At 48.3% G+C, this 70,000-nt stretch overlaps 2 protein-coding genes across 6 annotated transcripts; one reads left to right on the forward strand and one right to left on the reverse strand.

Moving 5' to 3' along the window:
• Positions 1 to 6,373: 6,373 nt before the first annotated feature.
• Bend3 (BEN domain containing 3) lies at positions 6,374 to 45,341 on the forward strand. Of its 2 annotated transcripts, none has more exons than XM_021636434.2 (4): positions 6,374 to 6,701; positions 21,532 to 21,579; positions 22,046 to 22,245; positions 39,742 to 45,341. In XM_021636434.2, exons 2-4 carry the CDS (start codon positions 21,543 to 21,545, stop codon positions 41,983 to 41,985), a joined length of 2,481 nt encoding a protein of 826 aa, XP_021492109.1. In that variant the 5' UTR covers positions 6,374 to 6,701; positions 21,532 to 21,542; the 3' UTR covers positions 41,986 to 45,341. The 2 variants fall into 2 exon arrangements, with proteins under 2 accessions (XP_021492109.1, XP_060229667.1); XM_060373684.1 differs by lacking the exon at positions 6,374 to 6,701 and adding an exon at positions 7,499 to 20,307.
• A 7,729-nt stretch (positions 45,342 to 53,070) lies between these two features.
• Positions 53,071 to 66,743, reverse strand: Mtres1 (mitochondrial transcription rescue factor 1). 4 transcript variants are annotated; one of them, XM_021636426.2, is made up of 4 exons: positions 66,658 to 66,743; positions 60,859 to 61,340; positions 58,273 to 58,345; positions 53,071 to 53,337 (listed from the first exon to the last, which is right to left on the reverse strand). In XM_021636426.2, exons 2-4 carry the CDS (start codon positions 61,317 to 61,319, stop codon positions 53,164 to 53,166), a joined length of 708 nt encoding a protein of 235 aa, XP_021492101.1. In that variant the 5' UTR covers positions 61,320 to 61,340; positions 66,658 to 66,743; the 3' UTR covers positions 53,071 to 53,163. The 4 variants fall into 4 exon arrangements, with proteins under 4 accessions (XP_021492101.1, XP_021492102.1, XP_060229548.1 ...); XM_021636427.2 differs by lacking the exon at positions 66,658 to 66,743 and adding an exon at positions 66,458 to 66,596; XM_060373565.1 differs by lacking the exon at positions 66,658 to 66,743 and adding an exon at positions 65,989 to 66,223.
• Between the last annotated feature and the right edge of the window lie 3,257 nt (positions 66,744 to 70,000).

Here is a 70,000-nt window from a genome sequence, read left to right on the forward strand (position 1 = left end):
TGACAATGTAAGCTTGATCTCCAGGACACACAGAGAGAGCAGACTTCCACAAGATGGCTTCTGAGTCCTATACACCCAAAACATCAATACATAAAAATGTGAAGAGGAAGATGAAAAGAAGAAGAGGAAGAAAAGAAGAAGAAGAGAAGTAGAAGAAAGAAGAAAAGAAGAAAGAAGAAGAAGAAGAAGAAGAAGAAGAAGAAGAAGAAGAAGAAGAGGAAGAAGAAGAAGAAGAAGAAGAAGAAGAAGAAGAAGAAGAAGAAGAAGAAGAAGAAGAGGAGGAGGAAGAAGAAGGGAGTGGCTGGGTGTGGCACATTCCTTTAATCCCAGCACTCCCAAGGCAGAGGTAGGCAGATCTCTGAGACTGAGGCCAGCATAGTCTACAAAGTGAGTTTCAGGACAGCCAGGACAAACCAACCAACCAACCAACCAAGAAAATCAAGAAACCCCAACATTTTAAAGTCATATTTAGTGTAAGTGTGCGCCACAGTAGTTGTGTGGAAGTCAGAGGACAACTTTCGGGAGTCAGTTCTCTCCTTTATAGGCCTGGGGTAACTCAGGTCATCATGAGTAATTTAAGTAGTTCTCATTTAGTTTTGTTGATCCACAACATGAAATCTTTCTCCTATCTATCTATTTATCTATCTATCTATCTCCTATCTGTTCATCCATCTATCCATTAATGGACTCACTATGTGGCCTGGCTTGATCTCAACGGGTTTTAAATGACATGCATGCCTCAGCCTCTTAAGTAGCTAGGGCTTCAGACAAGGGCCATCACAGCCTGTTTAAGTAACTTTTAGAAAGAGTCATCCTAAGAGGGTGGGACTGGGATGGGAGGAAAAGGGACTACAAGGATGTAAAGTGAATAAAATAAACGAGAAACAAAACAAACAAACAAACAGCCAACCAAAGGAAGAAAACATGTTCCGCTTCAGTCAGGCGTGGTGACGCACACCTACAATATCAGCTTTCCGGAGCCTATAGCAGGTACCTTGAATTTGAGGACAGCATTAGGCACATAGCAAATTCCCTGGAGCCCGGGCTATACATCGAGAATGCCTCAACAAACAACAAATCCTATCAATCAACTTGGACATGTCTCCTAGCACTTTTTCTCCCTCTTTTAAGTGGGTTTGATTGGCAAGGAAGCTCTCACCCTTTGGCTCCTGCTTGCCCGTCTTTGCAGAGATGAGCCTGCAGGTCCCGGGGCAGCCCCCTGGGCACAGGGGCCTTGGTGGCTAGAGTGCCTCAGGGCAGCACTCTCCGATTAGAGCGAGTTCCACTTCACATTGGCACTTGTTTTCTCAAGAGCTCGAGACTGAGCGGGACTGTAGCCGTGTTTATTCTCCATAGTGTTCTACCTTGAAGAATCCTAGTGTGCTAACGAGCTATCAATTAAAATCAGAGCTTGACAGCTGTGTTAGGTGTTTAAAATCTCAGACTCATAGATCAGCAAGAATGTATACTCATAAAGTGCTTGGGTGAAGTTTTTGTAGCTTTTCTTTCCTAATCTCACTTTGGTGGCCAGAGATGTAGCTCACTGCTAGAGCATGTGCTTAACATGTGCAAAGTCCTAGTGTCTGAGAGAGCATGTGCTTAACATGTACCAAGTCCTGGCCTCCGAGTAGCAATACAGGCCATTAGCAGAACACTCCTGGTCAAGAGACTAGTATTTCTGGCCTGGTTGGAGACCTGTCATTACAGTTGCGTAGGCCAATCACCTTGCCAAAAGACCAACCCTCAGGAAGGAGGGACTGCCTAGGAAGGCAGGCTCACCTTAAGCCATACTAAAGCAGGTGAAAAATAACTAGTTTTTCTTCTCCTTTATTTCTTTCCTTTTCTTTTTGTTATTGTTTTTTGAGACGTAGTTTGTCGGTGTAACAGAACCCTGACTGTCCTGGACTCAGTTTGTAGACTAGGCTAACCTGGAACTCACAAGAGATCCGCCTGCCTCTGCCTCCCTGAGTGCTGGAATTACAGGCATGGATCACCATGCCCGGCAAATAATTATTTAATGAGAAACTGTACTTTTCCTTCCCAGAATTCCTGACCCCTCCTGTAGACCCCACAGTGTACCCTGAGGTTGCCTTGAGGTTCATGATCCTGACTCGGAAAGGTGCAACTTTTTCTCTTCCTGTCAACAAGTTACGTTTTCTGATACTTTGGGCTTTACTCTCTTTACATCTCCCCTTCAGGTGCAGGGCTCTGTGTCTACCATGTGACCCCCTTGCCACCTTAAAAGGCATGCGTTTCCGTTTCCCCCCTTCTCTTCTCCTCTCTGGACATCTGCTGAAATCCATAGCTCGCTCGACCCCCTGTTGATTTTCTCTTAAACGCTAATGAAACCACCCTTGAGCTTTCACTTGAATCTGTTTTCTTGCTTTGTTTTGTCTTTTGAGACAGGATCTCTCTCTAATGTAGCCCTGACTGTCTTAGAAGTCACTACATAGATCAGGCTGGTCTCGAACTCAGGGATCTACCTGCCTCTGCATCTGGGATTAAAGTGTGTGCCACCACACCCAGCTGAGCCTGTTTTGAAGTTATTTTATCAATGAGACTAAGAAGCCAAGAGGGGACACCGACTTCCCAGGTGTTCCTAGGTTTCATCCCTTCCCCCAAAACCCACCTTATGTTTTCTTACACTAAGTAATAATGTGTCATATTATTTATCTATCATTCCACAACAGACAGACTTCCCTCCCCTGCCCTTTAACACAGTGGGACTGTCTTAGGCCGTGCCTTTTAGATGAAGCTACTGCAGCCTGTGTCCATCTCTAGACTGTGAGTGATCACAGACTCTGGAGCTGCTTTGGTTTGAAATTGAAGACTTGGCAAAATCATACACCCAGCAGGTGAGAGATAAAGTAGCAACTTCTCACAAGGAACAGTAAAATCGGTTTTGTTGTATTAAGACTTAACTACAAAAAGAAAAAAAGTTCCACTAAATATTGTCTTGGCAACTGTAAATACTTTTTAGCAATAGTTAAAAACCTAAATAGCAGGTAAAGTATCTGAAACCTAATGTGTGCCATTTACTATAGATCTATGAATATCTATGTGTCATGTATGTAGATCCTGTTCTTCATTAAATGCTGCATTAACTCCCCATTTTCTTTTATCCATCTGATGTTTCATGTAACATTGTACATGGCCATGGAAGCAATTTGCCCCTTGCAGTACTTACTCAGGGAAAAGGAGGAGCTGGGGATTAGGGGAACAGCCTCCTTAGCATGTACCCTGGACTGGCTTTGAGCCCCAGTAACAAAGGGGTGGGGGTGGGGGAGATAACTTTTCCTAATCCAGGTGTGGAGACACAGGCTTGAAGTCTCAGAATTGGGGGAGGCAGAGGCAGGAGGATCAGAAGGCTAAGGTCATTCTCTGCTAGCAAGTGGAGAGTGAAACTCCCTCTCAAAAAGAAAACACTAACAACAAAAAGCTTTCCAGATAAAGCATTTCAAATCCCCAGTTGTGGTGGCCTGCAGTTTTTAATCCCAGCATTCCTGAGGTGAGGCGGAGGCAGGTGTAAAAAAACACACACACAAAGAAATGGCTCAGCACCCACAGGACAGTTCGCCAGCTTTTTCAACTCCAGTTCCAGGGGATCTAACGCCCTCTTCTGACAAATGTGGGCGCTGCATGCATTTATACTTGGATGCAGTCAAAACACTTAGATTAAAATTAAAAAAAAAAATTTATTTTTAATCAAGCAGATCTCCCAGAAACGGTGTTGGTGTTGGAGTGGGGGAGGAGCCTCGAACACACAGCAATCCACCTTCCTCTGCCTCCCAGGGTGCTGGGATTACAGGTGTGTGCCCGTGCACCTGGCCTTTTTTTTTTCCTTTCCTTCCTTCCTTTCTTAATATTTCCGATTCTGTTTTTTTGAAATAGGGATCTCTGTGTAGTTCAGACTGCCCTGAAACTCCTTCTGTAGATAAGGGTGGCCTTGAAATCAGAGATCGGCCTGCCTCTGCAAAACACAACAAAAAATTGTCCCAGACACAAAACGCTCATAAAACAGTGGCCCAAAACTGCCTGTAACTCCAGTTCTTCTGGCCTCCTCAGGCATACACACACACACAAACACACACAGAGTATACAAAACATATGCATGAGTTTAAAAAAAGGTCCCAACACAAAATGCTCATAAAGACATGAAACTAAGTTTCTTTTCTAGGTAGTAATGAATCCTAGATATATATAATTCCACTAGATAGTAATGAATTAAATTCTGTTAAGTTCACACCCTCTGTTATTATTTTTTTTCTTTTGAGACAAATCCTATCAAATTTTGAGACAGGGTTTCTCTGTGTAGCCTTGGCCTTCCAGGAACCAACAGTGTAAACCAGGCTGGCCTTGAACTCAGAGATCTGCCTGCCTCTGCCTCCCTGACTGCTGGGATTAAAGGTGTGCATCACCACCCGGCCCACACCCTTTTAAAATTGGTAAATGGCCAAGTAAGGATGGCCATTTACCTTGAACGCTATTTACTAAAAACAAAAAACCACAACAAACCTTGTATTGGACAAAAGCTTAGGTATCTAACACTATGAACAAGGAAGTGAAGATTTCTATTGAATTTGTATCTTAGATAATTGAGTTTGTCTTGGAGTTCTCATTGTGAATGATTGGCCAAAGATATATCCGGTCACAATACAGGATATTGTTCTAAAAACCGAACACAGTCGCTCATTTTACGTCCTTAAAGCAATACAGCAAAGTGGCTTAAATGCAAACAGAGCTTAAGTGCTACTTCAGCTGTTACTGATTCTTGGGAAATCCTAGAAAACGGAACTACTGAAATGTAACGTCTCCTTATACAGTTCTAATCCTGTCACATTAAATTGATGGTGAGAGCAAAACTGCAGCAGGTTAACGCAGTCAAGTGCTGTATCATACGTGTTATCTAACGCGCAAGTGCAAAAGTCAAGTTCCCTAAAGAAATCCATGTGCTTCCACTCTGTCTCCGGGGAATGTATAAATTAACCACCCCCCCTCCACCCTCCTTTTGAATTTGAAGGGCTGCTATCTCGGGCCCATTCTTTTCATCATCCTGTTTTGAATGACACTGAGCGCGTATAGATTCTCCTCTGAAAGAACCCCTAGGATGCAGGGCTCCTTCCTCCGAGCGGCCACCTAATTTTGCATAGCAATCAGTGCTGACTTCTCCACGCCCGCAGCTCGGACGCCGTTCCAGAACGTTCCGCGCTTCCCCAAAGGGCTCCGACAACCGAACTCTGCGCCATCAGATCTCAAACCAGGAGGGGAGGAACTTGAGTAATGATTAAATCCCCTACTGGTGTGGTCGGGAAGACGCGGTTAATCCCTGCCCACACCTTAATTCCAACCCTCCGGGAGACCCGGCGGCCAGAGGGCAGCATGTGCGTCCTTTTAAAATCCATCCCACCTATTCACCGGCCGCGCGGCCCGGCCACATGCTCCCCTCTCGCAGCCAGTCAGCTATGGGCAGCAGATGGGCTCATTTGCATTTTTCTTTTTATACATTCATTTCCACCGGCAAATGAGAGGATTAATATATATATTTTTCTCCCCTTACGTTCCTCATTGTTTACCAAAACTACGCACGCGGCTTAAACCTCGACTCGGGCTCTTCTCTCAGCCACCCCCACCCGGAGTCCCCGGAAAGTTGGGAGAAGGCGAGGGGACAGGTTTCACGCCGCCCGTCAGCCCGGGAAGCCGGCAGCCACTTGGGTCTCTCTGCCGAGTTGGCGGCCGGAGTTTGTCCCCGTTTTCCGAGCTCGGCGCACACGCCCCGCGGGTCCGAGCGTGGGGCGCGAGGGTCGGCGAGCGCGTGCCCCGCTCGGCAGCCTCCAGCCGCAGAACCTGGGCTTCCCCGGAGAGGGCGGCCACGGTGCCGGGGGAGTGGCCAGGGCCAGCGAGCCCCGGGGTCGGGGGTCGTCCCCCACACCCCGACCCCGGGCGGAACTCGGGGAGTGGCGGGGGGACCGCGCGCCCCCTCCCCCCATGCCTCGGCGACCGGCGCGGCGCGGGAAGGTCCGCGCGAGGGTGCAGCGCCCCCGCCGAGCGAGCGCCCCAAACGCCGGAGGAGACACGCCGCGCTGCGCCTCTCCTCCCCCTCCTCCTCCTCCCCCCGGGGGTGGGAGAGGAAAAAAAAAAAAAAAAGTAGAGAAAGAGGCACCGGGGCCGCGCCGCGGCCGGGGGAGGCTCGGCGCTCGGCATGGCGCGGGGCGCTCCTCCCGTGGGCGCGGGCGGCCGGCCGGCGCGGGGCCCACGTGGGGCCGCACGCTGTGCCCGGGCCGAGCCCCGCCGCCCCGCGGCGCGCCCCGGCCTCCCCGCCGCCGCCGCTCACGCCCGAGCGCAGCCGCCGCCGCCGCCGCCGCGGGTCCCGCGTGTGCCCCGCTGAGGGGGAGGGGCGGCGCGGTGGGGGCGGAGGGCTCGAGGTTCCACTGCAGCGGGGGCTCCTGTGTCCTTGTGCGGAAATGACACACGGAGTCCCGTCACGTCACGCGAGAGCGCAGCGCACGGACACACACAAAGAGAGGGGGGAAAAAAGCCGCGGCGCCCGCCCGCCCGCCCGCCGCCCCGAGCCAGTCGGCGGGGCCGCCCCGGCCAGGCCCTGCGCGCTCGGCCCCCACTGCGGCCCGCGCGCCCGCCCCCCGCACGTGGCGCCCGAACTCGGCGCGGGCCCGCTCCGCCAAGTCCAACAACTCCCGTCCCAGGTGAGTGTGCTGGGGGCCCCCGGCGGGCGGGCGGGCGAGCGAGCGAGCGAGCGGCCGCCGCCGTCGCCTCCCCCTCCGCGCGCCCGGGAGCGGGGGGCAGCGGGCGCCCACGGGGCTCGCCGCGCCCATTGTGCCGCGCGCCCCTTTGTGCCCGCTCGGAACGCCGCGACTCCATGGCGTTCCGGGAGCACGCGCGCTCTGCCGCGGCCGGGGAAGAGGGGAGGGAAGCGTGGGGGGGGGGAGGGAGGGAGATCGCGCGGTGGAACGGTCCGCGCCGCCGCCGCCCGGCCGGCCCCGCTCACGCCGCGCGCCGCCTCTCCACCCCCGCCGGGGTCCCCGCGATGGAGCGGGCCGGGGACCGCCGGGCGGCCGCCGCGCGGCTTCCCCGGGCGCTCGCGATCGACCGGCCTGTGAACCGGGTGGCGGCGGAGGCGGGGGTTGGCGGGGGGGGGGGGAACGGCGCGGCGCGGCGTGTGGACGGGTGTCAGAGGGGGCGGGGAGCGGGAGGCCCCCGGAGCCGCCGCTCGGAGGGACGCTGCTGCCCCGGGGAGACGGCGGCGGCGGCGGCCGGGAGCCGGGAGTCCGGGTGGGGCGAGCCCCGCCGCTAGGGGGCGCGGTGCCCTCCCGGGCCGTTCCACGGAGCTCCGTGGTTCCCGCTGCCCGGCTGGAGGCGGGCCCGGCGCGGCGCCCTGGGTGTGCGCCCCGGTTGGCGCGAGGCCTTCCCTGGCCCGGGGCGTGGGGGGCAGAGGCGTCCCCGGGACGCTCGGCGCCCCTCGTGACTCGTCCCCGCTCCGGTGGACGAGATTTCCCACGCAGCCTGGGCTCTGCCGGGCCGGGGGCTCTGCCGGTGCCGGGTGGCGAGGGCCTTGTGCGCCGGCACCGGCTCCTCTCGAGTTTTTTGTTTGAAGTTTTTACTGAAGTACGAGTTTGATCGCTCGGGCGGCCCACTTGGGAGAATTTTGGAGGCGGAGGCTAGCCGAAGATGCTCCGAGTTAGGGTTAAGGGCTTGGGAGTCAGGAAAACGTGCTTTTGAAAGTAACTTTTGAATGTTTTCCTGTACATCACACGTCATGGGGCAGAGGGTAGAGTGCAGGAAAGCTCAAGGGCTAACGAAACAGAGGCGAGTGGAGAGTTTGTGGCCACCTTGGTATGCCCAAGATAGAGAAGGTTTTTCTTTTTTGTGACTATCTGCTCTTACTTTATAGGTGTTTAGTTTTAGTTTAGTTTTTTTTTTTTTCTCTCCAAGTTTTGTTTTGACCGCTGTGCGCTTGTACGTGTTCCACACGCACGCCTCGTATCTGGGAGGTCAGAGGAGGGAGTTGATCCCCTGGAACTGGAATTACACATGGTGGTGAGCAGCCACGTGGGTGCCGAAAACCCATCCCACGTCCTCCTCAAGAGCAACAAGTGCTCTTAAACGCTGAGCCATCTCTCCAGCCCCTAGTTTAGTTTTATATCACTTTACAGAACCTCAGCTTCCCTGAATGCTAGGATTTGGGCAGGTTTTTTTTTTTTTTTTTGTCTGTTTGTTTTTCCTTCTTGAGACAGTCTCTTGTGGCCCAGGTTGGCCTCAAACTTGTTATGTAGGCCTAGGTGACTGTGAACTGCTGATTTTCCTCCACCATTCAAATTGGGATTACAGGTATACCCTACTGAACCCAATTTTTGTGATGCTGGATGGAAACTAGGGCTTCAGTAATCTAGGCAAACACCCTACCATCCCCAGCTCCTAGATTATTGTTAATTGTTTAAAAACCTAAACTGTTCTATTCCCGTTTACACCGGACTACCTCAGGTCTGAGAATGTAGTAGGTGGTCACTAAATGCACTAACTGAATGAAAGACTTCTCTTGAATTGCAGGTGGGAAAAAAGATGCATCAGAGCAGCCAGTTCCTGCTACTTGGCTAGCCTCTGTTCCTGGGCATTGGGATCAACAGAGAGAGCACATGCCTTTCCTTTAACTTCCATCACTCAGCCGGGCAAAGGCAGGCCGATCGCTATGAGGCCAGCCTGGTCTACAAATCGAGTGCAGGACAGTCAAGGCTACACAGAGACACCCTGCCTCGAAAAAAAACAAAAACAAAAACAAAACAAAAAAACAAAAATCCAACCAAACAAAAAAGCAACAAGTAGTACCTACAGGCCAGTTAAATGGCTCAGTGTGACTGTTTTATAGCCTTGTCATAGACATGAAAAGGCAAAAATAAATAAACCTTATTGTATCAAAGTTCCTGTCAGGCTCATTAGGTACCTATCACTCATTATGGACTTTACCAGAGGGTTGTTTGTTTGTTTTGGTTGTGTGCTTTTTTTTTAAGGACGGGCCTGGAGCTTGATATGTAGCCAGGCTGGCCTTGTACTGATCGAGATCAGCCTGCCTAGGCCTCCCAAATGCTAGGATTACAGGTGTATTGCGCCACACCTTCATTTTTGTTTTTGAAACAAGCCATGGTTGCTCAGGCTGTGTGGTGGATTAGGCTGGCCTCAGACTCAGAGATCTGACTGCCTCTGCTTCTTGAGTGTGGTGATTAAGGGCATGTGCCCACCTCCACCATCTGGCTTCTGTTTTTTTCTGAGACTGGGTCTCACTGTGTATCCCAAACTAAAGTGGTCTTTTGTTTTGTTTTATTTTTCAAGACAAGGTGTCTCTAGCCCTGGCTGTCCTGCAGTCTGCTCTGTTGGATCAGGCTGGCCTTCAACTCAGGGATCCACCTGCCTGTCATCATCCCTCCTGCCCCAGTGCTGGGATAAAGGTGTGGGCCACCATGCCCAAGGCAGAAATGCCATTTTATTGAAGTTATTTAACAGGAAAGCTTAATGCTCTTTCTCCACACACACTCACTCATTCTGAGGACCTTTTTGCCACCAAAGGAAAGAAGCTGGCAGAATGAAACTTAGGAAGAGGAAAATTAGACTCAATCCTGACAGAGGTTTATTGGGTGAAAATTTAAGATCCTGTAGGAGTGTCCTGCCTACGGTTTTTTTAGAATTGCCTAGAAAATCCCTGAAACGATAGGAAGGAAACAGTACACTTTTATGAATTGTGTTAGCACCAACATTTATTTCAAATACATCCAGTTACATAAGGTGGAGACATGAAGGTTGTTAGCCAACCAGGAATAATAATTTGTACCGGAGACTAGAGAATAGTGTGTGTCTGCTTGTCTGTGTGTGTGAGCAAGTGCCTTAATTTTGGGGAGGAATAGTTGCCGCTCCAATCACATTATACCCACTACCGAGCAACGTAACTGGGTACTAGTTTTAGAATTAATTTTAGTAGTAGAACTTTTCTATTCTGGGGTTTGGAGGATCTGTCCATGTTATCTTTTTCAGCCCTGGGTTGACTTGTAACTTGCTGTGCAAACCAAGCCGGCCCAGAACTTATGGCATTCTTCCTGTCCCTGCTTCCTGAGTTCTGGGATTACGGAAGTATACTTCTACACCTGTTTGGGGTTTTGCTGTTTTTTGAGACAGGGTTTCGGGTAGTCCAAGCTGGCCTTGAATTCGCTACAGCCTCTCAGTCTTCCAAATGCTACCATCACAGGGGTGGGCCGCCTTCTCTTCTAGTTGATGAAAAAGTTAATATACATAATTGTGCACTTTCACTTTCTCAGCCATCTCTCCTAGATGATGAATTAACACCCCCCCCCACACCGAGTATATAGAGACAAAAATGAATTATTTTTTGTTGTTGTTGTTGTTGTTGTTTTTTTTTTTTGAGATAATTTCTCCCTGTAGCTCTGGCTGTTGTATAGCAGGCTGGCCTTGAACTGCCCGCCTTTGCCTCCCTGAGCACTGGGATTACAGGCAGGCCACCGCACCTGGCTAACGATGAGGATTTTGGTTTGGTGAGCATTGCCCTGCTTTCAGCCGTTTCTTTTCCCTGAGCTGACAAGGGCCTTCTCCCCCTTCCTGAGGATGCAATATAGTATTTCTTTGAGCATCGTCTCTACCCAAAGCTTCTGAGTTCTGGAACTAGGGTGCACGCCAAGCCAAGAGCTCTGCATTTTAGCATTCTGTCTCTAGTGTGTGAACAGGGCACTGTTTTTTTCTAGAGTGGTGGTTCGTGCCTGGCATGTTAGTTAGAATTTTGTCTGAAAAGCAGACTTATACAAACTTGTTTTAGAACTAAAGTCTGCTCAGCAACTCCCTGATTATAACCCTCTCACTTGCTTCTTTCTTTTTGTTTATTTGGGGGATAGGGTTGAGACAAGTGCTTGTCACGTAGCATGTCTCCAACACACACAAGCCCTCATCCTCTCCATCAACCTTGGGATTGCAGACACACAAGTCCATGCTACTGAGTCCTGCTCCTCTTTTTTTTTTTTTTTCCTCAAGGTCTTTCTCTGCAAGACCAGGCTGTTCTACAACCCAAGATTCTTCTGCCTCTGCTCACTCAGTGCCAGGATTATAGTCAATATACCACCAACCATCTCAGGCCAACAGCAGAGACTTTCTTGAGATACCCATTTGAAGTCAGTGCTGTTAAGTTTGAGGGAAATGTTCTTTAAGAGTGTCACTCTGTAGTCAGGCTGGTCTTGAACTCCTAGATATCAAACTCTTAACTTTTTTTTTTCGGCCAATGGTCCTTTTCTGTTTTGTCCATCTGGTTTTCATTTATTGGTGACCACTATGACTGCTTCAGGAGTCACTCACATGCAGGGTCTGAGCTCGGCGTGAGGGCTGGACCAAAACTTGCCTGGCTGTGCCCAGAACGCTAATTAGCTCGTGTGCTCCAGAGACAGGACGATTGAAAAAGTAGGCGACACAAAGGAAGCGCGGCTTCTGACTCTTAGGACAGCGAGTCCCCTTTGTCCAGGCTGGAGTGGATGCTGGAGCCTGCTGCCTGCCCTGTCCTCCTGGGGCTGGTTTCTGGATGCCAGGCCTACGGGGGAGCCCTTCCTCAGGCTAAGGAGACCCTAAGTGGAACCTGTTAGCAGAGGAAGATAGGACTTGCAGGCAGACTCAGAAAGCTCAGGGGCCAGCGGGCTGGAGCGTGGCTGTGAGGCGTGTGGGTGAGCAGGCGGGGCTGAGTGTGGCTGTGCTTGCTTCCATGCCTGCCGGATGAGGAGGGTGTGCACTGACTGCAGAAGGAAGGCAGTGACAATTACGGTTTTAGAGAAATGCAGGGGCAGTTGCTCTGGTTTTCTGAGGACTGGTGTTTCTCAAACTGCATTTGCAGATGTGTCTAAAAATAGAAACACATTGCAAACGTCCTGCAAATCCCATGGGTAGGACACCACTGCCAAGAGTGCCTGTTCTGAGAGCGCCGAGGCTCTCGGCCGACCTGTGAACCCAGAGACAAACCCCGTGAGGGCAGATGGCATGGGAACAGTCTTCCAGCCCTTGGGAGGACACTTGACTTCATTTCACTCCAGCTTGTTTCTTTCATTTGAAAGAAAATTAATAAACTTACTTAGCAAAACTTTTAAGACGTTTATTTTAACTTTGCAGTTTCTTTTTTTTTTTTGCTAAAGGCTGTAAAGTATGGCACACACTTTTAAATCACAGCTATGGAGTCAGAAGCAAGAGAGCCATGAGTTTAAGGACAGCTAAGCTACACAGTGGGATTGTCTCAAAAATTTAAGGTTTACTTTAAATTTTGTTTTATCTTCTATATGTGTATGTATGTGCCTGGGTGCCAAGATGCGTGTGTGGAGTTCAGAGGACAACTTTTTCAGTGAGTTGGTCCTCTTCGTTGTGAGGGTCCCGTGGGTTGAATTTAGTCCGGATGCTAAGCATATCTACCCACTGAACCATCTCACTGGCCTTAACCTTTATAAGAACAGCATCTTGAGTGCTGTATGGGAGGTACCACTGACTGACTGAGAGATGGAGACAGGGTCTCACTGTGTATTCCTGGCTGGCCTGTTACTCACTATAGACTGCATTGTCCTCAAAGTCGACAAAGCTCCTCTATGGATGGGCACTGTGCCCTTTGTCCTTGTTATACTTCGCATGGTGAGGTAGGTGTGCTCAGTTTCACAGAACAGAGACCTAAGCCTTCGGTGGGCAAGCAGCTGTGTGGGTATAAATGCTAAATGTTCTAACAGGCCTGAAGAGATAAATGGCTCTTTAGAGGACTTGGGTTTGCTTTTTTTTTTTTAGTACCCACATGGCATCTAACAACTGTCTATAACTCCAGTTCCATGGGATTTGAGACCTTCTGACCTCTAACTACTGAGCCATTTCACCAGCTCAAATTCTCCTTTTTGAGGCAGGGTCTTGACTGTGTGGCTCTGGCTTGCCTTAAACTAAAAGAGATCTCCCTGCTTCTGCCAGCCAGCATCACCGCCATACCTGGCCAAATTTCATTTTCTTAGGGCAGGTTCACTTGTCCCTTCCTTGGTCATTTGAGAGGGCCCCTCTGGCTGGCAGACAAGGTCAGGGGTCTGGGCCCATGGGATTAGGGAAGGTGACCAGCAGGCTTCACTTCCAGTCTTCTAGGAAGGCTGGAGTGAGGCCGTCCACCCGGGAGTCCCCCAACCCTTCTCAAGTCTGGTCTGTGTCACCCCCTCTCAGTGAGGCTCAGAGGGGGACCCACAGTGAGGTGGGCGTGAGGGTTGTGTGGGAAACCCTTGGAATATGAAGCCAGTGCACAAACCCTGCTCTAGCTACCCTTTAAGAGTGGTCCTCTGTGTAGCTAGAGCTGTCAGGTGTAGGTGTGGCAGCTGTTAAAGGAAGGGTTAAAGGAAGCTTTTAGTTTTCATTAGGCCCTTCAAATCCTTGACTTTGTTTTAGTGACGTCATCTTTGACATGATTGGCGCATATTCTCGCTGCTTTGCCTTTTGTGTGTAAGGGACTATCAAACCGCAGCCCCCATTGTTCTGGGCTCCAGTTAATTCCTGCCTTTTGTTGTTATTTTGGGATGGGGGCTCCTCTGTATATTCCTGGCTGTCCTGGAACTTGCTCTGTAGATCAGACTGGCCCCAGAGACCCGCCTGTCTCTGCCTCTCTAGTGCTGGGGTTAAAGTCGGGCACCATCACCCGGCTACTCCCTACTCTCGAGGCTCACAAGCTCAGGGTAATCTGTCTGGAGGTGAGTGTAGAGCTTTACGTCAGGAAACAGACCCTGAGGTGAGGAGGATTTGACTGCTTGGGTCCTCCCTTGCCCTACACCTCAGCCTGCTGCCAGCCCTCATGGCAATTTCTGATTTAATGGGGCAGAATCTGGAGTCAGCTGGCTGGGATTGAACCCTAGTAGCACTTCTCGTTTCTGGGTCTGCTGCTTGTCCTGTAGCTGCCCCTGCTCTCTGCACAGGGTCTCATTTCTCTTGTTCTGGCAAACACCTTTCAGAGATCTCAAAGCATGGGTGCTGCACCACCCCAGCTACCCGATGGCCGCGCTGGAAAACTGTTCTTCTGGAACCTGGGAATAATTAGGGAAAAGACAGTGGTCCTGCAAGGAACTGCCACTGAAGTGTCCCAGCTTGCGTCATCCATCCTGTTTCTTGAGGACTGGTTCCCTAGTCAGATTCTGCATAGCTCCCTCCTTACTCACTTTCCACCTGGCCAGTCTTTCTAGGCTCCTTTTCTGCTCAGCTCCTACCTCACCTTCCTCCAGGTGCTCAGCTCCAGGGACCTCCAAAGAAAAGACCACATCTAAGAATCTCATCACTCAGACCAAAGCCCAGCAAGTGGGACATTTCACCCCAATGAACTGCTCACTTCATTCAGGCATGTCCAGCCTTTTGATACTGTGATACGATATGAATGTTTATGAAGTTCGTGATGAAGATGGGCACAATCAAGTTACAAAAGAAAAAATTTCAAATGTCTTTTAAGTTTGCAATTTTTGTTTAGCCATTTTCAGAGTACAAGCTGAGGGCCACAGGTGAATGCCTCTGCTAGACTATTTCCTTTTCCAGCTGCCAAACCTGTACATGACTAGCTGCGGCCTCGCCGAGTCCACGTCAGCAGGCTTGTTCCTCCCCTGGAATTTAGCTCATCTTGAAAAGTGTAGTGTTTTGGGGGTGGTGCCTGCCTTTAATCCCAGCACTGGGGAGGCAGAGGCAAGCAGATCTCTGTGAGTTAGAGGTCAGCCTTGTCAACCAGGCAGGACTATGTAGTGAGACCTTGTCTCAAAAACAAAAAGAACTCTTTTCTGTATCAAAGAGTTTCACACTTATTATAGAATATTTGGAAAGTAGAGGAAATTCTGAAGAGTCAGCCATAATCCTGCTAATTGGGGGTAATTAACATTTTGGCATATTTTCCTCCAGCTGCTTTTATGGCTTTTAAAATTACATAGTTGGGGTATTCCAGGTGAACCTCGAAGTATGTTACTATTAATTGGGTAGCCTTATAATGAACAATTGGTTTTGAATTCTGCATATAATTTAATGCCCATCTATCTCTTCCTGCCAACTGAGGATTAGAAGTCTGCTTAGGAAATGTGTAGGCCTTGACTTTGTAGCTTTGTATGGTGGAGAAAACAACAGTGATCGAAGGCCACTCAGTCTGGGGCACACTCCCTTTGTTCTCTTCTGTGTTCTTCTGCTCAGCTCTTTGCACAGTTTGTCTGTCATTGATAGGCCAGTGAGCTCTCCCCACCAGCATCCTCCCTGGCCAGACCTCTTAGGGCACTCAACAGAAGACAGGCTGTGAAATGAAAATGAGTATGTGTGTCTGTCCTCCCTCCTGCCAGTTCTCTGCTCCTGACCTTTGCCTTGTTGACCTGCTTAGGGCTCAGAAGTTCCAAGTGTTTGAGGACTTGTGGGTAATAGAAAGGTCCAGTCCAAGGTCTTTAGAATATGCATGTGATAAAGAAGATTGTTACATCTTGGTGAACATTGACAAAATTACTTCCTAGTGGATTTACCCCCTTCTTGTAGTAGCTTTGGTTAATACTCTCTTCTGAAAGAAAAAAAGGATTTCATGGGTCTGTGCTGAGTTCGCTGATGGCTCTGTGTGTAAAGGCATTTTGTTATCAGGCCTGAACATCTGAGTTCTATTTCTTGGACCCTCATGGTGGAAGGAGAGAACCAATTCCCACAAGTTGACCTCTGACCTCCATATGAGCACTGTGGTAGATATGCTCCCCCCTCCCCACACATATACACCTGAATATAAATAAACTGAAAATATTTGCAGCTGGGTGTGGCAACTCACCCCTGAGACCGGTCTCAGCATTTGAGGGGTAGAGGCAGAAGAGCCAGGAGTTAGACACAGACTCAAATAAACAAAATATTCTGTGGTGATAAAGAGGTCATGGTCATAAGAAGGCCAAATCGGAAGGATTATCCCAAAATCAAGGCCAGTCTCTGCTACATAGCAAATTTCAGGCCAACCTAGGCTACAGAGTAAGACCCTGTTTCAAAAAATAAAGGGGGTGGGGTGGGGTTCCATGTATTGGCTCAAACCTGAGGGCCCAGCATTTGCCCTAGTTAGGGTTACTTCTGACGAAACACCATGACCAAAAGCAAGTTGGGATGGAAAGGGTTCACTTCCACATTGTAGTCCATCAAAGGAGGTCAGTGCAGGAACTTAAACAGGCTAGGAACCTGAAGGCAGGAGTTGATGCAGAGGCCATGGAGGGGTGCTGCTTACTGGCTTGCTCAGCCTGTGAGTTTTTTGAGACAGGGCTTCTATGTGTAGCCCTGGCTGGCCTAGAACTCACAGGAGATCCTTCTTCCAGCTCCTCGAGAGCTGGGATTAAAGGTATGCACCACCACCCCTATCACTGGCTCTCAGCCTGCTTTCTTTTAAAATCCAGCCCTGGAATGGCCCTACCCACAATGACCTAGGCCCATCCCAATTAATCACTAATTTAAAAAAATGCCCTACAGCTGGATCTCATGGAGGCATTTTCTCAATTGAGGCCCCCTTTCGGATAATTTTAGCTTGTGTCAAGTTGACTTAAAACTACCAAGCACGCAGGGGATTTTGAGAGTTCAAGTCACATGCTCCGTCCCCCCCCCCCAATAATCAGAAGTAGTGGGACAAAAACTGAAGCTGAGGAAAATATTTTGATCTTTATTATTTTAAAATAACCATAGTGATAGATAAAACCACTGTAAGATAACATAAAAAAACATTTCGCAGTGTAGCTATGTATATGTAATATACATAGTAGCTTAGGAGGGTCTCAAAGTCACTGTGGGTAGGTGACCCGCCTCTCCATCCTGCTTCCATTGATTTTTGTGCTGGGATTAGAGGCATGTACCACCATGCATGGCTTCAGAGAACTGTGTGTGTTGTGTGTCTGTCAAGGTCTCATATCCCAGGCTGCCTTTCTTTTTTTTATATATATATATTTATTTATATGTATCCAGTGTTCGGCCTACATGCCAGAAGAGGGCACCAGATCTCATTACAGATGGTTGTGAGCCACCGTGTGGTTGCTGGGAATTGAACTCAGGACTTAAGGAAAAGCAGCCAGTGCTCTTAACCTCTGCTCTGGGCCATTTCGTCAGCCCCCGCCTCCACCCCCCCCCCTTGCTGCCTTTGAATTGGCTATGCAGCTGAAGATGGCCGTGGATTTCTGGCCCTCCTGCATCTCATATCCTGCATGTTGGGACTTCAGGCATGAGTCACCATGCCTTGTCGCCGTGCCAGATTTATGTGGTGCTGGGCTTCCTACCCAGGACGTGGAGCCGCTCGGCCAGCAGGGTGCTCACTGACCCACATCCCCAGGCCTCACTGCTTCTCTGGACACAGGTTGTTTTGTTTTGTTTTGTCTAGCTGCTCCATTGGGAAAAAGCTGGTGTGTGTGTGTGTCTGTGTGTGTTCTAAAATTGAAGGTTGGCTGAGGAACAAGGTTCTGAAAAGGAGTGCGGTGTGAGCCGCTGGCTCCTCTGTAACCTACAGTTTTGCAATTGGAAAGAATGTCTGTGGCATGCTAGGCATCCGCGTCTTTGGGTCCACCCACAAACAGCATGTGACCCTCCTCCAAGCAGATGACCAGGAAGTGGAGGTAGCAGTGTGATACACATCTCCTTTCTCCTAGCCTGGGGATGCAGGGAGTGATCTGTCCCACCTCTTCTGGGAAGCTCCCTGCACTGTGGGGCTAGCGAGATGTCTTTCCAAGCAAATATCTGCCCCGCTTTTCAGGTAGCTTTCTTACAGCAAAAGGAGATTTGGGTTCCTCAGTTGCTGCTGGACCAAGACCTGAGCCTGGTTTGTGTTCCTCAAAAGCGCTTTCTAGAGCACAGTTGGTGATTCTGTTTTCTGCCCGCCTGGGTAGGAGGTGCGCACTGACTTACTGTCAAGCCTGGTTCTGCCGCTCCTTCGCCGGGATGCTGAGCAAGCTCCCCTCCCCGAGATTCCATATGATAGGTTTGGGATTAAAGCTGCCCTGGGCTAAGGCGGTGCTGGTGTGTAGAGCACCCAGGACGTCATCTATCTCCCCATCGTGAAGCAGAGGTAGCTTTGGGTGATTGTTCAGCTTTTCACTGCGTTCCTCCTGCACTGGCCTTGTCTTGGCTTCATAGTGCATTCTAAAGCAGAAGCACTCTAGGTGTCCCGAATGTCCAGGAAGCCGGGCAGGCCGCTCTCCTCTAGCTAAGGCCTTCTTGGGTCCTTCCAGTCTCTCCTGCCTACAGGTGCCTCACATGTTGCACCTCCTCTGTCAGTTTCTGGGCCTCACAATTAGGTGCTAAATTTTCTGGTGTGGTCTCACGTGGTTCAGAACATCTGGCTCAGCAAGTCTCATTCCAACAGATTCCATGAGCAGATGGGGTGCTGTGCATCTGCCTCTCAGCTCCACAGTGCTCCCTGTCCCTGTGTGACTAGTACATAGTAGGGAGGCAGGTGTGATGGTGAATGAGTTCCTCTCTTCCTCATCCTGTTGTTTATCCCTTAATGGTTTTTCATGTAGCCAGAGTCTTTGCAGGGCATTTGCATCACCACTTCTTACCCCTCAAACCATCTGCTGTCTCCTTCCGTTCCTCCTTTTTCTCCCAAGAACATAATGTGTAACCAGGCATGGCAGGTGGTGCTTGCCCGTAAGTCATCTCAGCTGTGGAGAATAGGCAGGATAGGCCCAAGGTCAAGCTGGGCCGCCTAAAGGTCAAGGTCAGAGCTTGGGCTGCAGAGCAAGATCCTGTCCCAAAGAGCGTGATTTGTAGAAGGTACCTGTTTCTGACAGCTGTCATTCATTTCTCCTTATCTCTTTGGCTCACCTTTGTCCTGGAGGGAATAGGGTATGTGATTGTGTGACAGTGTTTCCAAGGGCAGTGGACAGGCTTGGGCAGGCACTCCAGTGATCTGAAGTGTGTTTTCTAATTGAGCCCCGGGTCTGGGAGTGGGATCTGAGCTCCTTGCCGGCATTGTTAAGCTTTCTGACTGCTGAGGGACTTCCAGCAAGGTTTACTTGTTGAGGTAGATGGAAGTTGGCAGTAAAACTTATCTCTGGTAAAAATAGCGTGTGTACCCTTGAAATTGATGTTTTGTTTTCTGTCAGTATCACTTTATATTGTTCAAGTATGAGATAGCTTGGTGAGTGGGGATTATTTTTTTTTTAACTTTTTATGATTCTTTGTGGTTTCCACATCATGCACCCCAGTCCTGCTTATCTCCCCCCCAAAATAAAACACAAACACACACACACACACAGAAAAACAGTGTGGAAGCTATGGTATGTCACAGTGCGCCCCACGGTATGTCCCTCTGTCCATACATCTTTACTGGCAAATGCTGGTTGCAGTGAGTCATTGGTGTGGTTCAAGGTCTCTGGCTCCTGTCACACCATCTATATTGGATTCTACTGGGACTCGTCCCGCTTATCTGTTGTTGCCCTGTGTCGTGGAGATCCTACAGCTTTGGGTCAGCAGGACTGGCCCTCTCACCAATCCCAACTGTTCCAGGTGATACCGATTTTGGGATGGGCCAACTCAGATCTGGGCGCAGGCTCTTACTCATCCTCACCACCAGGGTGAGCTCTCCAGCACTGCTCCGGCTAGGTCACCCAATGCCTCCGTTGGCAGGAGGCAGGGTCAGCTCTCCTGTCATGCCCTTGGGCCCTGCTTACCCTACCCGTATCTCCAGGGCCAGATCCCTGCACACACCTTTGCAGCACTCGCTCTCCTACCCTCTGGCCCTCGCCAATGGAGGGGCCAGCTCTCCCGGCTTGTTGCAGGTGGTGAGGGAAAGATGGGGACATCACCCCCACAAGTGGGAATCATTTTTAAATTCAAATAAACTTTGCTTTAGTCCTCTGCAGTGGTAATGCAGGGATGAAAGACTGACTCCTGGACTGACTCCTGATCCTAGCAAAGCTTTGACTCCCTAGAAAATTGCTTTTGTGCCTGTGTTCCTATCGTTAGGTTGGCTGGTGTTTTGTTTTATTTTGAGACAGGGTTTCTCTCTGTAGCTCTGGCTGTCCTTATGTGTAGACCAGGCTGGCCCAGCTGCACAGTCACGGAGATCTACCTGCTCTCACCAGAGTAGGGATCATAATACAGGCTTGCACAATCGTGCCCAGCCTGGTAACCAATTTTGAAGTTATTATTGTGTGACTAGATCACCTCGAGATTGTCTCTCTTGTCCTCTGCTTTCCACTTACCCCTCTGAAGCAGGATCATATGTCAAACAAAAATGTATTTGTAGTTACCTGATTCAGCTGAAGGAACCAGCAGTCCCCAGCACCAACAGTAAAGGATACGGTAAATACAGTTTTTCAAATGTCACTTGGATTTGTGTGTGTGTTTGTAGACTTTGGGGGGTAGCAGAGACTCAGTGGTGGTTTCAGTGATGCTGTGAGTTCCATCGTGGCTGGCACAGTTGCACAGGGTTGGTTCTATCTGTGCATAGAGAAACAAGCCCTCCTCTTACCTCAGTCCGCATTTGGTCTGTTTGAATTTCCCTCCATGCTGCTTCTGAAGGAAGGGTTGCATGAGTGATGTGCCGTGAAAATACAGTGGGACCTCGTGTGTAGCTTTACATTTTCTGATAGTTTACTTTTAAAAATAGGTGCAATTGGGAGAGATGGCTCAGTGGTTAAGACCTCTGCTCTTACAGGGGAATTGAGTTTGTTTTCCAGCATGCACACGGTGGCTCTCAACTGCCTGTAACTCTAGGCCCAGGGGTCCCATGCCCTCTTCTGGCCTCTGTGAGTACCAGGCATGCATGTGGTATACAGTTATATGTAACCAGAACACCCATATACATAAGTGGATATAATTAGCTTTAAAAAAAAATAAATGAAATTGAGAAATCATTTTCTTTAGCTCAATAAGTCTATTTTTTGTTTGTTTGTTTGTTTTTGTTTTCGAGACAGGATTCCTTTGTGTAGCCTTGGCTGTCCTAACACTAGCTCTGTAGATCCACCAGCCTCTGCCTCCCAAGTACCAGGATTAAAGGCGTGCACCACCATGCCCAGCTCTTCTTCAACTTTGTAATTCCTGGGCAGGATTTATAAGCAGAGATGAGAAAAGGACCATCCACACTGGAGTCTTAGAAGGTCAATTTGTTTGCTCAGGAACATAGTAAGTGGTTCTCAGTCAGCATCCTGTTGATAAAGTCTTGCAGCCCGCTCCAAACAGGGAAAGGCATGGCTGCCTCTGCAGACACCCACGGAGGGTGTGTTAGCCTCACTTGGTGGTGCACACCTTTAATCCCAGCACTGGAGGCATAGGAAGCAGGTCCCTGAGTTCAAGGCCAGCCTGGTCTACATAGGGAGTTCCAGGCCAGCTGGCTAGATAGTGAGGCCCCAGTTTCTCTTGAAGAAAAGTAAAAATAAGGGGCACACTTACTCAGATCTGTGGCAAAGCCTTTAATCATTGGTCCCATAGCTCGTCTGGGGGATGAGGAAGTTTCTCTGTGGGTAAGCAACATTAAGAAGAAAATCAAGCAATAAATGAAGACCTTGTCTTTATCTTTTCATTTAGTGGAATAGAAGATGAACCCAACTGAATTCAGTGAAGATGTAGAAGAAGGTAAAAAAGTTTTTAACTGAATATTTTGAATAGGTTACATATTCATATAGTCTCAAATTTTAAAAAAGTATTTAATGAAAAGCCTTCCTACCACTGTTGGCAGCTTCTCTTTCAGGTTGCTTCCTCAAAGCACAGAAAGATAATATTTAGGGGTGGGGTTGTAGTTCAGTTTTAAAGTTCTTGGCTTGGGTTGGTTAGATCTACTGCACACATAAGATATTTATTTTTTACCCATTGTCTCCTCTCTGCAAGACTTTTAAACCCACTTTGAATTGAAACATGATCTTCCTGTATAGCATTGGCAGGCAGTAGGAAAAAGATCATGTTGCTGGGAAGTGCCAGTCAGCAGCATCCTTGAGTGACAGTGTTAGAGGGTGGCCCACAAACACCTGTCACTTAGAGAACCCTGCTGCTCTCCCAGCAGCCTTGGTCTTTCCTACTGAGCCCCATTTCTTCTCTGCCATAGTTCTAAAAAATAACACTGTGAAGGTAGAGGGCGACGATGCCGCTGCGCTGGACTGCTCCCGGAACTCCAGGGCCCCTGAGAAGCACCCTCTGGACGGCGTCCTCACCGCCCTCCAGGATCCCAGCAAGCGGAAGCAGCTGGGCAGCGACGGCCAGCCAGACCCTGTCCCCAGTGTGAAGAGGAGGCGGTTGATACCCGAGGTGAGGGCCTCACTCCCTCTGGTCCAAGATGAATCTCTGTACTCGTGGGCATCTGTGCAGCTGTTGAGTTCTTGGGCGTGAGAGGGGTTTCACTTAAGCTGTCTCACTTCTAGCTTCAGCTTTTAGAAGGTACTCAGCTAAAATAGTCACCTATGTCCTTATGGGAATAGCAGAGTCTTTATAACACAACTGCTTTTGAGTTACGTGTTTTGCTCTGCCTTTAGGGATGACAAAAACAGTTAACCGATGACTACCATGGCTGTACCTGCAAGGCGGATCCTGGGAAAGTTGGAGTTGCAGGACTTTTCCTAGATTAAGCCTGCCATTTATATATACAAGGGACTGTTCCCTAAGGAACTCTCAAGTGAATCTTCCTTTCTGCCACAGTTCATCCTCTCACTCTCTGTATGTATGTTTATGTATGTATGTATGTATGTATGTATATGCATATACATACACACACACACACACACACACACACACACACACACACACATATGGCAGTGGTTGGCCTCAAAATTAAAAGAGACCCAGAGGCCTTAGCAGTCCTGGGATTCAAGGCATGTACCACTATGCGGTGCTTTTTTCTTTACTAGAAACTGAGCCCTGCCTCGGTGTTGGGCATCATTTACCGCCAAGCTGCATGCCAGATCTCTTTGTACTTCTTATTTTATTAAACAGAGTCTTCTCAAGTTGCCTACTCTTAGCCAGGCATGGTGCCGCAAGCCTTTAATCCCAGGAGACAGAAACAGGTGGGTCTCTGTGAAGTCAAGGCTAGCCTAGTCTATAAATCAAGTAAAGGACAGCCAGTGCTACAAAAAGAAACCCTGTGTCGAAAACAGAAAAACAAAAGAAAAAAAAGTTGCCTCTCCTGAGCTTTTAACTTACTTTGTTGCCCAACAGGCCTTGAACTTGCCATTCTCCTGCCTCCGCCTCCTGAGTAGTTGGCATTATAATTGTCTGAATTTGCTACATTTTCTTCTTTTTCCTTCTTGACAAAGGTTCACTGCTTTAGCTGACCTGTATACTACCTATGTCAATCAGGCTGGCTTCAAACTTGCTGAGCGCCACCTACCTCTGCCTGCCGTGCTAGGATTTACACCACCACACCCAGCTGCTGTATTTTGTAACCTCACTGGAAACTCCAGCTGCTAATTCAGACCCAGGGTCCCCTTAGCCCTTTCATTCCCGCCCCTCCAGATGATTCTTTGCCTTACTGCGACCTTCATACAGGATCTTCTCTCCGTACCCACACTTCTAATTCCCTGTGGACCCCCACCTCTAAGGTGTGAGCAAGATCTCCTTAATTCTTTCCTGAGGCTCCCTCAGCCTTTTCTTTTAACCCACCTCTATTGTCTCTTCTACCCAGCAGCTTGCAGAAGCGCAGTCTACCAGGCAACCTAAAGAGACTTGTGAAAATACAGTTGAATGAAACAGTGAAAGAAAGCAGTTCATGAATGACAGAATTTAACAATGGAACTAGAATCACTAAGGAGACCTAAAGTCGGATAAATCTGAAAATGAAAAACTTAGGAAGTCAAACAAAAACCTCAGAAATAATACCCACCAACAGAGGCATGGACATTTGCTTGTTGTCTTGAGCTGGGCTATGGGCTGAGAGAGGGAGAGAATGGCACATTTGCCTCTCACAGGCTTCCGTTCAAGTGGGAGGTGAAAGGTACTCGATAAAGCAGTAGGGACTGAGGAACGAGGCCTGAGCAGGGCGTGTAGCTAGGATGGAGCTTTCTATGGTCCTGCAAAAACAACTTTTATTTTAGTTCTAGGAAAACATTTCCCCAGCGTGTTGCCATACTTGCCTTTGGGAGAACCAGATTTGAATTCTAGCCTGCATGTGCACACAGCTTGGAATTTTCAGTCCTGTGCACCAGGGATTCTGCCCTCTTCGTGAATGCCTTCCCTCTGAGACAGAGGCTGCCTGCCCTGGTTAGCCCGGAACACTCTAAAGCAGAAGCTCATCTCAAGTTTCTGATCCCGCTGCTTCTGCCTCTGTGGCTCCATCTATAGGTGTTCAGGAGTGTGCCTGGCTTATCAGTGCAAGGGGTGGAATCCAGGGACGCTGGGCGAGCGGTGTGCCAGCTGAGCTACACTTCCAGCTGTAGTCACTGTTGTGGTGCTGTGAGGAGACAGTGTTACCAAGCCCACTCTTTGGAAAGAAAGCATTTAATCAGTGTCAGAGGGTGAGTCCATTGTCACTGTAATGGTGAGCATGGTCGCATGCAGGCAGGTGATGGAGAGGTAGCTGAGAGCTGTATGCTGACCCCTGGGCAGAGAGACAGACAGAACACGCTCCCAATGACACTTCCTCCAACATGGCCACACCTCCTCATCTTCCCGGTGACTAATCTCTGAACCTGGGGGGAGGGACATTTGCATTATTTATTTATTTACTTTCTTAATTCTGGTTTTGTGAGACAGGGTTTCTCTGTGTGGCCTTGGCTGTCCTGGACTTACTTTGTAGACCAGGTTGGCCTTGAACTCATAGAGACCCACCTGCCTCTACCTCCCTAAGGGCTGCAAGTGCTGGGATGACAGGCGTGTGTCACCATGGCCATCTGTGAGGGGCATTCTTATACAAACCACCACGGGAACCCTTAGTAACTTTTTATAGTATCCTTTATATAGGTGTGTTTTATTAGGTTTACGTCTAAGTCTTTCTTTTGCATTTATTAATTTACTTGTGTGTGTGAGAGAGAGTCCTGATGTGCATGTAGACAGCAGAAGACAGCTCGTAAGGGGTTGTTTCTCTCCTTCCACTGTGTCCTGGGAATGGAATTGAAATCATTAGTCTTGAAGGCAAGCGCCTTTAGATTTTATTTATTATGTCTTAGGTGTATCATGTGTTGCCAGCATTTATATCTGGATACCATGTGGTTGCCTTCTGCTCTCAGGGACCAGAAGAGCGCATTGGAGCTCCTGGGGCTGGAATCACAGATGGTTGTGAGCCAGAAGCCAAACCTTGGCCCTTTCGAAGAGCAACCAGTGAATTGTTTTAACCATTGCTCCGTCTCCATTGGTCTCTCCAGTTCACGAAAAAGCCCCTTCCTTCCAAAGACCCTCACTTCAGTTTTCTTTCCATAGTTTATTACATTAGTACAATGTTGAACAGAAATGATAAGAGGAGACTCTGTTCCAAATGGTATTAGAAGGTTTCTAGTTTTCACCACAGACTTTTGAGTTAGAGTAGGACTACAGTAGATAATCTTTTTAAATTTTTTACTCGCATCAAGGCCAGGGTGTGCATGTGTGTGTGTCAGAGGCCAACTTACAGTACTTGTTCTTTTCTTTTTCCTTTTATGAGACAGGGTCTGTAGCAGGTGGTTTTTCCTCCCGTCCTTTAACTCCCAGAATAATAGCTCATGAGACTCATTAAATATTAAACAGACACCTGGCCATATAGCTAGGCTCTTCTGACTAGCTCATAACTTAATAACCCATTTATACTAATTTTCATTCTGCCATGTGACTGGTTACCCGAGCTCAGTGCCATGTGGCCTGTCCTCCTCACATCTTGCCAGCTGAATCTTCCTCGTACCTGACTCTAACCTGGAATCCCTCTGCCTACTGGATGGTCCACCTCCTATTTCCTGCCTAAGCTAGAGGCCATAGGTTTGTTTTTGTTTTGTTTTGTCTTTTTTAATTGGTAGGTGTTATAGATTCCTTCTATAAGGATCTCTCTGGATAGCTCTGGCTGTCCTGGAACTCACAATATAGACCAGACTGGCCTCAAACTCACAAAGGCTTCTGTCTACCGAGTTCTGGGAGTAAAGATTTGTGCTGGTAGTTTGTTTTCTCCTTCCAACATATGGATTCGAGGAGTTGAACTGAGGCCCTCAAGCTTAGTGGCAAGCTAAGCTATAGCAACCCAACTAGTACTTTACAAAGTTAGTCCCAGCTTACTTAGACTTTTTATTATGACACTTGGGAGGCAGAGCTACATGGATCTCTGTGAGTTTGAGGCCAGCCTGGTCTACAAAGTGAATCCGAGACAGCCAACGCTATACAGAGAAACCCTGTCTCAAAAAAAAAAAAAAAAAAAAAAAGGAATTTTTATTATGAATGATGTTAGATTTGGGCATTTATTGATAAAATCACATGACTGGTTCTCTTTTACTTTGTTGTGATAGATTACATTGTTTTCAAACATTGAAATAGCCTAGATCTGGCCTAGATCATGTGTTGCTTAAAAGAAGGAAAACCCCAACCATTCTATTTTACCAATGAAGACTCAGGAGCCAGATGATGTAGTGATGCTAGCTTAGAGAGGCAGAGAAAGTAACCAGCTAACCTTCCTTCTCAGCTCAGGTCTGGATGGAAAAAACCCAAAAGGCTCACTAGCTCAGCTGAAGCCCAGGAGCAAAAGGCCAAAAGCTTCCTAGCTCAAAGCAGCTAAAGCCTAAAGCCAGAGCTTGAGCAAATAGTTCTTCTTCACACTGTCTTAAATACCCCTCAACTCAAAGTCCCTCCTACCTTTTAATCCACGTCAGCTGGTCTCTCGACCTAGGGTTAACTTTATTAAATGCAGTGTACAGAAAGCTTCTAGATTAAAGGTGTGTGATAGGGCTCAACCAAACCAAAGAAACAGGGTTTTACAGGTCACTATTTTGGGCTTCGCAGTGGGATCAAATATCTTGCAATAACCATGCTCTATAGTTCAGTTTGTTTGTTTTTGGTTGATTGGTTTTGGTTTTTTGAGACAGGATTTCTCTGTGTATCCTGTTCAGAATACTCACTCTGACTGGCCTCAGATTCAAGGATCTGCTCACCTCCGTCTCAACTTCTATGTCATAGTGTTCAGGGCTAACCAGGGCAGCACAGCCTGTATCTTAGAGGGGAAAATGTTCAGTGGAGAGGGCGGAATCCCTGGTGCCCTGGGACTGAAAATTCCAGGTTGTGTGCAGGTGCAGGCTAGAATGCATGCTACTCTACACCCGGCAGGTAAGTTTTATTCATTGTTAGATTAAGTCCGACAGTATTATATATAATAAGCATTCCTGTATCTGTGTTGCTGGGTAATACTGTGTGGAGATTTATTGTGTCATCTGGTTTTAATATTAAAGCAACCTGGTCTCATTGAAGGAATCAAGATATAATGTCTATCTTCTTCAAGATACTGTAGAAAAGTCCTACTGGGCAGGAGATGTGATTCATTTGTGCTTATGTAGGATGCAAAAATTCTGGGTTCAACCTCCAACACTACATAAAATGAGTGATTATAATGGTGCAGGCCTGTAATCCAAGCATTCTGGGGTTGGAGGCAGGAAAATCCCAGCTTCAAGGTCAGGGCTATTCTCAGCTACTTAGCTACATAGTTCTATTGAGGCTAGCCTGGAACAGATGGGTGTGGTTGAGAGGATCCTATAATTTAAAGACATGAAGACATGGCTCTGTGTAACCAAGGTTGACCTCTGCTTCCTGTGTGGTAGGATTACAGTGTAGTGCTGGAGCCTGAACTCAAGGCTTTGTCCATGCTAGGCAGGCACTTCATCAGCGCTACACTCTTAGACCCTAAGTTTGTCTGGTTTTTGAGGCAAAGACTTTCTATACTGCGTACCTTAGGCTGGTAGTCCTGCTGTATCAGTCTCCACCACTGTGGGCCATCTCTTCCTTCAGTGTTTATGGGATATGCCTTTGAAATCATCAGTTTTGCAAGACTATTAGTTACCGGTTCGTCTTCCTAGTATGTTCAACTGTATTTAAGATTGTCTGTTTCTTATATAAGTTTTAACAGATTGTGTCTTAAGAAATTGGGTTTAATCCGAGTTATCAACTTGTCTTCCTCCAAAATGCAACCGTAGAGCAATATTCCTCTTGTTATCCTTTTGGTGGCCATGAGGTCTTTAGTGATGGCTCCTTGTTTTTTGTTTTGGTTTTTGGTCTCATGAAATTCCGACTAGCCTCACACTATGCACCAGGTCACACATGGAACACAGGATTCTCCTGTTGCCGCCTCCCAAGTGCCGGATCACAGGTGTGTGCCACCATGCGCAGCCTTAGATCTGGCTTTTGTAATGTATGCTTTCAGTGATGCATATTTTCATATTTTAATCTTACTCAATTTGATAAGTTGTGATTCCTTCTTTGACCCATGTATTATTTAATATTTATTTCCAGCATTGAAGATTGAACATAGCTCCTCGTGCATTCTAAGTAAGCACTGGTGTGCACCCCCAGCCTAGATCTCGGTACTGAGTCACATGGTGGTTGGTTTTTAATTATCAGCTTGAAGGTCTGTAATTGCCTGGGCAGAGAGTTTCAAGGAGGGATCTTGTGGATCAAGTTGGTGTGTAGGGATTTGTCTTAATTATGTTAATGGGGGGGGGGGAGAACTGCCCACTGTGAGTGGTGCCATTCTCTAGGTGTCGGGGTGGAGAAAATGAGCCAAGCTAAGACATAAGACAGCAGGCATGCATTCATCGCTCTCCCTTCCTGATTATGAGGTGTGAACTTCTGTGAGTCTCTTTGTTACATTTAGGTAGTGTGTTACCACTGTTACAACAGTTTACTCCTAGGTAGGGGGTACATGAGCTTCTGGGCAATTCAGTCTAACTTGCCATACCAGTGCAAGTGCTAGGATTACAGAGCAGACCGTCATGTCCAGTTTTTATGTGGGTTCTTGTGTTGTCGGGCTTTAACTGGTTCTTATTTGTTGTTTTTGTTCTTATTTTTATTTTTTTTATTTGTTGTGTTTTGTGGTTGTTATTTGGTTTGATGTTTTGTCTTCTGGTACAGGGTTGTGGGTTTTTGTTTGTTTTTTTTATTTCAGTTTTTTTGAGACAGGGTTTTTCTATGTAGCCCTTGGCTATCTGTAGACCAGGCTCCTTGAACTCAGAGATCTGCTTGCCTCTAGCTCTGGGATTAAAGGTGTGTGTTACCACTTCCTGTCCAGAACAGGATCTCACCGTGGCCCATGATGGCCTTGAATTTACTCTGCACTGAACATTTTTACAATAGTTCCAATGCTCCTGCCTCAGTCTTCACACTGTTGGGATTATGGGCTAGCTCTTTTTAGGTTTTGTGGGGGGTTGTTTTGTTTTTTGAAGCATGGTTTCACCTTGTAGTCCTGCCAACAGCTGTAGCCTTGCTTGGTATATGTTCACTATGTAGAGTAGGCTAGCTTAAAAGTCATGGAGATGGAGTCTGGAGAGATAGCTCAGTGGTTAAGAGTTCTTCCAGAGGACCAGATTTCAGTTAATTCCCAGCACCCATATGGTAGTTCATAACTGCTTGTAACTCTAGTTCCAAAGGAATCTAGCACCCTCACACAAGCATACATGCAGCAAAACACCAATTCACATAAAAATAAATAAGTTTTAAAAATTTAAAAAAAGTCACAGAGATCAGCCTGTCTGTGCCTTCCCAGTGCTGAAATTACAGGTTTGTGCCAATAGTATTCTGCCTGTGTGTGTGCCTGCATGCCAGAAGAGGGCACCAGATTTCATTAGAGATGGCTGTGAGCCACCATGTGGTTGCTGGGAATTGAACTGAGGACCTCTGGAAGAGCAGCCAGTGCTCTTAACCTCTGAGGCACCTCTCCAGCCCCATACGACTCTTTTGAAATCTGTTTGTTTTGTTTTGAGACAAGGTATCTTTACATAGCCCTGGCTGGTCTCCAGCCCAGAGATCCACCTGCCTCTTCAAGGGCTAAGACAGGCACCACCACCATACCGACTTTCTTTTTAGGTTTTAACTGAGCATTTGTTGGATTTCATTTTCTCTCTTTTGTCATAGCAACACCCCACACCCCCACCTCAGCCCCAGTGGTACCCTAGAATACAATATACACCTAAAACTTTTAAAGTTTTCAGTCGCAGGAATATAAGCGCATACAGCATAGGCACACGCGGACCGCTGTTAGGTAGGTAAGAGTACTCTTTGTTTTCTTCTTACATTTCTTTGTGTCCGAGGACATCTTGCAGGAGCAGGTGCTGTCCTTCCATCTTGTGTGCTCTACCCCAGGAGGCCAGCATGCTGCTTTGCTGTTATTTAACAGACCTTTCTGAGGTCCGGCCTTGTCCTCCTCCCCCACCACCCCCTCCCTCCACAGCTGCACTCTCCCTTCCCTCAGGTCATACAGGCGCGGACAAAACACCGTAAATGAATAAATACACTGTGCTCCAGAACATTCCAGAGTAGTTCTGTTTTTAATTCCTGTGCCACAGTCATGAAGGAATTCTTCTCTGACATTTACTGAAGACCTAGAACTTTTTGAGGTAAAACCCACAAAACGTGGATATCTGAGACCTGTTGGAGCTTTTCACTCTGAGGCTTGTTGCCTGACTCATCAACGTTCTGGTTTCCCCTCCCTGCCCCTGCTTCCCTTGGAGATGTCTGCTCTTGCCTGTCCTCTGGGTGGCTGTAATTCTCTGTGCTCACTCTCAGGTTCTGGGGTGGCTGTTGGTTGTTCCCTCTCCTGTCTGGATCCTAGGAAGGTTGTTTTTTTTTTGTTTTGTTTTGTTTTGTTTTTTTTAAATTTGTTGGCGCTGTTAAAATGAAATAGGACTTTCAAGTTCTTTGATAGAGAACCAGAATCCCAAAAGTGCTCTGTTCCTTTTTATGACCAAATAATAGTCCACTGTGTATCTCATTTTGTTTACCTATTTATCAACTGATAAACATTCGGATTGCTCTCATTTTGTAACTGTCATGAGTAATATTTAAGTAAGACAATTAAAAAAAATCTCTGTCTGGGCACTGTGGCGCAGCACTCACTCGGGAAGGCAGAGGCAGACAGATCCTTGTGAGTTCAAGGCCAGTCTGGTCTACAAAGTAAGTCCAGGACAGCCAGGGCTCTTTTACAGAGAAGACTGGTCTCAAAAAATCAAAAAAATAAAATCTGTGTATGGTGTGTGTGTGTATGTGTCTGAGTGTGAGTACAGAGCTTCTGTGTTGGAAGTCAGTTGGTTACCAACCCCCTGTTTGTCCCTCCTCACCTTTCACCTTGAGACAAGCTCAATTCGTTGTTCACCTCTGTGTACACCAGACTGGCCCACCCGAGAGCTATGCCTCCCATCTCGCCTTAGGAGTGATGACACTGTGGATGTCCGCTACTGTGCTGGCTTTTGGGAGGTTTGGGGATTCCACCTCAGTCCTGCACACTGGCACAGCAAGGGCTTTACCCTTGCTCGGAGCGTCTCCCTAGCCTCGGTGACCTCGTGAAAGAGCTGTGATGTCCGAGGAAAAAAATTGAACTTTCACACCCTTAAGCAGTTTTTGTTTTTGTTTTGTTCACTTATTTATTTGTTTATTTGCTTATTTATATATATTAGGTTTTTTTGGAGACAGGGTTTCTTTGTGTAACCCTGGCTGTCCTGGAGTTCACTCAAACTTACAACCATCCTCTGCCTCCCAAGTGCTAGGATTATGGGTGTGCACCACCACACTCAGCTAAATCTTCTGTTTGTTTGAGTTTCTTTTTGTTTTGTTTTGTTGTGAGGCAGGGTTTCTCTGTGTAGCTCTGGTTGTCCTGGAACTTCGTCTGTAGCCTTGAACTGAGGTTTACCTTCCTCTCTCTTCCCCAAGCTGAGACTAAAGGGGTGTGTTGCCACCTTTAATCTGCTTGTTTTTCTTCCCCAAACTTCCAGTCTTAACTCCCTAATCTATAGAACACCCGCAGCTACCCCCTTCCACACCTATCAGAGGGAAACCAGCACGGGCTTTCTTAGAAAGCTGTGTGATCCTTCTACGCCAGTGGTACCTCCCTCCAGTCAGCTGTGGCCTTCCATTGCTGCCTTCTACCCGGTGGAAGGAGGCAGAGCAGGGACCCAGGACCTCTGGAAGAGCAACCAGTGCTCTTAACCACTGAGCCATCAATTCACTCCCCTAACACCTTGTTTATGACTGTCAGTTGATATTGGAACTTCGAAGAAAAACAGCATTCTTGGAAAAGTCTGACAAGGACTGTAGGAAGACTGGCTCTGCCTCCCTGGAGTGGACATGGTATGCACAGCCATAGTTTTATTTTGTTGGTTGACTGACTTGTGTGTGTGTGTGTGTGTGAGTGTACCATGGCATGTGGCGTGTGGGAGAGGGGCCGTCAAAGAACACTTCTTCCACCATGTGGGTCCTGGGGTCAGGCTTGGTCAGGCTTGGTGGCAGACTCCTTTACCCTGAGTCCACCTTGCCAGCTTGGTAATCACCTCTTTGTTCACAGCAGTGCTGGGAAGAGGTTAGCTCTGTTCTCCCAGGGCTTTGATCTGTGTTGATCTTCCACTGTGGCTGGGTTTTCAGTTGGAGGGTAGAAAAGACATTTCATTCATGGTACACTCAGTGTCCTATACGGATCTGATTGCTGAACAACCTGGGGGGTTCCTAAGCTGCCTTACAGAAACTGAGGCAGATAGAGATTGCCATTTTTTCCTATTAAAGGGAGGAAGGCTTAGAACTTGGTACTGCCAAGCCTGCTTCATTGGGAACAGTGCACTTACCTGGGAGCTGGTGTGATGAGGGCTACAGAGATGTTTGTGAGGTGCCGTGGGAGTCTTAGATGGGGACTCCTACCAGGTTCTGTGCATGGCATCGGGAAGCCTGAAGACAAAGAAGCATGAGAGGCGGTCTGAATGTGACTCTTTCCGTGCCCAGGGTCTTGCTTAGTTCCCAGGGGCCATTTTTCTATCAGCTGTAGGTAGAGGGAACCCGAGAGACCTATCACTTAAATGGAGAATTCTGTTGAAAATGCAAGGTAAGTATTGCCCTCACTGCCATGATTCCAGAGCAGTGCTGTTAGCCTCCTACCTCCACGTCACATGGCCTATGCTTGATGTCACATTAATTTTCCACTCCTGCTTCCCACAGGCATGCTGCTCTCTTGGCCTTCCATTTTGCTGACTCCCTGGACACTGGTTAGCCACTCACCATTCACTGAACTGAATTCAGTAACTGCTCTAGGATCTGGGGTCTGATGGTGATGGCCAGTACTCCCGCACTGGTGGCCGTATCCCTGGTGTCTCCCCAGGATGTCTACTGCCTCTCACTGGCAGGGTCAGCCTCTCCTTTAATCCCATTCTCCAGCTGAGGTCTTCAGGCCTCTCGCAAGCCTGCAGGTGCTGGTGAATGAAATGCCCGTCAGGATCTAGGCTAGATGCTGGCATCAGAGCTAGAGCTCTGCCGCAGGGTACCCATATGGCGGGAAGATGCACCTTGGAGAATTGGGAACTATCAGCCAGATACTCAGTGCCAGGTAGCACAAATTTTAAAGATATCTTGATATCCCTAGACAGCTGAGCAGAGACTTTTATCAGCAGCAGCAAACGCAGCCGGTGCAGTGTTGCCTTGGCAGCATTTGTGGAATTAATTGAACACAGAATTGACAGGACACAAGTGTAGGGATATCTAAGAACCTTCCATTTGGCTACTTGTGTTTTGTGTTGAATTCATTCTGTGAGTAAAGAACAATTGCCCTCTACTGGGACTCTTACTTTTTTTTTTTTTTTTTTTATTAAACTCTTTAGTAAAGGGTGTTCCCATTAATATAAGATTTTCTATTATGCTTGGTAGGAATGGCAACATTTGTTTTAAAAGACTAAGACTAGCCAGACTTGGTGGCATATGCCTGTCATCCCAGCATACAGGGAGGCAGAGGCTAGTAGATCTCTGTGAGTTCAAGGCCAGACTGATCTACAAAGCAAGCCCAGGACAGACAAGGCTATATAGAGAAACCCTGTCTCAGGAAAGGAGGAAAGAAGGAAAGGAAGGAAGGAAGGAATTAAGGAAAATAGACTAAGACTGGGTTGAAGAACATGGGGGCAGTTTCCAGTCAGGCATTCTCTCACATCCTGCCCGCACAGGAATGTAGAAGAATCCAGAGATTTATTGAGTCAGTGTCCTAGGAATCTTAACCTGTATCTCTCTTCCATATTGTCCACTTGGGCAAGTCTCCTTCCAGAACACTGACTGTACAGTAAGTGTCCCTCTAATGACGTTAATGTTAGCGCAGAGTTCTGCTTCATGTGTGCAGGTGGAACCGTTTGTTATGAAGCAAACATTGCTTATGAAAAGTGCACAGGCCACATGGTACACACCTTTAATCCCAGCACTGGAGGCAGAGGCAGGCTCACATTCCAGATAGCCAGGGTTACACAGAGAAACCTGTCTCAGGAAAACAAACAAACAAAAGCTTTTCTGTAGCATTTGCAGTTATTGTGATTACAGACTCGAAACTTTCCATGTCGGCAAAACCCCATGATGTGTGAAACTTAATATTTTGGTTTTATTTTATTATTCTTTAATTACTAATGCATGTGTGTCTGTGTTGGAACGTGCAGCTGAGTGCAAGTGTCCCAGCAGGCCAGAGATGTCTGGAGTGGCTGTGAGCTACTTGACGTTGGTGCTAGGAACCAAACGTGGGTCTTGCAGGCACAAGCTTCTCTGCTGAACTGTAGCCCCAGGCACACCCCCTGACCACCAGAATTATTTTGTTGCGATAGAACTTAATACATAAAATTGCTGAAGATCTAACTTGGTCTACAGAAATTGACAAGCCAGAGTTTGCTAGGGCAGCGCTCCTGCAGTGGCCTACCGCTGCACACCCTCCAGAGCCAGGCTGCTCGGGTGTGCATGGGTGCGTGCAGTGGAGCGGCACTGGCTTGGATGCCCATTTGTGCCCTTACTTTTCTGTTCTGTGTGTATTTTTCCTCTTCCGTCTTTTTCTTATCTTGGTTGTGACGCTGGGTCAACTTCTTAACATGCTAACCTGAAAAAGATTATCAGAGGTGAAGATTCTCCTTGTTCTTCTTCAAAGCTTCATACTTATTTAGCTGACCCTGCTTGCAGCTTCAGCACTTGTGCTGCTTTTCTGTCTCTGACTAAGGAAAGCATGCATAATCTGGCTCAGACACTGAGCCCACAGGGAACCACCACAGGCGGTTTGGGTGTTTCTTTGTTTTTGACAGTCTGATAAGGACTTTAGGTCTCACAGCATGAACCTCCTGAAATCTGCCTGGCACAACCACATGTGGATTTTGGTGCTTTCCCAACTGTCTTGGTATAAAGGTAAACAATCCTGTTGCCAGCCCATGACAGCATGCCAAATGCTGGACCATTCTGAGTGCCTCTGAGCACCAGAGTGAAGATTCAGTTTTGTCTTCCCTTTTCTGACCTTTGTCTTTTTATTGTTTAAGATAGGGTCTCAGCCGGGTGCGGTGGCACACGCCTGTAATCCCAGCACTCTAGGAGGCAGAGCTCGCTGTGAGTTCGAGGCCATCCTGGTCTACAATTGGAGTCCAGGTCAGCCACAGCTACACAGAGAAACCCTGTCTCAAAAAAGGGGGGGGGGTTCTCATGTAGTCCAGGCTGGCCTAAAACTCTGCTTCAGCCTCTCCAGTATCGATACTGCAGACAAGCACCGCCACGGCTAGCTGTGCATGGTGTTGGGGTCCCAACCTGGGCTTTCTACCGATTTGGTGACACTCCAGTCCTTTCACTTTAAAAAACAAGCTCTTTCTCTGTAGCCCAGGCTGGCCTCAAACCCCCAGCAATCCCGTCTCTGCTTCCCAAGAGCTGTGTTCCTTACTGCAGTAGGAAAATCTTGTCTAAAAACTAGGAGGGGTGGGGCAGGCTAAGAGCCCATACAGCGTTTTCAGAGTCCCCAAGTCCAGCACTTGTCAGACAGCTTACAGCTGCATGTAACGGTAACAGTTTCTGAGCTCTGAAGGTTCCTGTAGTCACATGCTTATACCCATACACATGCAAATACGTACACATAATTTAAAAATATTTATTTTGTGTGTACAAATGTTCTCCCTGCATGAGGTATACGTACCACATGAATGTCTGGCGCCTGAGGAGAACAGGGTGTCAGATCCCCTGGAACTGCAATGTCAGCTGGCTGGGAGCCATCGTGTGGGCGCAGGGAACCAAACCTGGATCTTCTGGAAGAGCGGCCCAACCTATTAACCAATGAGCCATCTCTCCTAAAAGTAAATGAATACATTTATTTAAATAAAATTTAGGAGGGCTGGGTTTAGCTCTGTGGCAGAGCATTAGGGTAGCTGGGTGTTTGAAGTCTAACATGCCTGAGGCCCTGGGGGTCAGGGGCCAGTCCTTACTCTCCTGGCAAATAGCCAAACAAAAGAACTCTCTGAAGTGTTTATAATCCCCTTCCGTTCAGTCTCTTTAGTCTCCCGAGCGGCGCCTGTGCATTGAGAGCGACCATGACAACTTAATAGAGGTCCACACCATTGCTTCTCCTGTGCTTAAGAAGGGCCTGTTGAGTATAATCTCATCATTAAGTATCTCCTGTTGTTTGGCCCTGTGCTTGGCACGTAGTCTCTCAAAAACGACTTGCTGCAAGACAGAAGCTGAGGCATGAAAGGTCACACAGGGCAGGCCCTGACTGGTGGCCGAGCACCTGTGCACTTTCCTACCTCTCTGTCCTTGTGGCTTTGTGAAGCCGGGTTTTGTTGTGTGTGTGTGTGTGGGGGGGGGTGTTTCTTGCTTTGTCTGTTGTTTTGATCTTTGCCTGCCCTCTTTTTCTTGGATGTGTTTGGCGAGCATTCTGCTACAGTGCTCCACCCCAGCTTCCAAGGCTTTCTTTTCTTAGGCAGAGACTGGACAGTGGGAAGACATCTGCCTATGCCAGGAGGCAGCAGGATTAAAGGTGCCTTCAATCCCAGCCTCTGAGAGGCAGATCTCTGTGAGTTCCAGACCAGCCTGGTCCACAGAGCTAATTCTGAGACAGCTTGACTTAAAAAACAAAACAAAACAAAATCTGCCCTGCTGTCGTCAGCAGCTACTCAGTGATTCTTCTCTGTTCCGGCCACTGGACTTGGCTCAGGTGGAGGACAGATCAGAAATGGTATGCTCCGTTATTCAGTGTGATGAGAGGGGAGGGGTCACCCAGAAGGAGCAGGCGGCAGACGACCCACCACCTCTGTACCCAACCAAGGGAGCCCTCTGCCTCGGGAAGTGAGATGCATGTTAGCAGAGTTAGGGACCGGGGCCACTGACCCCATGTGTTAGTCTCCCAGATCTACCACAAAGCAAGCACTTGGCCACCTTCATGGGAATCAGAACGTCGTCACAGATGCCTTTGTGTCCCTGACCCTGTAACTCAGATGGCGTCAGGAGGAGAGGGAACCCCCATCTTTGAAGACAACAGAAAGCCACCACCAAAATCAATCCGGGAGAAGTAAATCCTGGGTGGGGGTGCAGTGTGGCTCAAGCTGAGTCTGTGTAAACAGCCCTGGGTCAATCCCTGGAAACGCAAGAGTTTCTTTATGGCCAGGCTGTTCTCCTGTGACTCTGTCTTACCTTAAAGAAGGTCCAGGAGGTGCTTCACCTATCAGAGCATGGGGGGTGCAGGAAGCAGCCTCAGTTCATTTTGCTGGAGCTGCTTTTCTTAGCACTGTTAACGCCAGGGTAAGCCTTACCTATTGAGTGACATTTCACCCCACGTTTGTTTGGGCTACAAAGAACTCATGTTCAGTTCTGTGCTGAGACTGGTTATCTTGACACAGACCAGCCTGGGTGGGGTACACTGAGGCCACACTGTCTTCTAGACCCTGAGGACCCTCCAGTACCCAGGAGCCTAATGCAGAGCCACAGCCCCCAGTCTAGTTCAGCAGACCTCGTGCTGTGGATATTCGAGTTTGAGCACCGCTGGGCTCGTCTGTGTTTTCCCAGCTGTGGGAGGAGGATCTTGGGTGCCCCTGGAGTGTGCATGCTCCCCTGTTACCTGCCGCTACCACTCACTAATCTGCACGTATATATCCTAGTAAGTTCCGGGTTCAAATTAAACGTTTGTTAAGAATAGCTTCGTTATTCATTTATAACTGAGGTCTGTTAATAGTAAGTGAGGTATGTGATTTGAAGCTGTGGCTTGTGTGCCTGTCAGTCGGTCACCACCCCAGTCTGTCTTTCTCCTCTGTCCTTTGTGCCTCCCACCCATTGATCCGGCAACCATTGATCTGTTTTCTGGCACTATAGTACATGTGCTTTCCAGAATTTTTATACAGGTGAAATTGAATAATCTGGCCTTTTGATTATATGGCTTCTTTCATTCAACAGTCATTTTTGAGGTTTATCAGCTCTTTTTTTTCTTCCTTTCTTTCTAAATGTGGTATCATATAACCCAGGATGGCCTTGAACTTCTGGTCTTGTTGCTCTTACCTCCCAAGTAGTGGTGCTAACATGTACCCCTATGCCCGTGTTTAATGTGTTGGCTTGGTTTGGTGGTTGTTTGTTTAGTGGGGGTCAGTGCTGGAGTCTTGAATACTAACAAGCACTGTACCACTAAGCTAGAATTTCCAGCCTCCCCCCCCTTTTTTGACAGCCTTATCCAAGGATTGTGCGCACACTGTATCCAGCTAATGTCTAAGTTTAAGTATAGCTGTGTGTGTGTTGTGTATTTAAGTCCAGCCTTGCTGGGCTCGGTGGTACACGCCTGTAGTCCCAGCACTCAGAGAGGCAGAGGCAGGGGGATATCCGTGAGTTTGAGGCCACCCTGGTCTACAGAGTGAGCTTCAGGACAGCCAAGGCTATACAGAGAAACCCTGTCTCGAAAAACAACCCCCCCCCCAAAAAAAAAAAAGTTTGGCCTAAAACTCATAGCAAATCCTCATGTCTCTTTTTGGCTGCCTGAATTCCTAGGGTATTAAGAGCCACTAAACCTGATCCACGACCTATTTTCAATTAAAGTTTGGACTAAAATAATTTATTCAATATTTATTACATATGGATATCCAGTCATTCAGAATTATTTGATGGAAAACTCTGCTTTTGCCCCCAAATTACCCTTGATTCTTTGTCACAAGTCACCTGTCTTTCTGCATATAAAAAAAAAAAATCTCGGAAGACATCCGCTTTGAAACAGCGACCACAGAGGCAAGCAGCAAGGTCCCAGAGCCTGAGCACAGGTTTGAAGCTGAAACTGGTGAGAGGAGAGGATGGGTGTGCTACCCCAAGCTTCTCCATAGTGCTTACTCTTTTCCACAACTTTGGTCAGAGGAGGCTGGTCAGTAGTCCCTAGCCAGCACTCAGGAGCTCAGGAGGGGTGTTCATCTATGGCACTGGGTGGTGCTCTCCTCCCCTGGACTGCTGGCTTCGGAGGGATGCTGTACCAGTGGCCATACTGAGGTGGCCCTCAGTCAGTGACAGCATCTTGGCTCCACGGACCACAGGAGGTTCTGGTCCAGCCTTTGTCTAACGTGAACCAATGATGAGTCCTGGCAGCCATAGAGCAGGCAGCCTGCTGCTGTGCTCCTGCTATCTGCCGTGTGCCTCATGGAAACTTGCTCCTAGAAGCTACCCTAGCCAGAGCTGTAAGGTGTGGGCCACCATGCGATCTCGATAATGGCAGGAGACCTTTCCCAAGGAGTAGGGAGATGGGACAAGTTAGCCCCCAGATACTACTGTGTACTTGTGGTACATTCTTGGGTGGACAGGGAAGCATTGACCTTGGGCCCTTTGTGCTGTCCCAGCCCAGTTTAGTGCAGTGTGTCAGAACACCCTCCTAACTGCACAATGGTCTCTGTTTCTTAGGCACTCCTGGCAGGCATGCGCAACCGTGAGAACAGCTCCCCCTGCCAGGGCAATGGCGAGCCTGCCAGCAGGGGCAGGAGTGGGAGCTGTGTGTGGCCTGCTGAAGAGGAGCCTTCCAATGAGACCACCACACCTTCCTACAAGAAGCCTCTGTACGGCATCTCCCACAAGATCATGGAGAAGAAGAACACGCCCTCGGGAGACCTGCTCAGCCCCTACGAGCTCTTTGAGAAGGCGAACTCCAGCAACAGCCCCTCTCCTCTGCGCCTGCTGAATGAGTCTCAGAAGCGGGACTGTGGTGCGGGGGTCGCCGCCGACGGGGACCCCAATATCTACTTCCTGATCCAGAAGATGTTCTACATGCTCAACACGCTCACGTCTAACATGTCCCAGCTTCACAGCAAGGTGGACCTGCTCTCCCTCGAGGTGAGCCGCATCAAGAAGCAGGTGAGCCCTTCCGAGCTGGTGGCCAAGTTCCAGCCTCCCCCGGAGTACCAGCTCACGTCTGCCGAGCTGAAGCAGATCGTGGAGCAGAGCCTGTCCTGCGGGGACCTGGCCTGCCGCCTGCTGGTGCAGCTCTTCCCAGAGCTCTTCAGCGACGTGGACTTCTCCCACGGCTGCAGTGCCTGTGGCTTCGCCGCCAAGCGGAAGCTGGAGTCGCTGCACCTCCAGCTGATCCGCAGCTACGTGGAGGTCTACTACCCCGCTGTGAAGGACACAGCTGTGTGGCAGGCCGAGTGCTTGCCACAGCTGAACGACTTCTTCAGCCGCTTCTGGGCCCAGCGGGAAATGGAAGACGCCCAGCCGGGCGGCCAGGTCACCAACTTCTTTGAAGCAGACCAAGTGGATGCCGGCCACTTCCTGGACGGCAAGGACCAAGAGGAAGCTCTGTCCGTGGACCGCAGCAGCACCATCGCCTCGGACCATGTGGTGGACACACAGGACCTCACTGAGTTCCTAGACGAGGCCTCCTCTCCGGGGGAGTTTGCGGTGTTCCTCCTGCACCGGCTCTTCCCGGAGCTGTTCGACCACCGCAAGCTGGGCGAGCAGTACAGCTGCTATGGCGATGGCGGCAAGCAGGAGCTGGATCCCCAGAGGCTGCAGATCATCCGCAACTACACGGAGATCTACTTTCCGGATATGCAGGAGGAGGAGGCGTGGCTGCAGCAGTGTGCCCAGCGGATCAACGACGAGCTAGAGGGCCTGGGGCTGGAGGGGGGCAGTGAGGGCGAGGCCCCACGGGACGACTGCTACGACTCCTCCAGCCTGCCAGACGACATCTCGGTGGTCAAGATAGAGGACAGCTTCGAAGGCGAGCGGCCTGGCCGGCGCTCCAAGAAGATCTGGCTGGTGCCCATTGACTTCGACAAACTGGAGATCCCACAGCCTGACTTCGAGGTGCCAGGCTCAGACTGCCTGCTGAGCAAGGAGCAGCTGCGCAGCATCTACGAGAGCAGCCTGTCCATTGGCAACTTTGCCTCCCGCCTGCTGGTGCACCTGTTCCCGGAGCTCTTCACCCACGAGAACCTGCGCAAGCAGTACAACTGCAGCGGCTCGCTGGGCAAGAAGCAGCTGGACCCCGCCCGCATCAGGCTGATCCGCCACTACGTGCAGCTGCTCTACCCGCGAGCCAAGAACGACCGCGTCTGGACTCTGGAGTTCGTGGGCAAGCTGGACGAGCGCTGTCGGCGCAGGGACACGGAGCAGCGGCGCTCCTACCAGCAGCAGCGCAAGGTGCATGTGCCTGGCCCCGAGTGCCGGGACCTAGCCAGTTATGCAATCAACCCCGAGAGGTTCCGAGAGGAGTTTGAGGGGCCCCCGCTGCCTCCTGAAAGGAGCAGCAAAGACTTTTGCAAAATACCCTTGGACGAGCTGGTGATCCCCTCGCCCGACTTTCCGGTGCCTTCCCCCTACCTGCTGTCAGACAAGGAGGTCCGTGAGATCGTGCAGCAGAGCCTGTCGGTGGGCAACTTCGCCGCCCGGCTCCTGGTCAGGCTCTTCCCCGAACTCTTCACGGCCGAGAACCTTCGACTGCAGTACAACCACTCCGGGGCTTGCAACAAGAAGCAGCTGGACCCCACGAGGCTGAGGCTCATCCGCCACTACGTGGAAGCTGTCTACCCCGTGGAGAAGATGGAGGAGGTGTGGCACTATGAATGTATACCTAGCATCGACGAGCGGTGTCGCCGCCCCAACAGGAAAAAGTGCGACATCCTCAAGAAAGCCAAGAAAGTGGAGAAGTGACAGGGCCAGAGCTGCCCAGGAACTTGGGTCACCGCAGGCTGCGCAGTGGGTGTCCTTGGGACTGAGCTTTCTCTCCGGGCTCTTGTATGGTATCCACAGACAGGCACCTTATGTCAGTGGGGAGTGGTTTCCTACATTTGCACACGTAAACACCTACCCAGCCACAAGAAAGAAGCCTTGAATTCGGTCTCTTGTATTCATGCCTTTGTTCTGTGTTCCCTGGTGGCACAGCCAGAGTTTGGGGTAGCCAAGCTGTGAAATCAGAGAATCGGTAGGGTAGGGTCCCTTCTCAGGGCTGGGGCGCCTTCCCTAATTCTTACAGTTCAAAACACAAATTTAGAATAGATGTGGCCCACAGCTCCAGGCAGAGGTCGGTGGACCTCTGTGAGCTTGAGGCCAGTCTAGTCTACGTAGTCTATTCCAGGGCTGCATCATGAGATGTCTCAAAAACGACAAAATGCAAGCCGAGCAACTTCTCTCCCCATGTTTTACATCTTCCATTTTTATCTTTTCTTTTTCTTTTTTTTTTTTTTTTAATTAAATGAAACCATTTTAAAGAAGATCATTGGGCTCTTTGGGAGCCATTTTATTTAGGGAAAAAAAAACTTTTAAATATTTGAGATGAGATGCTCTAAGATTACTTCAGTTGCCAGGATTTTTAAAGAGGATTTTAGATTTATGCTTTTTTTTTTTTTTTCTTTTTTTAAGAAATGCCATGTTCAGGCGTTCTGGATAACCGGCTTCAGGTGGCCTAGTGACTGGTTTACTAATCCTGTGTTTGGCATCTGATCTTGGAAGCGTCCAGAGGCCTCTTGGATTCAGCAGACAGGACGGATAGAACTAGTGTGTGGCCCTTCTGCTCGATGTGAGTTTCCTTTCTGCTGTGGTCCCCAGGAAGGTTACCTGTGGCTCAGCCTGCCTGCCACTGCGATGTGGTGCTCACTGTGTAGACGAGAACACTGGAAGATGCTATGAATGTAGATAGAGGTGGAGGCACAGTTCTTACGGTCTCCGTGCGAGCTGTGTCCTTCCGTAGCCCTGTCCCTTCTCCACACATCGCTGCTGGCTTGGAGGGACAGACACATTGGAACGCAATGTGTAGGGACATTTTTGTGTGATTTATGGGTGGGCTTCTCTTGGGTTCACCAAGAACTGTTTACTTTCCCCGTATTTGTACAAAGCCCATGTCCCCAGACCTCAGTGTTAGCTCCTCCCACGAACAGCATGGCCTTGAACCTCCAAAGCCCAGGCTCTTTCGCAGGTGTTGGAAGGACCCAAACCATCTTAAATGAAGCGCCCGTGCCCCTTCCCAGCCCCTCAGACCTTTTTCCCTCAAATCTTCCAGGAAGTTCTGCCTCCCTCCCCTGGCCCATCCCTGGCATGGAGGTACACACCTCTATGTGCCCCTCCCCCACTAGGGCCAGATGCCTAAGAAGGAAAAGAAACATCGTTTCTCAAACTGAATCCATCTCATCATTGACCTAAAGATTGAATTGTCCAGGGTAGTCATAAAGCCCTATTAGGGGACATTTACAGATGGTGATAACTTAATGGCTTAATATTTTGCTACCTTAATATGCAGAAATGATAGAAATAATCTATGAATTTTCTCATACCGATAAGAACTTTAGTTCTAGAAGACAATATGATGTAATTTTGCATGTACCCAGTGGCCATTTAAAAAAAAAATTTCTGAATACTATGAAGCTTCTATTCATTGACATTTTCATATTATTTATGCTGTAACTTTAAGCCTAAATTATTGACATTGGGAAGTGCCCAGTGTGGCCTTCTGTCAATGTCCACACCCGTATCTCCTTACTAAAAAGTGAGATGAGGACTCCGCAGACAGCAAGGCAGCCTTGTGCCCAGAAAGTACGGGCAGCCAGAAGAATCTCCTTTCCCCTCACTCGGGTCTCTCTCTAATGCCTTAGTCACACACACACTACCCCAAAGATGGCTGTGGTGCCCTCTCTCACTGCTTCCACTAGAGAATTCCACAGGCTTTGTTCTGAAACCGAGAGGATTCCAAGCCATGTGAAAACTGTCCTGCTTTCTGGAGAGTGGAATGTGGCCCTGCACCATCAGAAGCACAATCGGTTACTAAGTTTTTAGAAGCCCTGTCTACTCACATCAGAGAAATGGCGGCTTCTAGGAATTAGAGCGTGACTTTTTGTAAAACAGAGCGTGTTGGATTCTGGGAAACTGTATTTTGGTTTCCTGAACACTTTAACTATGTAGGGCTTCTTCCCTGCCCCCCCTCCCCTCAAGCCCCAAATCCCATTGTCCCTTTCAGTGAAAAAAGGTGGACACTCGGGGAGCTGTTTCCTGGCCCCGCTGGACTGTATGGTGTCCTCACTTTCCCATCCATACAGGGCGGTTCCAGTGGGCTTTTTTTTTTTTTTTCATGAAGCAATATAAATATAAAATACTTATTTTTTCAGAATTTAATAGGTCTCATGAAATCTGTTGGCAATTGCTTTCCTTGTTCCCCATCTAAATTCCTTTGTTTGTGTTTTGGATTATTTTTGCCTTTTATCCAGAGGACTAAAGATTAGCACAGACATTCTGATGTTAAGTAAAATAGTATGTCACAGTAGGTGGTGTAATGGTCTTGGTTTTCTCTGTTAGCAAGTTGTAAAAGAATGTATGAAGATAGTCTTGAATGTACAGTGTTGAATCCTGCTTCAGTTCATGTGGCCATGTCTGTTTGATGACAAATGTTTGTCAGGGAATAAGTGTCTATTGTCATTAGCGCTCAGTGCCCTCCCCCTTCAGTGTTGAGCCCCAAACCTTCCTTTCTATTTAAGTGAGGGGGTGAGGGGTTCATATCAGCAGCAATCATCAACCAACCAACGGGATCTACTTAGTGGTGACTGGATTTGGCCTGATCACACCACAGTGTGGCCACTTGGGTTCTTGTAGAGATTGCCTCAGTTTCTACCATTCCCCTAGCGATTGCCTCTTTCCTGATCCAGAGGGACCTGGAGACTCCTGGTTGCAGGTCACTGGGTCATTCTGAGGTGGGGGTGAGAGCCCAGGGGCTGCTACTGCTGTGGGAAGTCCTTGCCTCTGGTAGATCCAGCCTTAATGTCTGACATCCCAGGAAGAGCAGACCCTGCACAAGTGGATATCAGTTACTACTGTGAGGAGTAATAACAAGAACAGTTTAACCAAAGAGAATGAGAGACCACATCATGTCTGCCTGTTACACTGATTTGAGTGCGCCCTTAGAAAACTGAATGTAACACAAACCCAGGACATTTTTGGAAATTGTATGCTCTCTAGCAACTTTGTGTGAATTTTTATACAAGCACTGTTTTATTAATTATATAAAATAGAAAAAACTCTGGTCTCTTAACAGTTCATTTCTTTAGAGTGTGTCTAAATCTGTCAGCCTGTCTGTGTACCTTCCTCCCAGTCCCAAGGGAGAACGTGTGTGTTTGGGAACTACGGTGCCTGGGAAAGGTTTCTGTTTGACCACTGGGGCGTGACAGAACTCACCGGATGAATCCTCCAGTCCTACTGTGCACCGAGGGCAAAAGGAGACACTCCTCATCTGACCCTTCTTGCTCCCCTGGCCTCATGCTAGCCCTGCCCACCGCAGCTTTGACCTTCTGACGGGGTCTTAGGCACCACATGCTGACACAGCAGAGGGTGAGCTTGTAGGTCACTTCCCTTTGACCCCAGATTTTCTACCTTGTTATATGGGATGTAGTTTCTCAAAGCTAACCTGGTAACAAAAAGATGTCTGTTACTCCCCTTTGGCTGATGAAAAAACCTCAGTAACATTTTAGAAATTAGCAGTTGAGAGTTCAGTTCCCAGCAACCCCATGGTGACTCAGGATCGTCTATAATGTGATCTGATGCCCTCTTCTGGCATTCGGGTGTACATGCAGACAACACTCACATAAAAAAATTTAAAGAAAGAGAAATTCACATGTATCAGGCTGGCAGAGGGGTCTTTATTGTTGAAGCTGCAAACTGTTCTCAAGGAACTAGAGAGATGGCCCAGAGCTTAGGAGCCCTTGCTGCTCATCCAGAGGACCCAGGTTCAAGCCCCAACACCCACAAGGGTACTCACGCCATCTGTAATTCCAGTTCCGGGGGATCCCGGATCCTCTTCCGACCTTGGCTACTGGGAACCCAGGAGGTGCACAGACTTATGTGTAAGCAAGATACCCACACTAAAAATAATGAGGCATGTGCTCTGTCATGCCTGGGGGTCAGAGAAACAGCCTCGGTTCAGAAAGGTTATCTTGCCAGGTGGTTAGAGGCAGGTGTCCACATACTTGAGAATCATGATGGCTTTGGGAGGTTTGGGGTTTTTTGCTGTTGTTTTTGAGACAGATTGACTGTCTTGGAATGCACTAAATCAGCTGGCTTCAAACTCAGATCCTTCTGCCCAAGTGCTGAGATGTACCCGCTGGGGCTGGAGAAATGGCTCAGTAGTTAGGTTCAATTCCCAGCACTACATGGCGGCTCACAATTCTGAAGTTTCAGTTCCAGGAGATCCATCCACTTATTTAGTGGACACACGCTAAATAAGTAATTAAAAGAGTATGTGCGTCCAATACCCTCTTCTGGTCTCTATGGACACAATGAATGAGTGAGTGGACACAGATAAGTAAATGAATGAATGAGTAGACTTCTACACACACACACACGCACACTAAATTAGTAAATAAGTAGACGTCTGGACAATAAAGATGTGCTCCACTGTTGTGGTTTTGAGACAGGGTCTTAGGTACCATATGCTGAGGTAGCAGAGCGTGAGCTTGAGCTGACGCTCCTTCACCTCTGGCCTGTCAGGATTACATGCGTGTCCTGATGCTGCTTTATTGAAATTTTTAACTGGCCAGCTGGGAGGCAGAGTCAGGCGGCCTCTGAGTTGGAGTGCCAGCCTGGTCTACAGAGTGAGTTCAAGGACAGCCAGGGCTACACAGAGAAACCCTGTCCCCCCACCCCAAAAAAAAATTTAACTGAATTAATTTTCACTTCTAGATTTGGAAATTTTGTTCCATAAAATGGGATAATGGTTGGAGACAGGGAAAGGCTGATGAAATCAGAAGCCAGAGAAGACAGCACACCCAGCAAGGGGCTTGATTGGATGGCTTCATCTGTAAACGTAGTGTTTTTGAAGCAAAGGCTGGAGTGCTGCTGAGAGTTTTAAGGCCTCAGGAAAGACAAAGGAATCCAGTAAGAGACCTTGCTGCCACTAGAGGAAGTTCATCCATTCAGCAGATGTCTTGGGAGAGCCAGAGCTACTGGGCCTGCTCCTTAACTGCCTAGCTCTGCCCCCAAGGGTTACTAGTTAAGCAGCCAGCCCATTTCAGCCTGGCGGAAAGACCCTGGTAGTTACGGACACAGAGCCTGACAGGTCTTGCCTGAAACTGAAGCATAAGATGTGCTTTGGTATGACCATACTGAGCGGCTGGAGAAGACAGCCAAGCCAGTACAGGTAAAGAAGCTGGGCCCTGGCCTGAGGCACAACTGCAGGACCCCACGCTTCCCCGACCCTCCTGGTTCTCCCAGGCTGAAATGATGTCAGTGAGCATGCTGTGAGAACCGACAGGGATTTGGCCTGTCCTATTTCCGCTGCGAGGTAAGGGGTTCCCATCTCTGGTTTTGACAAGCTGAAATCTTAGCTCTGGTGCTGTTAAGCATCTGAAGAGATACACACTTCAGTATGCATAAGGCTGGTTAATACTGATGGCGTTGCTCAAAGTTGGCTGCTGCATTTCAGCCTTTGATTGCTCCACTTCAGAATCAAGAACCAAGGGATTTCCCCTGTGATCCCGAAGCATTTGCTTTGTCCTTCCTTCCTTCCTTCCTTCCTTCCTTCCTTCCTTCCTTCCTTCCTTCCTTCCTTTTTTCCTTTTTTTTTTTTTGTGCCAACGAGTCTTGCCACCTCAGGCCTTGGCTTCATACTCTCAGGTACAGCCTCTCCTTCCACAGCTTCTCTTTGTGTTTGCTGAGCTGGCAGCACATGGCTCCAGGCTTCTGGGGTCACAGCTCCAGAGGCTTGTACTTCTTGCCTCCCTTGGAGGCAAGAAATACTCCCCTGGAGAATTTCCTGAGGTTTTCCCTTTGAGTCTGGTTAATAGCAGTGAGGACTCCGGCGATGGATTTGCAGAAGACTTGTATCTTGGAGAGCTTGGTCGAGGTGAGGCTGTGACCTTGGCGACTCAAAGCCGGGACAGATCGTCCACTTGTCTCTGCAGCTCCTCCTCCTTGCTGTGTGGAAGAGGGTACGAAAGGGACCACGTGCCTCTGAGAGCGAGCTGGTGAAATGCGGTAGATTTCACTGCATTGGGGGTGGCGGGACAAAGCGATGGGTTAGATGGACTGTGCTGTGAACGGAGCTTAAGACACACCAAGGGAAAGAAAACAGTAATGAGATATATACTAAAGCTTTTGAGAGACTCCTTTAAGCAAAACAGAGAACTACATTTCACAAAAAAGAGAAAATGCATACAGGTAAAATGATACCATCAAACACAAGCAAAATGATTGCCCAAGTTGGAGATGAGGATCATAGCACTCGAAGGGGTGAGGGGTCCTCAGAAGAGCTGGGGGAGGAGACAATGGGCCCAAGCAGTTCGTAACGAAAACTTCTCATGGGCTTTGGTAAGTGCTGAACAGCTGCCACTCAGGGGAATAACAAACCCTGATCTGCAGTGTTTGCTGGGATCCAAAAGCTACGCCGGGGCTTGGTTGGAGCTAGCCAGCTAGCTATGTGACTCAGAAGCAGTTTGGAGTCCACTTTCCTGGGGGCCTGATGTTCTGTTGCTGCTTCCCGGAGACCACCATGCAGCTGGGAATTCTCTGAGCCAACCAACCGCCAAAGAGCCAAGGTAAGGCAGACTTCCTGCTCCTTGCTCAATACACATTGTGTGCCCTTTAGGTAAGCTCATGAACACCCACCCGTTCAACTGAAATGTCTTTTCGTTTCTTGAAAAATAGGTTTTCCAGCATTGTGATGCATGTTTTTAATCCCAGCAGAGATTCTAATCCTCCCAGTTGGAAGGCAGAGGCAGATGGATCTTTGTGAGTTCGAGGCTGGCTTTGTCCACATAGCAAGCTCCAGTCCATTTACAGCTCAGGACTTTATAATAATGAAATCCTGTCTCACAAGAACAAACAATAGTAGAGGCTGGAGAGATGACTCAGTGGTTTAGAGCACTGGCTGCTCTTTCATAGTACCCAGTTTTGATTCCCAGCACCCACACGGCAGCTCACAATTCGTGACCCCAGATCCAAAAGATCTGACATCCTCACAAGACATACAGGCAAAACATCAATGCACATGAAATCAAACAAACAAACAAACAAAAAACCCACTCATAAGTGGAAAAGTGAAATAAAATAAACCAAACAATTACCTCTCTAGCTTAAATGACTGGGTTTTAGTTGACATCCTGCTTCTGGGATTGTCATAATGGTAAAAGGATCTTAAACCATTCATCCTTTGAACACAGCAAATGTATACAGAAGCACTGTCCCAAGAAAGCAGGATTTATTTACTTAACTATTTAGGTTTTGTTTTGTTTGGCCATGTCACCCATGATACCCCCAAACTCTTTATCCTCCTGCTTCTAAAGCATGTACCAACATATGCAACCAAACAATATATTTAAAATAGTTTTTCCACCTGGACAAGGTGGTGCATACCTTTAATCCCAGCACTCAGGGAGGCAGAGGCAGGCAGTTTGTCTGGCCTATAAAGTGAGTCCAGGACAGCCAAGTCTACACAGAGAAACCCTGTCTCAAAAAATAAAAAAAGAAAGAAAGAGAGAGAGAGAGAAAGGAAGAAAGAAAGAAAGAAAAGAAATACAGAACAGGGGTTTCCTACCTCAGCACTGCTCTTGGACCATCTTTTGCTGTTGGGTTTGCTTGGACATTTTGGGATGTCTCCTTTCTTCCCATTTCTAGCAGCCTGTCCACTATTAAGTATTTAAGTCCATAACTTAAAATACCAGTTATTGCAAAAATGCCTCCCTGGGCGGGGGGAGGGAGGGGAGTGGGCAAGTCTCCTCTAGCTGAGAACCACTGCATATGTCCAGAGGTTGTTTTTGATCAAGTCATTATGTTGGTCACATTGGGGGTGCCTTGGCAGGACCACATTAAAAGGCAGATGCTGATGTCATTCAGCTTCAGTAATGAGTGGGTTGCTCTTAAGTTTCTGCTAGTTTTCATGAATATGTTCCAGTCCCTAGCACCGCAGGTAACTCTTGGGAGATCAGTCTTTTGCCACACGCTATGAACAAACTAACATTCTCTGTGATCGGATGTCTTGTTTTTTTTTAAGTTATTTTATTTTTAACTATGTGTCTTTGTATGGGGAATCTAGTGCCCACAGTGATACTAGATTTTACTGGAGCTGGAGTTACAGGCAGTTTTGAGCCATCTAATAAGGATGCTGGGAGCTGAATTTAGGTCCTCCTTGAGAGTACATCAGGTTTTTAACCACTGAGCTGTCTCTCTGGCCCTGAGTTTGATTTTTGTTTTGTTTTGTTTCAGGATAGGGTCTCACTATGTAGCTTTGGCTGTTCTGGAACTCACTATGTAGACCAGGCTGGCCTTGATCCACCTACCTCTGCCTCCTGAGTGCTGGGATTATAAGCATAAACCACTAGGCCCAGCCCTCAGTTTTCTTTTTAAAATAGGTAGGGGATGGATTTGACCCGCTAAGCAGTTAAGTGAGGTGTGAATTACTAATGGCCTTTCACATGGTCCTCTCCATGCCAGCTATACTGGGGCCTTAAAAACAAACAAACAAGCTGAAGGCTTTTCCTGTTTTGACTTTGTCCTGCGATGCAGAAGTAAGGTAAAGCTATGGTCACAGCTCACCTGGATCATGTGACTTCACTATCCAAGGCTTCTCAAGTGCAAAGAGAAGCTGAGGAAGAGGGAAGAGATGGACGGGAGGAGCCGAAGTATGGACATATAACTAAATTATAACTTGTTGCTACCTCACATGGGAATTAAACATACTGTGTTTTTACTGATGACTCAGAAGAGCCAAAATAACAAGTGATGAAAACAGAAATTCTATGTTGTATTTTTACACAGTGTTTATTATTTCTTTTAGAGTTTAAGTTTTTCAAACATGTTAATTTAAAACAAAACCCAAAACATATTTTTGAGACAAGGTCTTTTTTTGGGTAGCCCTGGCTTGCCTTGAACTCACACAAAACCAGCTTCCTTTGACTCCCAAGATTGGAATTATATTTATGCAAAAACCACCTAGGCATCTCTCTGTCCCTTGAGAGCTTAAATTTTCAAATTAAGCTCAATATTCCTGGATTCTCCAAAACAAGGTGGTGAAAAAGTTTAGACTCCTGGACCCCAATTTAACTGCTTTGGGTTCTAGCTCTCTTCACACCCAGACTACCCCCGTCTCAGGAAGTTGTGGAGGGCAAACAAGGGCCCACCCAGCATGCACCAGCCCGTGTGCACACACATACAACATGTGCTCTGCATGTGTGCTCAGTTCTTTAAGTAGGGTTAGTCCTTTGTGTAACACTTTCATGAGAGCCAGAACAGCTGTTCTTTGATGAAACCCGTGTTATTTCCTATTTCTGCCTGAAACTAAACCATTTTATTTTCTTGAGCAAGGAGTTAAAATGTTTTCTGTAAGGGGTCAGACAGCAAACACTTTAGACTTCCTAGGTCATAGAAACTGTCTTACATGTGTGTATGTAGATATACAAGTATGTACACACATAGACATATGAAAGAACATTGAGAACAATTTTAAGCTAAAAATTGTATTTTACACGTGTTTATCTGCATGTATGTCTGTGAACCACATACATGTCTGGTACCCACAGTCCTAGGGTCATTAAGTCCCCTAGGACTGCAGTTGTTTTGAGCCCCCATGTGGGTGCTGGGAATTCCCTGAGTCCTTTGCAAGAGCAGCCAGAGTTCCGAACATTAAAGTGTTAAAACCGTTGTTAGCTTGAGGGCTATTAAGAAATCAACCTCTGGCTACCTTGGTTTATCTAGCAGCCCTAAGAAATCATTCCAAATGGATTCTAAGAAGCCCACTTGGGATTAGGGGACCAACTTCACTTTCTGGACTGCAGAAGGCAAACCAAAAAGAATCAAGACTAGGGTTTAACAAGACAAATGCTAGAAGGTTCTCCCAAAGATTATCTTGTCATTATCTGAAAGGCAATTTTTAACTCTGCTGGCTTTGGCTATAAGAAGCCTGAATGTGAGAAACTCAAGTCCCCAGACTGGGGAAATATTTCAATGTACACTAAGCAACCAGGCATGGTGTTAAATGTCTGCTCTATAATTGTCACTCTTGAGAGAAGTAGGAGGATCAGCAATTTGAGGCCAGCCTGGGCTATCTGGGTACTCAGGAAAGCAAGCCAGCCAGGTGTGATCTGTAATCCTAGAGGTCAGAAGGCAGGGACAGGTGGATCTTGGCGATTTTAAGGCTATTGAGGCTTACACATGAAGACCCTGTGTGGTGCCTGAATAGGTTTAATCCCTATAGACTCCTGTGATTGAGTACTTGGTCATAGGGCGTGTCACTATTAGAAGGCTTAGCCTCGTTGGAGGAAGTGTGTCACTGCATGTCAGTGTTGGGGGGGGAGGGAGGGGGCTTGAGATTTCCTATGCTCAAGCTCTGCCCAGTGTGGCCGACAGTCTTCTGCTGTCGAGATGTAGAACTCTCGGCTCCTTCTCCCTCAGCTCGTCTGCCTGCACGCTGTCATGCTTCCATCATAACGGACTAAACCTCGGACACTGTAAGCCAGCCACAATTACGTGTTTTCCTTTATGAGAGTTTCCATGGTCGTGGTGTCTCTTCACAGCAACCTAACTAACTAAAACACAGCGTCTAACAAGATAAATACCAACAACAAATGACGACAAACCCAAAGCCAGTTTATTTTACAGCGACTCCTGAGGCAGTTACTGTGGGAAATGCAGTACCGTCCTCTGGCCTGGGCTCCTCCGGCAGTGGTCTGCACAGGACAAGGGGGCTCTCAGGAAGCCAGGCCTGAGGGAGCCCAGCCCAGCCAAGGAGGAAAACCCACAGATCCCGGCGGTCACAAAACGCTCCAGTGATTCCACAAATGACACGAGAACTTTATTTCAGTAAGAATGTCTTTTTATGCTGCCCCATGACAACCAGGAGGCAGCCTGTGGGTAGAAGCCAGTTTATTTAGTCTTCTTTGGCAGCTTCAAGCTCTTCCACCGTCGCAACACCACTCGGTACTTGTTGCTTTCCGTCTTCTCTTCATAGACGGCTTTCAGGAGGATGCGCATTGCCACCTCTGTTCCTGTCTCTTTGCTCTCTCCTACGATGAGATCCAGTGTATCTCCCACCTTCACCTGAGAATGAAGGAAAACAACCTTTACTCCATCTGGGAAGCCTTGGCCAATTCATACAGCCCTGCTTTGTTTTAATGTGGTAGCTGCCACACAGGAAGAGCGAGAGAGAAGAGCCCTGACTCCTTTGAAACTGGCACTAGTTCTGGGTCACACTGCAGCGTGGGCACATAGGAGGCAGCCACAAGCACAGGGGCTTGATGCCAGCCAGTAGCTTCCTCTGACAGAGATTACTGGCCTGCCTAGGGATGACCTAGGTTGGGAAGGTCATCAGTCAGGGAACCGAAGGAGTATCAGAACGAACCTGTCTGCCTGGGGAACATTGGTAAAACACAGAAAAGCCGTAGCAAGGATGTGCAAAAGGAAGTACTAGATGCACCAGGAAGAAAATTGGCCCTGATATTTAACCCAGATGACCTACCTAAAATGGGATGGGACAAGGAGCAAGGGTTGGCTGCCCGTGAGAGAGACCTCAGCCCACAAGGATGGACAGCACGAAGAGGAAGCGTCACCGAGAGGGGCTGAGGCCAAACCAGTCTTACAGAGGACTTGTGGCTAGAGCTTGCTAACCCACACCCTGGAGCAGCTCTGCTTCGGCCAGGGCTCAGCGGCCAGGGCTGTCTGTGTGGGGTGCTTGGGGACCACCTGGCTGATACCTGGTCCAAGCAGCTCAGGACGCTAGAGAATATAGCCAAGAATTTTGCCTACACATATGTCTGTGCCCTAGGAATGCCTTAGAACTGGAGTTACAGGCAGCCATTAATTTTGGGGTGTGGGGCACAGGTGTGTGCCAAGGCCTGTGTGGAGGATAACTCTGTGGAAATGGTTCTCTCCCTCACATGCGGGTTCCAGGATACAGCTCAGGTTATCAGGAGTGGCAGCAAGCACTGCTGCCTCCTGTGCCATCTTCCCAGCCCCCAAATGTACTGAAGCTGGATATGACTGGTCATGCCCGTAACCCCAGCTGAGGCAGGATTGCTGCAAATTTTTAGTGAGATCATATTACACAAAGAGAAGGAGGAGGAAAAAGATGAATTCCAAGAAAGTACACGGGTGACTAGTTGGGAAAAGGAGGGGAGTCAGGGTGGGGTGGGGAATCAGGAGAGAGGATAAGGGGAGGTGAATATAATCAAAACACCATATGCACATGTGAAAATGCCATAATGAAATATTACTATGAATAATTAACGTGTGCCGATAAAAGATAAAAGTGTGTTTTCAAAGGAAGAAAGTCACAACATTTCTTCCCTCTAGGGCTCGAATGTTTCCTTGTGGCTCAGCTGACGCCGGGAAGTGAGTTTAGCACAGCGTCAATGCCCACGCTCCAGCTTCTCAGGCCACTGTGCTAGAGCAGGGCTACACAGCGCTGTGGACTCTGGGCCCTGCCTAGTTTGCAGAACACAGAAAAGCTTTGCTCAGTGGCAGGTGGGGAGCTGGGGACTGAGCAGCGGCACCAGGCAAGCCAGACCCCCAGGGCCTCTAGCTGGGCACCAGCTCCATGGAGCAGGCCGGGGAAGCAGGCATGCTTTATTTAGTCCCGTCCAAGGCCTGGTCCTCTCAGACACAAAGCAAAACTGCCTGGGATTAGTGGCTGTTTCAAATATCTACATTTCAAATCTCCCCTTAGCTGCAGTTTCTATGGCTACCAGGCCTCCTAGTAACCAGGCAGCCGAGTGTTAATACTGGCCTCTGCCTTTGCTGACCCTCAGGAGAAATCTGGAAAGCAGCCGACAACACCCAAGGCAGAATGAAGCTCAGCAATTAGGCTGTAGTTAACAATATCTCAAAGCAGGGGAAGAAAAACAGGCTTCTGGAGTTTGCAAATGAGGCCCCAGTACGGGGGTGTTCGGAGGTAATGCAGCAGGGAGGGCAGCCCATCTTCAGCCAAGGCAGCAGAGGGTGGAGACGGGCACATCTGCAGCACGGGCTTCCGTGCAGTTCCCTGAATGATGGCTGACAGGTCCTTCCGCACCTGCCAGAGCAAGTGCAGAGCTCCCTGGCCTTGAGCAACAACTGAGACAAGAATGGAGGCCCCTTCCCTCCTGGCTGTCCATGCAGGCAGCAGCAATGGGCTGCCTGATGCCCAGAGGCAAGGACTGAAAGAGTCTCAGTGTTCACCAGGGCACAGATTGATGCTCCACATCCCAAGGCAGCAACGAGGCAGCTCAGACCCCGCCCTCAGAGACTCTGCCCTCTCAGGCTTCTCCAACATGAAAGGACAAGAAAACCGCCCTTCAAAACTCTGCCTCTTCATTAACTCCTCAGTGCTAATGGGTTATGTTTCTAAGCACCAGCCTTAGGTTTTAAGCACTGACCACCCCCCTCCAAAAAAAAGGTACCATGTGTCCTAGGATGGCCTCAAACTCTCTCTGCACAGGGGAGTGACCTTGAACTTCTGACCCTTCTGCCTGCTTGGGGGTCAAAGTTTCTGTGATGACAAGGGGCTGAGGCCACGGCTTCTTTTACATACCGGGCAAGTACTCTAGCACCTTAGCAATGTCCCTAGTCCGGCTTTCATATTTTTAATTAAAGATTCCTTATTTCTTCTTTATTGAGTTTTGTTAAGTGATAATCTCATGGTTAAAAAACATGGTAGACCATCCTTTAATCCCATCATTCAGGAGGCAGAGGCAGGTAGATCTGAGTTTAGGCCAGCTTGGTCTACAGAAGGCGTTCCTGTCCAGCTAGGGCTACATAGTAAGACCCTGTCTCAAACAAACCAAAATTCATTGTCTACATCTCAGAGGGAGGGTGAGATGACTCAGCACTTGCAGCAATGCCTGATGACCTGGATGCCTGAAATCAATATGGAGGGAGGAAAGAACCCATTCCTTCAAATTGTCCTTTAACCTCCACATCCACGCATTATGTGACATAATGCCCCACATTCCCCATCCCCAACTAAATGCATTTTTTTAAAGCCAGAAAATAAAAGGCATGAAGAGAATTAACAGAGAACTGGAGCTGGTTGGTGGTGGCGCACACCTTTATTCCCAGCACTCAGGAGGCAGAGGCAGGCAGATCTGCAAGTTTGGGGCCAGCCTGTTCTACAGAGTGAGTTCCAGGACAGCCAGGGCTACACACAGAGAAACCTTGTGTGTGGGGTGGGTGGGTGTGGAAACCAAAACAACAATGACAAGAACAGGAGAGCTGGAGAGCTGGTTCAGCAGCTAGCAGCACGTGTTGCTCTTGCAGGGGCTTGGGTTTGCTTCCCAGCACTCACGCAGTGGCTCCCAGCCACCTGTAATTCCAGTTCTGGGAGACCCAATACCCTCGGTCTGGCCCCCTGGGCACCAGGCACAGACATTGTGCACAGACCTGTATGCAGGCAAAAACTCATATACATAAATTAAAAAAAATTCAAAATATAAAAGGCATGAAGAGCAGCGGGGCCGTGGTGCACGCCTCTAATCCCAGCACTCAGAGGAGACAGAGGCAGGCAGATCTCTGTGAGTTCAAGGCCGGCCTGGTCTACAAAGTCCAGGACAACCAAGGCTATACTGAGAAACCCTGTCTCAAAGAAACAAAACAAAAACTCAAAACAAAAAAAGAAAAATACCAAACAAGCAAGCAAACAAAAAACAACCAAACAAAAAGGCATGAAGAAAATTAATAGAGGGGCTGGAGAGGTGGCTCCGCAGTTCAGAGCATTTGTTGCTCTGGCTGAGGAACCTGGTTTGTTCCCAGCAAGCACTGGCCCACAACCACTCCCAACTCTAGTACCAGGGATCTTCCGACTGCATATGGTGCACACAGCAGAATACTCACACTCATAGTATTAATCTTCGTTGCAATACTAAAATAGATTTAAAACTGAATATAGCCCACAATAATCTAAGAAATAAAGACAAATAATATTTAATTCAGAATATATGTGGCAGATACAAGCATGTGCATATATTGTTAGTTTTGTTGACAGGCAGTCTTGGCTAGCCTGGAACTAGACAAGCAGACTTGGCTGGCTGAGTCTGTGCCAGTCTTCCTGACTCTGCTTCCATGGTATGTGTGTGCCTCTGCATACATATATGCATATGCTATTTTGGAGACAGGGTCTCATGTAGCCCAGTCTGGCCCAGCACTCCTGAGTCCCCTTTCTTCATTTCCCTTGTGCTGGTTTACATATGTGCACAAAGAGTACTTTTCAACATATAAGCATGAGAGAGACAGAGAGACAGACTTGTAGTTGCAAAGCAGGTATTGGAAGTACATTCTCTTACGAATCGGGGCTTTTGTTTAGTTGGCTTGGTTTTTTTTGAGATAAGGTCTCACTGTGTGGCCCTGGCTAACCTCATGATGTTCTGGCCCCAGCCTTACCAGCTCTGTGATGACAAGAACGCAACATCGCTCCTGGCTGGACTTTTTAGTTTAGTAGTGCTGATATGGAGTTGTCAGAAAATATGGAACAAGATGCCAGGTGTGGTGATACACTGCTGTGATCCCAGCACTCAGGAAGCAGAGGCAGGCAGATCTTTGTGATTTTGAGGCCAGCCTGGTCTACAGAGTGAGTCCAGGACTGCCAAAGCTACACAGAGAAACCCTGTCTCAAGAAAAAAAAAAAAAAAAAGAAAATACAGACCATCTTTTTGCCTATCACGAAGCAGAGTCCCAGCAAGAACCTGTGCCGAAGTGAACAGAATTAAACGCCTGCTCAGTCAAGCTTTGTCATCTACCTGCCATGACTCCACTGGAGCTAACGTTGATCCACTAGAAACCTGAGTGAGGGTGGCTGCCACTCCTGAGGGCGGCTGGTTCCAAAGTTTCCTTACTCATAAGGTCAGGAAGGCTGAGAAGAGACAGTGGCCCATAAATGAGTCCCACCGGCATGAGCAGGCCTGAAGAGGACCTTAGAGAAGGCGTGAAGGCCCACGGGGGAGCTGGGGCAGCGCTGACTAGCAGAGCAACAGACATGTGGCTGTCATTACAGGCTGAAGGGCTCACCGTTCTGCTTTTCTTCCATAATTTCTCCCCATTCAGTCTGAGTTCACCTTTGTAGAATGCGTCTTCTATTTTGCTATTAAAAAAGAAAAAAAAAAAGACTTGAAATGTAAATGCACTAAACAATTATACAGCTTTGAGCAAGAGTGGCTGATAGCATCTACTCATTCAGTGAGTACCCAAAACAAAAACAAAAACAAAACAACCAGACAACCCTGCACTTTGAGGGAAAGTTTTGAGACACAGAGTGAAAGTGGCTGTTGCCTATAGTATCTCAACCAGGGAGACCAAAGGGCATCTCAGAGTCCAAAAGGCTGGCAGCTGCTCAGGATGGGGTTTAGAAGCACCTGCATGGCTGTAGCTAAGGCAGTTACAATGGTGAGAATGAGTGGGAGCTTCCTGCCCCTCAGCTACCTGCTCTGCACTGAGTAAAAGCAGGCGCAGCACACGTGGAGAGGCCGTTAAGGAATGGCCTGTGTGCACTGAGGGTGGAGTAATTCCACTCTGACAGTGTTCGCCTCTGACTTTAAACCCCTTGGGACCAGACCTGAGCTCCACACAGACGCGACCCTTTCCTTCCAATGACGGAGTGCAGATGACTGACGTTGGGCTCGGTTTAGTAAAGGCAGCAGCGATGACTCTGGGACAGACAGGAGGCCCTAGAGGAGTTGGCCAGATGAGGCAACAACCAGCAATCTTGATCAGGATGCTGGAAGAAGGGCCTACAGTCTTTTATGTTCCATGGATGTAAACAAATTAAAATACACAATTAACTATGTCATAAAGATAAAAATCACATAAGAAAACCTCACTGAATTTTTCTAACACAGCTCAATGATTTTATTTTTTTGTCTTTCCAGACAGGGATTCTCTGTATGAGGTCCACCTGCCTCTGTTCCCTTCTTACTCTGTACACATACCATCAATGACTGCTAAAAGAACGAGCAGGCATTAAGTCACTACCAGAACACAACATCTAGCAGAGAGAACGGAGAACGCATGCACTAAAGAAGTCTCAAAACTCACTCTCGGACTTCTGTGCCCTGCGTGTGACAGTTCGTAACTGCTTAAACACAGGGCCTGCTCCACCAGGCCAGTTATACTGCTCTGCGCCGGCCTCGATGCCACTTCTCACACCTGCAATCCCAGCACTTGGGAGGCTGATGTAGGAGGATTTCAGTGAACTTGAGGCCAGCATGGGCTATAGAGTGATAATGTGGCCATAAAAGGTAAAACAGGGGCTCTGAGATGAAACCCACAAAGCTGCCAGGACATAACCAACTCCACAAAGCCGTCTTCTGAGTCTCTGCTTGTCATGCACAGACACTTAATACATTTTTAAAAAGGAACCAAAAAACAAAAGAAAACAAAACTCAAAACAAGAACTAGCCATTACCTTCTACAGTAGCTTCCCAGCCCTGTTTTACAGCAGGGGAGACAGCATTTTGGTGACATGCATAAGGTCACTTACTAGTAGTCTGAAATGCTACTGGTTTGGCCTAAGAACTCCCATTTTGTTTCTTGAGACAACCCCTCAAAATGAAGCTTAGGTTGCTTCTAACTCAGTCTCCTGACTCAGCCTCGAGGGTGCTTGGATAGCAGACATGTACAGCACTTAAGCTCAAGAACGCGGGAATGCATCCCACCGCGAGTTTGTGGAGGGCAAAGAGCAATCTCAGGAACCACTTCTCTCCTGCTCCCTTCTGAGATCAGAGGCTAGCACTCAGGTTGGCATGGCTACATGCCAGCACCTTTCCCCACTGAGCCACCCAGAACCTGCATTATTTTTAATTGTTGTGTGTGTATATGTGTATGACTGAATGGCCATGGCACATGCGAACCATAGCACGTGTGTCCGTGGACAATTTATGGGGGTCAGTTCTTTCCTTACACTCTGTGGCTCTCCGGGAACTGAACTCAGGCCGTCAGGCTTGATGACAAGTGCTCCTACCTCCTGAGCTAACATGCTAGTCCCAGAACCCGTGGTTTGGTTTGTTTTTTTCCTCCTGAGACAGGGTTTCTTTGTGTTGCCTGTCCTGGAACAAGTTCTGGAGACCAGGCTGGCCTTGACCTCAGAGATCCACCTGCCTCTGCCTCAAAAGTGCTGGGATTAAAGGCGTGCCACCACTGCTAGACTGGAGCCTTTGTTCACCTATTTCTCTTATTGATTCTGGCATGTGCTTTCTCATATCACAGTATACAGAATATTCCAGGTTTTTTTGTTTTTTGTTTTTTTTTTTTTTGGTAGCTATGTATCTCTAATACAACAACTTCTTTCTCTTTAAGAGGTTGTTCTTAGAGATAGAGGCATGGCTCGGTGGTAGAGCACTCGCCTGCCATGTACAAGGCTCTGGGTTTGGTGCCCAGCACTGTGGAGAAAAAGCAGAAATGAGTCATTAAAGCCAATGACTCACAGCACACCAACCGTGTGACGGGACCAAGGATAGGATTTAAGGGCAAGCTCCCAGCTTTCTCGTCTGTAAAGTGACGTTCCTTGGATAGGTTAGCTGTCCCCGCACCAGAGGCTGAGTGGCTCGTAACGCACCGTTACACTAAGCAGACTCCCAGGGAGGTGCGCCCCATACTTACTTTCTCCCGACATCCAGGCCCGACTTCAGGATGACATCGTAACGGAAAGACTGTACGACTTTCTCCAGGTCTTTGTAGTCCTTGACCACCCCGGGCTCCTCCTCAAGCTCCTCTTCCTGCTCGCTCCTCTCGGGGTCTTCATCGGAGTCCTCGTCATCGGCAGCTTTTTGCAGAGTCTTTTTAGTGGATTTCTTGGAGCTTATATTGCTTTTGAGTCGTATGGAAAATGGAAAAATATACTCTGGAGATACTAACAGCCCTGGGAGTCGCAGAGAGAAAATGTTACGGAAAAGTGTTTTATAATTTGATGGGCTTAGCTTGGTACTAGAGAAATATAAGTATCGATTCCAGGAAGCACAGAGCTTGTGTGAGGATGTCCCGTGAAGCACGCCCCATAGTCCGATCCAGGCATCTGGCTTTCTGAGAGCACCCGTGAGCGCTCTGACAGCAGACGCAGCCATGCTGCCCACGACCGGCAACACCTGCAACGGGAAGCGGCTGAGTGTTATGTCACGGGGCAAGCGCTGCACATGGTGCTTGGCAGAGGAGTATCAGCACTGCATCCCCACTGCCCGGTGCCAGGCTCAGGGGCCCCGCCGCCTTCTTTAATCTTTTGTTTTGTTTCTCTGTGTGGCTTGGCTGTCCTAGACTCACTTTGTACAACAGGCTGGCCTTGAACTCACAGAGATCCACCTGCCTCTGCCTCCCTGAGTGCTGGCATCACAGGCAGCACCACCCACCACAACCGGCTCATTTCTTTTATTTCAAGGTTACACTTTAGGACTGATTTCTTTGATAATCAACCTCATGATTTTCCTTCCTAATTAACATTCCAAAGCTGAAAGCAACTGTCTGTACAGCTCACAGAAAACTTACAGAAGCCACTATTTCCAATCTGCGGTTAAGGTTTGGAAGAATAAGCTACCAGCACAGGCTCAAGTCTAATTCCACCATTCTTGGAATCCCACCTTAAATCCTAAATGACAAGAGGTCATTTCACAGCTCATGGGCTTTTGTCTTTTTATGTACAGCTGAAGAAACAAGGAAGCAGGACCAGTTGGGTTTCGTTTTTTGAAAATTTCTTTTCCTAGCTCTATTTATGAGTATAAGTGTGTTGTCTGTGTGTCTGTGTGTGTGCCCGATCCCTCAGGAGTCAGTAGCGGGTGTCAGATTGCCCTGGAACTGGAGTTACAGATGGCTGTTAACTACCATGTACATGCTGGGACCCCAACCCTGGTCCTCTGCAGGATCAAAGTGTTCTTTAATGCTGAGCCAACACTTTGGCCCCATCAATAAAAGAAAAATAGAGAAAAGGATTAAAAATGAAAAAGATATTATGTTATGTATACGTCTGTTTTGCTTGCATGTGTGTCTGTTCCAAGTGCATGCCTGCCTCCTGTGGCAGTCAGACGACTGTTACATCCCTGGACCTGGAATTGACATGACTGTAAGCCAGCATGTGGGTGCTGGGGATTGAACCCAGACTCTGTAAGATCAACAATGCTCTTTTTCTCTCTCTTTTCAGTTTTTTTTTTTTTTTTTTTCCAGACAGGGTTTCTCTATGTACCAGACCAGGCTGGTTTTGAACTCACCGAGATCCTCCTGTCTTTCAAGTGCTGAGATAAAGGCATGGCCACCACACCTGGCTCTTGTTTTGGTGTTGGAAACAGGGCCTCAGACTGCAGCCCAGGCTCGGCTGGAATTCACTACGTAGGGCAGATTTGCCTCCAGCTGATGAGTGACCCTCTCGCCCCAGCTGCCAAGTGGTCAGAGTACAGGCATGCCGCCATGATGGGCAAGAAGCTCTATTTCAGCGTATTCCAGTTTACTAGAGACCTAACTTTAATTTTATAGAATTAGGAAAAAGAAAGAAAATGGGGCATATCCATGCTGGGATGTGGTCCAGGTGTAGATTGTTTCCCTAGCATTGCAGGATAACGGAAAAGAAAACAGCGTATGTTAGCTCTAGATGCTGTAGTCACCGGTCTGTAAGCAGAAGGCTTAAAGGGCATGGGAGTGGGATGAACTGCCACTTCAACTTAGAAGACAGACCAACAGCGCCTGGGCCAGGGAGAGGGAGGCAGTCTTGGTGTTAGTCCCTGGGGCTCCACATTCTTCACCCTAAGTTCTAGCTTCGGCCCAGGTGAGATGGCTCAGCAGTTAAGGGTACCACCAACTCAGAGTGCTGGGATCACAGGCATGCGCCACTGAGCCCAGCTCCCATGGTCCCTCTTTGAGATAAGATTTCATGTACTCCAGACTGCTTCAAACTCACCATGTAGTAAAGGCTTCCCTTGAATCTTATTTTTGCCCCTTTGAACTTCTTTCTGCACCAGCCTCTAAAGTACTGGAATTACAGGCATGGATTGCTACACTTGGCTTCTGTGGTTTTAAATCCTTCCAAATTCCAGACTTGTGCACCTGTGCACTTAGCACAGAGGACTGCTGACCTGCTGCCAAGCTTGCGCTGACCGTGTCTGCAATCTTGAGTTCCCCACACCCCCTCCCCAAACCCAGGAGTGACTCGCTGTATTAAAACTGTAATCTGACTCTCACGCCAACACCTAACCGTTCTCTCAGAAGCCTGCCCTGAGCTGTTGTGGAGGAATTACATGCTTCGTTGGTGGCACCACTCAAACTTGTAGATAGCACCGCGGCTGGCTTTCTTCACTTTACCCGTGTCTCTCCCCTTTCCTTGCTTTGCTTCACACACCCAGCCTATAACAAACCACAGCCACAGGTATGGCTGTGTGCCGAGGTCTAGGTATCTCTGTAAATCAACAGACACAATGTCCAACTAAATGTCACACAACCACACGAGTGACTAAAAGGCACCTCACAGGTAGCCCAGAACAAACCCCTGATCTCAAACCTGCTCCACCAGGAGCCTTCTTTATCTCAGTTACTGTAACAGCATCTGTGCTTTAAAACAGAAGCAAGTGGTCTTTCTCTTTCTTTCTTTCTTTCTTCCTTCCTTCCTTCCTTCCTTCCTTCCTTCCTTCCTTTCCTTCCTTCCTTTCCTCCCTCCCTCCCTTTCTTAATTCACAACATTCTTGCCTGAGGCTCCCACATGCTGGGATTAGAAGTCCTTCTTCTAATGAGTTTTCCCCTCATGGCTACACTCTCAGGTACACTGGCCTCGAATTCTCTAGACTGGCCTCCTCAAACTCTCCAGACTGGCCTCAGATTCTCTAGACTGGCCTCGAATTCTTCTGCTGGCACCTCCCAAGTGCTGTTCACTGTGGAGTGCAGGTGTCTACTCCTGGACAGTTTGTTTATTTGTGTCAATTACTATTGTATACGTGTATATGACGTGTAGAAGTCAGGGTGAGCACGCCATAACATGCATGTGGAGGGCAGATGACAGCCTTCAGGAGTCAGGACTCTCCTTCCACCTTACTTTTGAGTCTCTCTGTCTCTTTCTCTCTCTCTCCCCTCCCTTGTTTCTGCTACATTGTATATTAAGGCTAATTCCTCTTGTCTCTGTCTCTCATCTTGGCAACAGAGTACTAGGATTACAGATACACACCACAAATCTGGCCTTTCTGCAGGGTTTCAGGGAATGAATACGGGTCTTAAGGCTCGGCACAATTAAAGTTGAGGCTAGCATGAACCATAAGGCAAGACTGTCTACAAAATCAACCCCTCCAAAGCACTCAAAAGGAAAGACCTCTTCTGGGCCTGGACACCTGCCTGGACCACAGTGTGTTCAAGGTCAGCCTGGGTAACCTAATGAGAGCCTGTCTCCAAATTAAGAGAGTTAAGGGAAGTGTTATTGTAAACCTCCTCAAAAAGCCCATGGCTGGGATGGTCTTATTGTTTTGCTACATGGGTAAGGTGTCAAGCTGCCTTCTAAATCACTTATACCCAGAAATTATTCAGAAAATTTTTTTTTGTAGTGAGCATCAGTTAAGGAAGAAACTGTTAAAGTATAAGATTAAGTGCCTGTTATCTGCTCAGCCCTAAATGAGACATTTACACCACACCCCCTCATACCAAACCAACCCTAAACCAACCCTAAACAAGGATAAACATCTGTCTTACTCCCTCAGCCTCAGCCTCAGCTCCTGCTACACCGACTGCCGTCCTCATGCTCCTCACACACTAGGGACTATTTTCAGCATGCTTTCCATGGCTACAACTGAATTACAGGGCTGGGGCAATTTATAAAGAATAGAGGTTTTATTGACCTCATGGCTCTACAGTCTGGGAAACTCAAGTATTCCCCCTACTCAAAAAAAAAAAAAAAAAAAAACAAAACAAAATGAAATAAAACAACAACAACAAAAAAAAACCCAACCCTTCTTTTCCTTTGGCACACTTTAGAAACAGACATCTGCTGAAAGGCCTTATTACATCACAAGGTGGAAGGTTTCCTGGGAAGAAAGGGTAAGCATGCCAGGTTGAGCTTGTTTTCACAACAAAGCCACATACTCCCTTAATAACCACTAATCCCGGGACAGGTCTGTCCATTCAAGGAAGAACCTTCATGACCCAGCTCCTCCTAACGGTACTGCACCAAATTCCCAACAGGTGACACTTGGCGGACACATTCTGTCCAACCAGGGACTTCGTTCCAGTTGGGCCTAGAACTCTCTCACCTCGGTATCTGCGGGGGAACTCATTTTCAAGTCTAGACTCAACTATCTCCCCAGTGGGGATATTCCAGCGCCATGCCATTTTGCAAACCAATCCCTCTTACTATACTCGTCCCGCTCGCTGAGCTCTTATCACAGGCTGCCCCATAATTTCCTGGACGTTGCTTGTCCGCATGTGCACATACCGGCTCAAGACTAGAATTCTTCTCCGTCCCTATTTTATTTTCTTTCACTTTACCTCAAGTACACGGTGCAGTGCCCGGTAATTAAATGAGAAACTTGTGGAAGCTGGAAACAGTGGTGCAAGCCTGTAATTTAAGCATCTGGGAAAGAGGCAGGAGCTCAGGAGTTCAAGGACAACCACTACAAAGTGAGTAGGATACCAGCCTATCGTATAGGGGATAGTCTTACAAACATACAAACAAACAAAGAAGGCAAGCTTGGAGGACCAGAGGGCTGCTGCCGGAGAATGAGCTCAGAAAAGCACAAAGTGTATCTGGACTGAGACTACATCTCCCAAAGTCTTACACACCTAAGTTTGGTCGTGACCTGGGCAGCAAGAGAGATACAGCTTTAGTGGGAAAGGAACCTGGCAAGAGTCCGTACAAGATCTCCTTGGCGGCAGTTTGCGCTAGAGAGGACTAGGAGAGAAAGCCCTTAAAGGCTCGTTCCGGGTGAGATTCTGCTAACGAAGGCCAAGACTTCCGGGAGAGCAGCGTACAAAGGCAACGCTGCCCTTGACCGCACTACGCTGGGAGGAGCGGATCCGCGTCCCCCAGCTCGTCACGGCTCGTGAAGACCCGGGCCTGGCCTCCAGTGGGTGAGGTCTCCTGCAGCTACGAAACCCTTCCCTTCGGCGGTGTGACATGTAGGCTAAGGTCCCCTGGAGTTCCCCTGAGTTCCCCTGGAGCCCTCCCACCTCCCCAGGTCCCCCAAGGTCAAAGGAAACTGGACACTCCCACGCCGCCCGGCCTCGGGTGTGTGTGTGTGTCTGCGGCCACCTGCGGCCAAGCCCCGGGACGCACAGCCCGGGCCGGCTCGGTTCCCACGGTCCCGGGGTTCGCGAAGCGTCCCGAGGCGGGCCCGACGGACCCGCACGACGCGCTAGCAGATTCGGTCGGGGCGCCGCAGGGGGGAGGCCGGCCGCGGGCGCGGCGTCCGGCGAGGGGCCGGGCCGGCGGGCCAGTAGGGGCGCACTCACCTGCGCAGTCCGCCGGTCCCTCCCCGGACCCCGAGGACCGCAGGCGGGGGAGCCTCCTCCGCCCCTGACACGCCCCTTCCGCCCAAACCCACGCGGCAAGAGTGAATCCCGAGGCGTAAGCGAGCACGGTGGCCTCGTCACAGCGACCCCTGCTGGACGCGGTGCCTTGGACGACCGCGCTGTTGGAGATTGGGGGTGTGGAGATGTGGGGTGGGGAGTACTTGGGAGATGTAGGTCGGAAAGTCAGGGCTTCAAAGTTTTTCTTGGCTACAGGACTGTAAAGTTCGAGGCCAGGCTGAGCTACAAATAAATAAATATAAATAGGAATAAAACACCTCAAGCTGGAGTGTTCCTATCGTTAGGGAAGTGGCGGCAGGATGATCAAGCTGCTAGACTTGCCTTGGCTACTACAAAGCAAGTTCGAGGCCAGCCTGGGTTACATGAAACCCTGTCTCAAAAAAATCAACCCCTGACCTCCCACAGAATCAACAAAGTCACACCTTTCTGCCCAGTTTTCTTGTGGTTCCAGAAGTGATTGGACAGGGGCAGGAGTCTAGAAGAATATGGCTTAGCGTGATCAGTGGATTCAGCCCTCCAGGAGGCAATGGAATACAGCCCAGAAACTAAAGTACAGTCTGTTTAACAAACGTTTAAGCATGTCTTCTTCTTCCTCCTCCTCTTCTTCCTCCTCCTCCTCCTCCGATTTAATTAATGTTGTGTGGATGAATGTTTTGCCTGCACGTATGTGTGTGCCCTGTGCCTAGCGCCTAATGAAGCCAGAAGAGGGCATTGGATCTCCTGGGACTGGAGCTACACGTGGTTGTGAGCCACCACGTGGGTGCTGGGAATGAAACCTGGCTCCTCTGGAAGAGCAGCTGGCTCCCCGTTAGCTGCTCAGCCACCTCTCCAGCCTCAAGTTTAGACACGTTTACATTAACGTTTGTGGGGATATATGCTCTATTAAATGAGAAATGGCCTTGTTTAATGTTTTTCAGCGGCTTTCCTTCCACCTCTGCTCTCCAGCTCTGTCCCCCCCCCCCCTTTTCCTTGATACGGCTTTTCTCCTAGCTTCGCTCAGTGGTTTCTTAGTTGTATTTTGTGTAAGAGGAAACAGCAATTACAAATTGTTTTAAGTACTATAATGATACATTTATACTGTTGACATTGTGAGGGATACACAGTTGCATTTACTTGTTGGGTAAGAGCTGCCGTACTGTTGGACCTGGGGAACTCAGGTCCTTAGGCTTGGCAGAAAAAGCCTTTAACGCTGAGCTGGCTCACCAACCCTTAGGTAAAAGTTTTTGTTCGTTTGTTTGTCTGCTTTGTTTTTTGAGACAGGATTTCTCTGTGTAGCCTTGGCTGTCCTGGACTCACTCTGTGGACCAGGCTGGCCTTGAACTCACAGAGATCTGCCTGCCTCTGCCTCCTGGAATGCTGGGATTACACACTTGAGACACTGTGCCCAGCTCAGGTGAAATTTTAATTAATGAGATAGACAGAGAGAGAGGCAGACAGACAGAGACAGAGAGAGTGCACGCCTGTGTGTGTGTGTGTGTGTGTGTGTGTGTGTGTGTGTAGGTCAGAGAGCAACTTGTAGGAGTGAGCTCTCTCTTTCCACCATGTAGGTCCTACTGATCAAATTGGTTGTCAGGTCTGGCAGCAAGTGCTTTTACCCACTGAACCGTCTCACTGGGAGGAAACCTTTTTAAAAACGACATAGAGGGCTGGAGAGATGGCTTAGTGGTTAAGAGTACTATTCCAGAGGACACGAATTTGATTCCCAGCACCTGCATGACACCCACCCATCTACAGCACCAGTTCCAAGAGATCAATCCCTCTTCTGGCCTTTGAGGGCACCAGGCACATAAGTGGCTCACAGATATATATGCAGGCAAAATGCATATCTGGATACACTTTTATTTTCTTTATTAATTCTTTAGGTATTGCCAAAACACTTGATCATAGCAACTAGTAATTCTGTAGGAAGGAAAAAATGGTAAATTACAAAAGCCCTTATATGTGTCATTTAAAAAGATTATTTGCTGGGCATGGTAACCCCTGCCTTTAATCGCCGCGCTTTGGAGGCAAACAGATCTCTGTGACTTGGAGGCGAGCCTGGTATACAAAAAGAGTCCAGGATAGCCAGGGCTATTAACCTTGTCTCAAAAAACAACAAAACATATTTTCGTGTGTTCAAATATTATATCATATAGCCCAGACTGCTCTTGAGCAACTTTTATCCTCCTCCCTCCAGCTCCTGAGGTCTTTGATTATAGGCCTTTGACATCACACTTAGCCAGTAGGTTTTCATTTAAAATATACATGAAAGCCTGGAGGTGTAGCTCAGTAGTAAGGTACATACATAGTGTATGTGTGGCCCTGGTACTGCCAATAAACAAACAAACAAATAAAGCCTAGAGCTGGGCATAATGACTCATGCTTGAAATTACATCACTTGGGAAGTGAGACGGTTGAACCTATGAGAATTTGGGACCGGTTTAGGCAACAGAGCGGGGCTAGCCTGCACTACGAAGACGCTATCTCAAAAAACAAAACAGGGTCTTACAGTATGGCTCAATTGGTAGAGTGCCTAGCATGAACAAGACGCTGATTTGAGTCCCAGCACCACGTAAACTAGACATTGCCACAACCTGCAAGCCTTAGGGGATGATATGACTGTGGAAGTGGTGAATGAAACACACACACACACACACACACACACACACACACACACACACACACACAAGCTGGGAATGCGATCCTTGGTGGAGAAGCCTGGAAACTCAACAAAAGAGGAGGAGTCAGGTTGGCTGATCTATAGGGGAGTTGCAGTCAGTTTGGGGGAGGAAGCTGAAGTCGATAGTTTCTGAATAAATGTCAACATCCAGGTCATGAAAGCTTGGGTCGGCATTTCTGGACACACTGATTTTACCTAGAGGCCAGCCATTTGTTGACCTCTATACTCAGATCAAGGGAAGGCTTTGTCAGCGTCTGAAGGGCTGGGGTCTTTGATGTGGCCATGATCCTGCAAACAGTCCACATTTGCTCAGGACTTCTTTTGCTCCCCGTAGAGTTTTGGGGTGTACACCTATAATTTGTAATCCTGAATTTGTGAAGTAGAAGCAGGAGGATCAGAGGTTCAAGGTCATCCTCAAGGTCAACACAATTCTAATGCCCTTGCTGAGTGTCACCCAATAGTGTAACTACTAAGCTGGAAATTCCTTGTCCTTGCTCAAATCCCAATAACTCCCTCCTGCGCCCCTCCAAACTCGGGGCTCTATACTTGAGAACCACTATATTGGTGACAGTGTGGGCCGAAGCTGAGCTTGTATCGTTTGTATCA

The sequence above is a fragment of the Meriones unguiculatus genome, chromosome 20, assembly GCF_030254825.1.
Source record: "Meriones unguiculatus strain TT.TT164.6M chromosome 20, Bangor_MerUng_6.1, whole genome shotgun sequence".
NCBI lineage: Eukaryota > Metazoa > Chordata > Mammalia > Rodentia > Muridae > Meriones > Meriones unguiculatus.

Bases quoted from the DNA above. Each gene is read 5' to 3' on its own strand.
- Bend3 (XM_021636434.2), top strand. From the start codon at position 21,543: ATGAACCCAACTGAATTCAGTGAAGATGTAGAAGAAG. The intron at 21,580-22,045 runs GTAAAAAAGTTT...TCTCTGCCATAG, and splicing joins CAGTGAAGATGTAGAAGAAG to TTCTAAAAAATAACACTGTG. The intron at 22,246-39,741 runs GTGAGGGCCTCA...TCTGTTTCTTAG, and splicing joins GGAGGCGGTTGATACCCGAG to GCACTCCTGGCAGGCATGCG.
- Mtres1 (XM_060373564.1), bottom strand. From the start codon at position 62,489: ATGCCTTTATCTCAGCACTTGAAAGACAGGAGGATCTCG. The intron at 58,346-60,858 runs GTAAGTATGGGG...CTTTTTTAATAG, and splicing joins GGCCTGGATGTCGGGAGAAA to CAAAATAGAAGACGCATTCT. The intron at 53,338-58,272 runs GTGAGCCCTTCA...CTTCATTCTCAG, and splicing joins TATGGAAGAAAAGCAGAACG to GTGAAGGTGGGAGATACACT.